General features: G+C 34.1%; 1 protein-coding gene across 1 annotated transcript; it reads right to left on the reverse strand.

The window, feature by feature from the left end:
- Positions 1-19,668: 19,668 nt before the first annotated feature.
- Positions 19,669-57,884, reverse strand: LOC145252729 (COP9 signalosome complex subunit 4-like). The gene is made up of 11 exons (XM_080112583.1): positions 57,733-57,884; positions 46,660-46,739; positions 44,668-44,819; positions 42,327-42,430; positions 37,440-37,593; positions 36,058-36,202; positions 33,738-33,822; positions 32,074-32,159; positions 27,646-27,761; positions 26,187-26,271; positions 19,669-20,359 (listed from the first exon to the last, which is right to left on the reverse strand). Exons 1-11 carry the CDS (start codon positions 57,813-57,815, stop codon positions 20,244-20,246), a joined length of 1,206 nt encoding a protein of 401 aa, XP_079968709.1. The 5' UTR covers positions 57,816-57,884; the 3' UTR covers positions 19,669-20,243.
- Between the last annotated feature and the right edge of the window lie 14,205 nt (positions 57,885-72,089).

The following is a 72,089-nucleotide window of genomic DNA, read 5'->3' on the forward strand; positions in this document are numbered from 1 at the left end:
ACATATTTTTTTTATTTTTGAAATCACAACTTTATAATATATAAGAATCTATAGAAAATTGACTCTATAATAATATATACGAAATCTGCATAAATTCAAACATCATATTTAAGCATATATTATGACTGGACTACGCCGGGCGTCCCTGCTAGTTTACACTGAACATCTACAGAATGCCAACATCAATATATTACATATGAATGAGTCCTCTGTGGAATTTCCACGGTTCCGGTTCCTGCTAACACTAACATTAATTATTTATCAGTAACCTTTGCCTTGTACCATTGTGCAAAAGACCCCCCCCCTTTCTTTCTTTCTCTCTCTCTCTCTCTCTCTCTCTCTCTCTCTCTCTCTCTCTCTCTCTGTACGATTATGCTTCTGTGTGTCTTGGGTCCCAGTTCAAAAGCCACTTGACCTTCTTAGTATATATCTATTATTTATAAAGATAAACTTTATCTTACGTGGCTGTTGCAGTATTTATTGTTTGTGCTGTATCTGATTATCATATGTGAATATCTAAGAATGTTGCAAATCAATATAAATTAAAAGTTTGATGAACAGATTCGATAGCCTTAATTCAGACCAAAGAGATTATTAAAAGTACTTATACAAATCACTTTATTTTAATTTGTTTTAAATAAAAATAGCGAGAGGGAGGGGGGTACTTTTGTAAAAAATAATTTTGCTTTTCTAAACCTTTTGGTGGAGGGAAGAGATTTATCAAAACAGCAACCACTTCACACACACACAAATAAAAAAAAAAGTAATTATGACGGAAAATTGCTAAGTATGAGGAACAATAACGAACTTCACCAAACAATCTACACAATATGACCAAAACTTATTATTTTTATCCTAACCTAACCCTAAACTAACTCAAAATCAATTTATTATTTTTTTATTTTAGTTTGCAGCAAAAAATGTATTCTAAAATATTAAATATGGTTTCCACACTTCATTTTATTGTAGAAAAACAATTTTTTTTTTAGGAAATTCCTTTTCGCAGATATTTTTTACATAATTAAAGCATTATTTAATACTAGTGAGGGAGGGCAACCTTGCTCGGTCGTAAAATATATATTAATTAATGCAAATTGTGTATTTATTATTACAGATGTACTTCTTTATTGAATATTATACATACATACAGGCATACATATATAGATAGATAGATAGATGTATATTTGCTGATGACACCACTCTCTATAACAGGCACAAGAGGAAAACAAATGAACACATATCTAAGGAAATGGCAGAAACACTAGAGGATGACCTCCAATCTGTAGTGGTATGGGGCAAAAATGGATGGTCACATTCAATGCTGCTAAGACTAAGCTTGTTTCCTTCAATAACTACAAGAAACCTTCACTACCACCTATAGCAATGGCCAAGAACACATTACTTAGTTCTTCCTTTAAACTCCTCGGCCTAACGTTTACAGGGAACATGAACTGGAATAGATACATTGAGAGCATTGCCAAGGCTGCTGCAAAGAAAGTGGGCTCTCTCTCTATCGTGCTAGAAAGCTAATTACGCCTGAAAGTATCCTGTACCTCTATAATGCTACTATTCGTCCATGTATGGAGTACTGTTGTCACATTTGGGCTGGTGCATCTGCTGCTTGTCTTTCACTCCTGGACAAGGTTCAAAAGAGAGTCGCGAACCTGATAGGTCCTGAACTGACATCTAAGCTTCAGCTTCTGTCGCATCGATGAAATGTTGCATCCTTCTGCCAAGTACTTTAATGATGAATGCTCTGACGGACTACAAGCACTTGTACCCCCTCGACGTGAATACCCCCAACAAAACCAACAAGCAGCTAAATCCCACCCCTTCACAGTAGAGATCCCTAGGTGTAAGAAAGCTTTCTACTCCAATAGTTTCTTCTCCAGAACTTCTAAACTTTGGAACTACCTTCCGGGATTCTGCTTTCCAAACTGTACTGACATGCAGAAGTTCAAGTGCAATGTGAACAGACATATTGCTACTCATCTCCCTTCGTAATACCCCTGCAATTTATGTCCCCAATAGTAGCCCCCTACTTCAAAGTGGCACTGTGCCTTGTTTGGGGTGAAAATTGAATAATAAAAAAATTTTTAAATGGTGTTATTTGTTTTCGATTTTGCGATACTTTTTCGAATGAATTATACAAAAGTGCATTTTTATCTAAATACGAGTCGGTCAAAGGGAAAATTATTCCCAACTCGCATTTAGGTAAAAATGCGCTTTCGTATAATACATTAAAAAAAGTATTGCAAAAACAAAAACGAATAACATCTACATAAAACGCGATACATTCCAGCAGTTGTGCAAGATAGCCTAGTGGTAGAGGTTTACGCTTCTTTCCATGGGGTCCCAATTTCCTATCTCGCTAGATTCAGTCACTCTGATAAGTCGTAGACGACAAAACATGTGTCAGTGGATAATTATATTTTAAAAATAATATATATGCTGCTCCCCATTTGGGGGCACCAAATTGGTAAAAGGGAAAATTATTCCCAACTCACATATAGGTAAAATTCATTGAAAAAAGTATTGCAAAAACAAAAACAAATAACATCTATACAGGTTTCAAAAGTTTAAAAAATGACTTGGGTGGCGGCAATTAGTGCTCCAGCCATCCAACCATGTTCCCTACTGCTTGAGAGATAAGAAAGATTTAAAATTAAACCACTTCAAGTTATGAATGAATTTGTGCATGTGCAAATGTAATAGAAATATGTCGGCAAGTTGGAATGAACATTTTGCATTTTAACTTGCTAATATATCTGTATGCATGATTCATCCATGCAAACAAAGATTTTACTCATTATAAACCATCCTTGGTGTATAATTACTATTTCCTGTTAATTTCAGTGTTATGTGACTAGTAGTTTAAGAGTTTATCAGTTAAATATTTTCACATATACGCACAGACATGCACATACATACATCTGTTTTATTTATATAAAAAACAATTTTATTTTTTTAAGAAATTCCTTTTTTCAGATTTTTTTTTAATAGTTAAATCAATATTTAATATTTCATTCAGGCAACTCCGGAACACAAGTCCTGTTAGCTTATAATATTTGATGATATTTCTTCCTTCAATGTAACATTCCCACTAACCTGAGAGGTTACTTAGTAGGATAAAAACTGAGAGTGACTGCTACTGAAACCAAAGTGATGATCAGTGATTGTAGTGTTCATACTTCCACTCCAGAAAGAGTAATTTTTTTTTAAAGTTGAAGAGAATCAAGTATACTCACAAAAACGGTTAACATTAATAAGTATTTAACATGAACTTTTGTATAAGATTGATTATCCAATACGGCATAATCATGCTGGCACACCAGTTCCGACTGGATCACCGAAGTTAAGAAACATTGAACCTGGTCAGTACTAAACGGGTGACCATTTGGGACTTCCAGGTGCTGTATGTGCTCTCCACTTATCTCGGCATTGTTTCCAGCCGTCCTGGACTTCTCCTTGCCACTGGACTCAAACAGTGCCGATTCAGGAGAGGTGTGGTTGGAGATTGCGCAACCCTTGCCTCACAATTACATGTGCTACTAAGGTGTATCTTTTGTCTTTTAAGACTGAACGGAAGCATGGCTGGATATTCCTTGTATCATAAGCAAGTTTTCCTGTATTAAATGAAAAAAAAAAAAATCGATGCTTATAAGTTTTATATACAACTAGCATGGTTACTCAGTATTACCTGGAATCATAAAAACACAAAATAGAAGAATTTATATAAATTGATTTTCTAGCGGACTGTTATCCTCATCTTCATGTTGTTGTTTCACCACGTTTTGGTCAACTCATCCTCTGGCCTTCTTCAGGTGATTGACTGCGACGAGATAGGAATGTTGAGTCTTGGAGCTGCATCCCTATGGCACTATGGTTTTCCGGCGAGTGTTATTTGGTTGAGGAAACCAGCTCCCCGGTGTAAGACACAATATCAAACAATAGGAACATGGAAACATCAATGGATGGCTATGTCATCGTCTATAACCAGCTGGCATTTGTCGCTTCTTGAGTCTTCATTGCATGGAGGCAATGTTTCCATTGTGGCATTAAATAGCAGGGACCACATGCTGAAATTTAATGCTTGCACAAAAATAGTGAACAAGTGCATTTTTATCAAAAAGATATAATTTATTTAATGTTTAACAATGGAGGAGCATATTTAGTCACCGACCCATGCTTGCGGCAAAATTGCTATCTGCATCTATTGCACCCTGGATCCAAGTATCAACTGTTAAAAAAAGTACTATTATAATTCAATTCTCCTGTCTGTCTTCATTGAAAGAGAGAGAATGAGAGTGAAAGAGAAAAAAAAAAGGGAAAGAAAGAGAGAAAGAAAGAGAGGAAGAGAGTGAAAGGAAGAAAGAGAGACATTCACACATAACGTTTAAACATTGTTTTGTTTTTATATCCCATCATGAGTTATTTTGGGTTTGATCTTTCAAATTCTAACGTCTTATATCGTTTTGACTTAGTTCAATATTATAAGCACCTGTTACTCTTGGCTCGAGTCATAGCTGATTGATAATCGTTACTGAAGCTGTCATGTCTTTCAATAATGACGCCTTTCTTTCTCACCTCCCCATGAACACAGTCAGTCACAAGTTAGGTATAAGGTTTATTAATGTAGAAGCCCCATCTCCCCAAAAAGGGGCGCTCTTCATTGTGCTACAGCCCAGTAATTACTGCCTTTCATAGTTTTTGTTATTTCACCTCGTTTTGGCCAACTAATCCTTTGGCCTGCTTTGGGTAGTATTAAAACCACTATCTTCAGACAATGTTCACCTGGAACACCTCTATCCACTGCACCATGGACCCCAAAGTAGGATAACAGTCCACTAAAAAGTCAATACACAAATTATGAAGCCTCATCTCAAAGGATTAAAAAAAATATAAATAAATAAAATAAGAGTTTACGTTTCTGAATATTTTTAGATGAGGATTGGTTATTTGTATTCGATTCATCAGACTATTGTTCTCATCTTGACTGTCATTTTCACAACATTTCAGTCAGAGGTTACATCAACTGAAACGTTGTGAAAATAACACTCAAGATGAGAACAGTAGTCTGATGAATCGAAATAATGTGAAAATAGAAGAGATTGAAAAGTTTGTGTAAGTGTTAAGTATAACCTAAAAATAATAAAGTTATTTTCCTTGGGCCGAAGAAGGAAGAGTTATCGCCCTTGGAAATAAAAAAGGAGGAGATTGGCAATGACAGTTTGAGGCAGTAAACGAATGTTTCTCATATCACAGACTTTAATCATTGTGGCTTCTACCTTACCATTTTGCTCTGTAAGTTGTTGACTCTGATCAATTCTGTGTTCGCATTAAACTGATAACTAGAGAATATTCTTATCATTGTTTGACTCTCGAGTATATATCCGACACAATTAGACACAGTTATTGAGAACCACACCAGCACACCACTATCTGAAACATATGAGATATCAATTGATATATACTCGAGAGTCAAAATAATGAAAAGAATATTCTGTTGTCATAGCCCTACTGATAACGCATATCATCAGGTGTAATTAATTAGTATTTTTAAATTAAAACTTCTATTTCTCTACCATTTCTCAATCCATCTATCTATCTTTCTCTCTTTCCTCCTTCCCATTTTCCCTCATCCCTACCCCTCTTTCACCTTCACCCAGTTAATTTTTCTCTATTGAAAATAGTAATAATGTACGTCATTCACCTATCCTTTACAATAGAAATGGCTGAAAAACCGCCTCCCTCAACTCTGATTAAACCTGGTCAAGTTGACTCCCAAAGAATAAAGAATTTAATTTTGGATATTATTCATCCAGGACCAGAATATACCAACTTTGTGTGTATTTGTTTTGTAGGTTTTGAGTTTTAGCTGGACATACAAACCCACAACAAACACAGATAACTGTATTTTTTGTGGGTGACAAAGCTTTGAATTCCTTAATTTCCTTGCTGCCAATGTTATGAATCAAAATGCAACTCAGTAATTACTAGAAACAAAATATATTGAACCGAAAAGCAAACAGTGTGAATATACGGCAGTCCGACTGCCAAGTGTGCATATAACTCATGCATAACCTTGACCTAACCAAGAAAAGAGGAAGAATCTAGAGGGCACTTTTTATCATCACTTGCAGTGTATTCAGTTCACTTGAGAAATGGTTTCTGATTGGGCAAGCCAAAAAGGAAGTTAAATCCTTGCACCAATCAGCAATGAACTTAGAAATTAAGCACAGATCCAAAATCGTGTACCATAAGTTGTGGCTGCTGCTGCTGTTGTTGTTGTTGTTGCTATACTGCTGCACTGTTGCTGTTGCTGTTGCTGCTGAAAATCCATTTCTCACAGTTAAAAATAAAATTTAAAAAACGCTTACTGTAACAAAAAGAATTAAATTTCTTTTTCATTTTTTTTCAATACAAAAAAAATTGAGGGGGGGGGGCGATGGTTATCTCTCTAGGATCATTAACAGACCTCGTGATAGTCTAATTCCAGACAACTATAAGGTTAATAAAACTATGAGGTTTGGAGTTAATTTAATTTCACGTTGGCAATCCTAATTGTAAGATAAAACAAACTGTCGACTCTAACACAGCTTAATGAGAAGTAAACAGAACTGACTAATTCTCAGTACATTTATCCGTTGCGCCGTTGATCTATATTTAGAAACAATGCGCCTAAAGAAGATCAGAGGTTACATTAGCCAAAATGTGAAAATAGCAACCGAGATGAATATAGTATTTTAAATAATCTAAATAAAATGATGTTTGAACAATGAGTCCAGCAAAAACGAAAATAGCTATCGCGCCGTGTGTACTGTGTCACTGGCAGCTATTCATGGAAATACTTTCGCCATCTTAGCAGTCGGAAGAAAGAAAAAAATGAGAAAAGTCAATAAATAAATAAATAAATAAATAAAAACTATTTTCTCTTTAACTTGAGGATTAAAAAAGAAGGGGATGGGGGGGGGCAATGTTCAGTTTATAATCTCTGCTCTATCGTTATTTTCATGTCAAGTACTCAACTGATCTTCAATCTATACTTCCCTCCTCCTGCAAAACATTCACAACAAACACTTGTCTAGCTACAACCACTGTCCACAAATTTTCTGTACTCTCTATAGATTGAGAATAAAAGAGAAATAGAAGTTTTAATTTAAAAATACCACTGTTACACCTGATCATAGCCCTAGTTAATCCGTTTAATACGAACACAATAATGATCAGAGTCAACAATTTACAGAGCAAAATGGTTAGGTAGAAGCCGTAATGATTAAAGTCTGTGATATGAGAAACATTTGTTTACTGCCCCAAACTGTCATTGCAAATCTCTTTCTTTTTTTTTTTTTTTCCAAGGGCGATAACTCTTCCTTCTTCCAAGTATTCCAAGGAAAATAACTTTATTATTTTTAGGTTATACTTAACACTTACACAAACTTTTTAACCTCTTTTATTTTCACATTATTACGATTCATCAGACTACTGTTTCATCTTGAGTGTTATTTTCACGTTTTGGTCGGAGTAACCTCTGACTGAAATGTTGTGAAAATGACACTCAAAAAAGCACCAAATCTATAATTAAATATTTAGAAATTAAAAAAGAATCAGAATCGGTAATTGCATCGGAATTGGTTAAAATTTTGTGAATTGTCCCATCATTAATTTGTTTCAATTCATGTTGCCCGTGAATATTGGTCTGAGGAGTTTGAATGGTGAACTCTGAGGTACAGTGCAATTAGTCATGGTAATTGGAGGTTGGAAATGTTTCTTATAGTTATTAAAGGAAAAGGGCTTAGTAGCATTTAACTAGTAGAGACAAAAATGGACACATTTAATGCTACCAAGATGAGTCTCCTTTCCTTTGACAATTATAAGCAGCTTTTTCAACCATGATTTTCAACATTTCAACTTCTTGGCCGAACATTCTTGTTGGCATAAAGATGAATAAGTGCATAGAAGATACTGCAAAGTTTGCAATAAGAAAGGTAAACTCCCTTTACCCAGCTAGAAAACTTCATCATTTGCTTGCATATAGAATATTGTTACCAACCACTAGTCTCTCCTTCTTGGAGAAGATGCAGAAAATAATTGCTAATGTACAGAATGGAACGATAAATTTGTCGCCCTAAAGAAAATAACACTGCAGCTGTATTTTAAAACTTATTGAAAAAAATCAATTCAGGTAACTTGATTATGTAGTAGATCTGACATCTATTCAATGTAGCCGCCTTCAGCCTCAATCACGGCCTTGGTACGAGTCCGGAACTGGAAGCATGCTGGCAGGAGCTCAGCAAATACTCTACGGATGGCGGCGATAAGACTGACTTTAATGTTGTAGGAGATGATGTTGGTAATGTTCTCGACATATGACCAAACGAAGTAGTCCAGAGGTTCGGGTCGGGGGAGGAGCCATTGAGAGAATCGTACAAAATTATAGTACTCCTTCTCAAGCTAAACCTGGGTCTCTTTAGACTTGTGGGCTGGCACTGAGTTCTTCTGCCACACCTAAGGTCTGTCAGTGGTCACTTGATTGCAACAGGAGATCACCACACTCTTCAGCACACCCAGATACATTTTGGTGTTGACTTTCAAGCTGATTTCGAAGATGTGAAGTGGCATGAAGTGGCCCTCACTTGAAACCACATCAAAGACCATAGCCATAACTGTAGCTGAAAACTTTGTTGAACTGTGCCCTCAAGTGTTGAACCATCTGGATTTGCATTTTTAGGGTGCTGGCAATGGTCCTGTTGTCATAATTTGAATTGGTAGAAAGCATAAATTGTACAGCGGTGCATTTTCGATCTCGCTCGTTTAACATTGTGTCACTTTCAGACATGATAGAAGGCTCTTATTACTCTTGGGATTCGTACACAACCGGCCAACTAGTAGATGGTCTGCAACAAAAAAGAAAACCGGTTTTCATCAAATGGAAATGGAATCATGTCGTCTTTTCTAGGGTTACAATTATACTGTTTCATCCTGAAATAGGTTGTGCACCGTTGCATCACTGTAGTGTTGCATCTGTGTTTTAAGAGTACTTTCACAGAATGTGCTCTGTTGAGCTTACTGCGTTAGTACCTCTTTCAACATAAATACGCTGGATCCATTTAACGAGAAGCAAAATTCCACTCCTTCACTGTAGAGATCTTCCTTAGGTGCCAGATTTTCTAGTCTAATAGCATCTTTCCCCAAGCCACTTGTCTTTGGCGTTACCTTTCTTGCTCCTTCGTCGGTTGTACCAACATGCAGAAACTTAAATGTAATATGGACAAACATATTGCTATCCAACTCATTACCCAGCTCAACAGATTCTATGCTTCAATGGCAATATGCCTTCCTTGAAATGAACGAAAATAAAAAAAATATTTACTAGTTTTAATCTACATAAATAAAACAGTAGATGTATGTATGTGTGAAAATATTTAACCAATAAACTCCTGATCACATGACATTGAAATTAACAGGAAATGGTAATCATACATCAAGGATGGTTTATAGCAAGTGAAATCTTTGTTTGGATGAATGAATAATGCATACAGAAATTTGTTGGCAAGTTGAAATGCAAAATGTTCATTACTTTTGCACATGTGCAAATTCATTCATAGCTTGAAGTGGTTTAATTTTAAATATCTCTTACGTATCTGTCAATAATTCAAACGGTAGGAAAAGCGTCTGAAATGCTGAATGTTTTGGTTTCGATTCTAGCTGCTGGCACTGAAGTTTTTTTTTTACGTTTGAAATCAATACTACACACACACACACACATATATATATATATATATATATATATATATAAATATATATATATATATATATATATATATATTTTTTTTTTAATTTTATAGAGGGATCTAGACCAGAGTCTAAAGAGCAAAGTTTATTTTAATGTGTCAATACTTTAAAATAATCTTGCTCATAATACTGTGGATATATAATAAGCTCACTAGGTATATTTCTCCTAGAATTATATTATTATGAATTATGAATCAATTTCAATAGGAAAAACAACTTAAGTGTACGATCGTTTTGGAAACGATATTCATTTTATTTACAATTCACAATAATTGAGAATAATTGTATTCGAATATTTATTTCCTCATCAGCACAAAAAAAGGAATTTAAGACACCAAAAATAAAAATAAAATTTGAATGTAAACGAAATTGGTTCTTGCCCAGAATTCTCTCTGTTATTATAAAATAAAAATAAAGAAAAATCTGTATGATGTACGCACCTATAACAAAACGGAAATGTCAGATTCCAAAAATCACATAAATTGATCAAGTAGTTTTATTTTTATGAATAAACAATTTTTAAGCAATTTATAGGAATTTGTATACATTGCAACATAGATCTTGCAAGTTTAAATTATTGTTTTCTCCCCCTTTTTTTTCTTTCTTAGATTGTTTTCTAAAATGATGTAACAGCAGCCATTCTTTTGTTACTTACTAGCAGACGGCCCAGCATTGCCCGGTCATAAAGTACGCTTAAATATGATATTTTAATTAATGCAGATTTTGTATTTATTATTTTACTAGCCTGGGTGCCCGGTGTTGCCCGGGTGTTTGGCGATGTGTGTTGAGCAAAAAAAAACAAAAGACAAAAAAACGTGACATCTTGGTTGTTGCGTCCATCGCCAAACCAGAAGTGATGAAGGTTTAAATTAAGGCTAGTCAATCGAAAAGAGAGGATGACTTTCGAAAATATCTGCGAAAAAAGTGACCTCTCCCTGTAGAAAAGTGCCAGTTAAGGGTGAAAGAATTTATGTTTTTAGCCAATTTTTCGATATTTGTCGTTCGAAACGGCGAGCTTAAAAAACAATACCAATCTCATGAAAATCCGTCGCCTCTGTCAAAAGTTTTTGCGAGATATACATACATATATTTAAACAGACAAGTGAGACTTATATTATAGACTAGCGGGGGTGCATGGCGTTGCCTGGGTGTTTGGAGGTGTGTGTTGAGCAAAAGTTGTAGTAAGTAGGCAGGTTCGAACCTGTAATGTGCCAGAGGAGAAAGAGGTGAAAAAAAAAAAAACTGTCTTACCGATGTGCCTACCATGGTTGTGATGTCATGGGTGGTTGAAATAACGCCTTTTGTGCAACATCGTGGGCGCGAGGGTTGAATGACTTGCAAAAAATGTCAGCAAAAAAACAACCATCCCTATAGAAAAGTGTCCAGTTAAGGGTGAAGGAATTAATGTTTTTAGCCAATTTTTTGATATTTGTCATCTGAAGGGTCGAGCATAAAAACGATACTGATCTTAAGAAAATCCCTCGCCTCTGTCAAAAGCTTTTGCGAGATATACAAAAATACATATATACATACATACATTCAAACAGACAGGTGAGATTTATGTTATAGATTATATTGGACCCACTATATAGCAAAGATTTAAAAAGTTTTTTAAAAAATGACTCCTGCGCTACTGCCGAGAATTGAAACCAAACAGTTTAGCTTACAATTTACTTTTTCCTTTGACATTAATGCCTAAGCTATGATGACACGTTTGCTGCAAAGCTAAAAATTAAAACATGAACCAATAGCAACTACGTTAAATATTTGTAATGCCATTGTTTGACCTTTATCTGGTAAATTTAATTTTTTTTAAATTTTCACACTTTTGTAGTGATTTTCTACGGCTAAAATCCAAATATAAAGTTTTGAATGGGTTCGAATACCTTATATATGAAGTTTTATGTCTGTAGACTAAAGACTGACAGAGGAGTTTGGTAGGCAAAACTTTTTAAACAAATATATATGCACATGCATAAATATATATAGAAAGAGGTTTGTGTTTACTACAACGTTTATATGCAAATATTATGCAAGTATAAATGATGTAGAATATCTGCATTAATATAATTACACATAATAGTTAACTAAAGATGATCATTCCATAAGAAAACCGAAAAAACTAATAGAGAATTAAGTAAGGGCCAAGATCAAAGCGTGTTTTTACTACATTTTTCCTTCGCGCGAGGCAGTGATGTTCTGGTGATGCATTCTCATGCCTGGAACACACTGACAAGCTTTTGTTCTTTTTTAGGGTAGCGTTCTGTCTGCACCCTCCACTTTGTCTATCTTTCTCTGCTCTCTCTGTCATGAGGGGGGATCCGAGCTGATAATTACAAGGGTCGGTCGGAAATACTTTCTCTCTTCCCTCCAATTAACTTCCTACTCCCTCTTTCAGCTCTATCTCCCCATCTTGCCGCCTTTGGCACCACAGTCAACTCCCCACTTTGGACGCCGTCTCCATGTTACTCATTTTGGTGACATTCAAAACAGAACCAAGAGAAAAGACTATTAAAATGGATACCCCCAGCCCGGGGACTACCAATATAGATACCCCCAGCCTGGGGTCCACCACGGAAACAACTGCTCCCCAAGAGGACCAACACGAGGAGCAAAAGCATCTATATATAATGGGGCATACTGCCCAGACAAAGAATCAACAATGGACGCCCCCTCCTCCCGAAGTGGAAAATTTACCAGCAGGTACGAGGGCGACTCACCCCAAAGGGGGAAAAAAAAAACAATGTCAGATGGGGCATCCCACTCTGATAACAAAAATGAAGAGGCACTAGCTCCGAAGGACAATAAAAGAGACAGTGCTCCCCAGGAGGGCTACTTCAAAAGAGAAGCAAATCAAGAAAACGAGGGGGCATACCGCCCAAACTTTACCAACACAAAAAGGTCTGTGTGGAGGAAGATCGCAGAGAAACAACTGTCCCTTCAAGAGTACAGAGACCTGTACTTGACCAAATACAGGCAATACATAGAGAGGGCAGAAATTCAGCTTGGCACCTGGGAGGCGATCGAAGGCAGAGTCTTGTCCTTCGTCATCTCCGACATACCAGAAAACTGCCTCTTGGGAATGAAAAAGGAAGACATGGCGGGACTACTCCACAAACTGAACATTCCTGTACTATACCTGTACCAGAGGAGCTTCGCCATGTGAGACATCCTCCTACCCACCAAGGACAATATGGAGAGACTCTCCCTCCAAAAAATCAAGTATGGGAGAGTCAACCTAATGCCCAAATACCAGGGTAAGAGAACACTTGGGTGCAGGTATTCAACGTACCTACAGAAATACCAGCAGCACTCCTGGGACCCTTCTTCACCCAGTTTGGTAAGGTGGAAAAAATGACCCTGGTACAGTCAAAAACCGGCCCACACAGTGGCCATGAGGATGAAGAGAGAGGGCTTTCTGGCTAGACCAGCACAGTTAACCTTCAAGGGTGCTAGCATGATGATAGTGGTGGAGGGCCATTGTTCACACTGCTGGTTCTGCCAAAAGCAGGGCCATATGGCCAAAAGCTGCCCCCAAAATTCAACCCTGACTCAACCAGCATCAAAGGCGGTCTCAAACCCCAAGACAGCCCTGCAGCCACCACTCTCGCAATGTCAGCACTAACCCTGCACAGAGGAAGTTCAGAATCATGCAAGAGGTCAAAAGGGAGAAGTGGAGTTACAAGCCAGAAACGGAAGCCCACAACCCCATCTGCCATCGTCCCACCACCAACTCAACAATCAAGGCAGCAACAACAAGCAGCCCCCACTCCAACAGCTACCACAGCAGCAGGAGCAACAGCAACAGCCAAAGCAGCTGCAATAACAACAACCACTGCAGCAGCAAAAACAGCAGCAGCTGAAGCAGCCAGAGTAGCAACAGCATCCACAGCAGGAGCAGCAACAACCAATGGTCCCCACACCAACCGAGACGAGAACAAGCGGAGAAAAAACTGATCCTCTGCGGATGAATCCGTCAACAAGAAGGAGAGGAACCAAACCTCACCACTCCCTGGTTCATTTGAGAGAAAGAAAAAAAAAAGTAAAAGGATAAAAGAGGAAGAAAAAGTGTCCCCCCCACCCTCAGTGAGCATTCACCACCCCTAACAATAACACAACCCACTTCCACCCCAAAACCAGACACCGCACAAATAAATGTGGACAATTTTGGAGGCTGCTGAAAGGGCCGTTCCGAGAATGGAACTTATTAGGAAAAACAACTCTTCCCTGGACGAACTATCAAAACAATGCAAAGGCCCCAAGTGTTGGTTCATCCGTCACCTATAGGGCCCTTAGATTGACTTTTCCTTTGATCGTTGGCGACATTGTGAGAGAAGGTCAGGACATGAAAAACCTGACCACCTTGAGCATTGCATACCACGTCAATATTCTTTTGCCGGCCGACTTCGGAGCTGAGTGCGACACACCTTAAAGTAGGTACCATGGCTTTGAATTTGGCTAGTATGAATGAGAGGGGCTTGCCTCCGACACAACCTCTTGTCGCTGGGAATAGATATGGCTGCGATTCAGGAGACGCATTTCATTTCTTCTGTGGATTGTCAAGTGCTGGCCCAAGATTTTGATATTTTCTCAGCATATGGCAGCCCGCGGGGGAAGGGAGTCTCCTTGCTGGTGAAACGTACCCTGTCCGTGAAGATCAATGTTGTTCATAGGAATGCGGAGGGCAGGCTGGTTGTGGCCGATGTTGCCATAAAAGATTCTGTGTTTCGGGTGATTATGGCTTATGTGCCCAGCACCGCTCGCAAGAGGGTCTCATTCTTCAGTCAGTTCAACGCGTTTGGAGCATGTCGGAAGCGAATCGTGCTAATGGGGGATTGGAATGCCATAGACTGACTTAGACTCAGAGATAGACAAGGTAGGAGGCGAAGCTAGAGGCTCAGAGAGGTGAGAGTCCAACCTGGCCAATCTGATGGCTAGATGTGGTCTGGTTGACAGGTTTCAGGTAGAGCATCCGAGGCGGGAGATGTGGACGTGGACCATTAGCGTTTCCTCCTATCCGAATACCTATTCGGACAGGATGTTAGGAGAGGCGAAGTAGGCTTCTTATCTTATCCCACGTTCACTTGGCTAGGCCAGACAAACCATAAACTGCTTATGGCCTGGCTGAAGCTAGAAAATAGGCCTAAATTAGCGGGGTACTAGAAATTAAACATTTCTCTTCTGGAGATACAAGACTTCCGAGATAAGTTAATAGAGTTAATTCAAAAGGCACTAGTGGGAGTGGTTATCGGGAGTAAGTGGTAGGTGGGTCTTAAAGGTAAAATTAGAAGATTCTCTTTCAAGCATGCCCAGCACCTCACACTAGACAAGGCCGAGACGAAGAAGTAGCCCAGGCTACGGTGGAGGGTGATGGGGTTAGTCCGTAACAAGCTAAGCAGGACCTTCTACAAGAGACTAGCAAGCATTACGAAGGGCAAATAGTTAAAGATAGGCACTGAAGCAGTCAATTCTGATGAGAACATCTGTCATGAGGTTTCTAGGCGTGGTTCGGACGAGTACATTGGCAAAGTGAAACATTCGGATGGACGCACCATAGAATCGACTCGGAAGATCTGCAAGGGGTTTAGAGAACTTTCTAGGGATCATTTTATGCAGCAGCCCAATCTTCCGGTACGAGTTTAGCGACTATTTGGCGGACTCTCCCCGTCTCAAGGCAGCTAGAACGTCTAGTTGAGAGGAGCTGGAGATTTTTACTGCGCTGAAGCAGGTGATGTATTGCCAGCCCACAGCTGTTGTGCAAGTCTACGGAAAGCGCTTGAAACCCTTGGTTATCTCTTGGTTCGTCAGGGCTGTCCACTGTCACCCCTGCTCTACATCCTGGTGTTGGAGCCACTGCTCTGCAAACCAAGACGTAGGGAGGCAAATTTGGACCCTGCGCGGAATAGCTCTACCTGGCAGCTCGGTCACCAGAGTATCCATGTTCGCCGATGATGCCACGGTTTTTGTGTCAAGTTTCAGAGACATTGAGATTGTGTCAGAGGTGCTTGCTCTCTACAAAAGAATTGCAGAAGCCAAGATAAACCACAGCAAGTCAGTCGGACTGCGGTTGGGCACTTGGAGTAGTAACGTAAACCTCCCAGTGCTCTTCAGCTGGACGGATGGCCCGATTTGGATCCTTAGCGCGTGGTTCAGATCGGGTCTCCAGCTTGAAAAGAATTGGTCGGAGGTACGGTGAAAGGTGGAGGCTGTGTGTGTCACGTATGTCTTTCCTCTCATCCTTTACCGACTGGCCGTTCTTCCGCTGCCTGCACAACACCTAAAAGCTCTCGTCAAATTCTTGTCCTCACTTCTTTGGGACAAAAGAAAACACTGAATACAAACCTGTCTGCTCACCCAATGTTCGTGTGAGGGAGGCTTGGGAATGCCAGACTTTGAGTATCATTTAGACGCTGAGAGGATGGCCTTTCTGAGCCACTATCTGCAAAAAGATGAACCGTGGTACCCTGCAGTTACTGCCGCCTTTCCCAACTTAGTTCTCGACCCCTCTGTTGAGAGCTGTCGCATTATATAATAGACTAGCCTGGTTGCTTGGAGATGTGTGTTGAGCAAAAAAAAAAAAAAAAATAAATAAATAAAAAAATAAATAAATAGTAGTAAGCAGTACTGCAGAGGAAAAGAAAGTGAAAAAAAAAAAACTTCATGTATTTGCTGTTGCGGCCATCGCCAAACTGGAAGTGATATAGGTTTAAATTAAGGCTAGTCAATCGAAAAGAGGGGATGACTTTCGAAAATATCGGGGGGGGGGAAAAAAAAAAAAAAAAAAAAAAAAGATACTCCTCCCTGTAGAAAAGTGCCCAGTTGAGGGTGAAGGAATTAATGTTTTTGGCCAATTTTTCGATATTTATTGTCCAAAGGGTCGATTTTCAAAAAGATACCGATCATGAAAATCTGTTGCCTCTGTTGAAAGTTTTAGGCAGACATACAAACATTTAAACAGACAAGTGAGATTTATATTATAGATGTCATTTTTGGCTAGGAGTGGGATGTGGTGCTGCACTTCTTTTCTGTCTTTGGTCAGTGAAGGAGAATTTTTATTTCTGTCGCAATTCAGAATGCCAACATTAGAAATCAATCATCTCTAAATCTACCCTCTTGGAGAGGCAAGTAAAAATCATCCCATTCAGTATAAATTTCGTCTTGTTTTGCTGTGAGTTATACAACTTTGTATGGTGCAGTAAGGATCGGTCTGTCTAACTGGGCTTTCTCTAGTCTAAATTCATCTGGCATTGTAGTTTTGTACTCTTGCAATATTTAAAGGTGGTAGTCAAAAAGCACTAGAAAAACTTCTGTATAAGCTACAAATAGTTTTATGCTTTTGTTATCTCTATATAAATAAAATGAACTCATTTTTTCCCCGTCTGATTTTGACATTAATAGGATTAAAAATCAAGATATTTCATGCAAATATAATATGCACAAATGGCAGAACAATATCTGAGGTGTGTTATAGGCTTATTATTTCTCAAATTCCTTGATAATCTTAGATTTCTATATTTTTTCTGCTGAGAAGTCACGGCCAAAATCGGTTAAGATCAATGGAAGTGGTAAAATATTTTCTCTCTAATAAATTCCTCCTTCCCCTGCCACCACTTAACACCGTTTGGGGGATCGTTCACAAGGAACAGTTGAGAAGAGAACACCGGTTTGGCTTCGTAGTTCTTTCATGTGAAGTTATTTAAAATCACTAAACTAAGCTGCAGTGCTCTGTGGCGTAGTGGTTAGCGTGCTGGACAATTCACATTATATTTTCACGTTCGCGCCGACCTACCGTAGTCTTTTTTTTTTTTTTTTTCCCCCCTAAACAACTGGAATGGACTTTTCTTGGTGGCCGAACTGTTAACGTTGCAGATGTTTTTTTTTTGTTTTTTTTCACACTTTATTTTCCTACTTTTACTCATGACTCCGGGTTTGATCCTTCCTACTTACCTACCATAACATTTTTTGTTGTTTTTAATGCTTTTAGTACATATGTACTAAGTACATGCGTTTCTGTTATAGTACTTATAACTTCAACTTTTACTTTTTTTTTTAGTGGTGAAAAAACAAAAAAGAAAACAAATATATAACAAACAAAAAGGTACTTGTGCTACCATGCTGAAATAATAACATTATTTAGAAACTCATTCTTAACATGGAGAAGGAAGGATGTTTTGTTAACTATTCTGTACTTTTACCTAACAATTAAATAAAATATATCATGAAACTTGAATTTATTTTTTAACTCATTGTCAAGACCATTATTTCGAACACGTAAAACAAACCAGTTTTTTTTTTCAACTGAGGATATCTAAAAAAAAATAATAATTAAGCGGTTCAATAAAGAATTTCATTGTGATGCATTTTGTAAATTTTTACCTTGTTTCCATCTTAACATTTTTCTTCAAAATGTCTACCTTTCAGGGTTTCAGGTATGCTGAAAACAAATATCGCATTTAAATTTTCCGCAAATAAGTAGCTTTCCGGATATTAAGCAATGTCCTTTCTTATGTTGTTGCTGGTGGCCATCTTGGTACTGTGTTTGTGCATAGTTTCTCGGGGTTAGGTTTGCACGCTCGCACATACCAAGATGACCACCAGCGATAACATAAGAAATGACATTGCTTAATATCAGGAAAACTATTTACAGAAAATTTAAATGCGATATTCGTTTTCAGCATACCCTAAAACCTATAAAAGTAATCATTTTAAAAGTTAAGGTGAAAACAAGGTAAAAAAATTACCATTTTATTTCTTTGTTCACATAGTTGAATTTTCAGTAAAACAACAGAATAGAAATGACAAAAATTACCATCAACTGGTGAATATATAGTTGTTGCTTATCAGGATTCCTGGTACTGTGAAAGCTACATCAAGGATTCACGTAGAGTATGATTTATGGTTGTATCTCAGAAAATATGGGTATATTTTGGGTCAGATAGAGAGGATTTACAAAATTGAAAATTGGACTGGTCCCAAAATGCATAAGTTCTGGTCGACTATGGGAATGTCCATCTTTTACAGAAATCCAAAATCTATATAAAAAATTTTCAATTTATTTCTGAGGTTAATTAATATCTAATGAATTTTTTTTTCTTTGAGGGGAGTAGTAAATACCGGCCATGAATGCTCTTTAGGCATTCAATGGCTACACCCCAGATTAAGCTCTCCTTTCGTAAGGAGGCAGGAAAATGCCTGCTCTCAATAAAGTTATATTTAAATACCACTATAATACTTTGTTTTGTTCATGAATAGAGACCCACTGTATGATACCATGCGTATGTTTAAAAAAAAAAAAAAAAAAAAAAATTGAAATTTGTACATCTGAATTCATGGCTTATGGTAAAGAGATACATCAGATTTGATTGCAAAATCAGAAAGAGCACATAATTTTACATAAGACTGCCAAGTTTCATCAGAATAGCTTGAAAAATAAACAAATGGTGGCGAAATTACCGAACTTCTGGAAATGTTGAGGTCCGTAATTTAGCCCACTTTTTTTAAAGAAAAAAGTCCACGGAAAAGCATAAATTTTGGCACTTAAAATTCTCATAACTTTTGAACTACTGATGCTATTTGCATAATTTAAACGGTTTTAAGCATATTTTACATAGCTCTTTTCGTGCAAGTTGATAAAACAATTATTTAAAATAACAATTGTCTAATAAGAAAAAAACTCAACTTGTAATGCTAAATACTCTTTTTGGGGAGATAAATTTCCTCACATTAAAAACTGAGTTTGTGTTTAAATCTGCCTATGTTAATAAATAGGACCATTGCTTATTTGCACTCAAGAACTAGTGACAATGAAACAAATGAATTACCAAATATGGAAAAAGCGTGGAAGTAAAGAAGGGAATAAAAAATTGCAAAACGTTTGTTTTTTCTTTGTTATTTTTTTTTTTTTTTAATAATGTTTTTATTTTTAAAAGATTGTTGTTTATTAATAATACCAAATGTTTCATCATCTTTTCAAAGTTTTATGCATTTCCATAGCAAAGGAATTTTTTTTTTGTCTGTAACTTTCATCTTGGAACCAGTGACTAGGGGGAGATAAGCGAGTGGATCTTCTCAACCCACAAAATGCCACATTTTATCAGTAGTAATAATAATTATATTAATATTAATCATGAATGCTGTCATCAATAGCAATGGCTTCCCATCCCAAAAGGTGGAAAAAAGGAAGGAGCACAAATACCAAGGCAGGATGGATGACAAAACCAGATGGTCAGCAGGTGATGTTGCAGGTGGCAGACAATCCCTCTATATCTCCGTTTCTGTATCGCTGTGTCGGCTAGGTAGGAGACGAGGAATACTTCTGACCATCTCTCTCGCACAGGCATACACACATGCATACATATACACACACACACACACACCTGCCTTCTCCCACCAACACCAATCGTCGGCCACACTTTAAACAGATACACCACATGCTAGACTGCTGCGTCCTACATGTATTTTATCATCCAGTCTGGTTCCTTTTCGGATATACGTTCGATGATGAGATTCACCTGAACACACAGACTCTGGATTTGCTTGTCCCAGTTTGGAAGGGCTTCATGTGCTGAAAAAAAAAAAAAAAAAAAAAAAAAATTAGGGCAGAATTGATTTTTAATGGCTTCTAAAAATTTAAATTTTAAAGATAAAACTACTCGATCAATTCATTTGATTTTTTAATATATTTTTGTTTCGTTACGAGTACATACATCACAGATTTGTCTTTATTTTATTTTTTTTTTTTTTTAATATGGGAATTCTGACCAAGAACTGAAGAGACTGAATCATTAGTCATTTTTTTTTATGCCTCGTTCACTGTGCACTGATGGGGGACCATGCATGCTTTACTTGTTTTTTTTTCATCATCAATGGATATTTGTTGGGTTACTTTCAAATACACTATTTATAGCATACGAGTTCGCCAAATATTTATAAAGTGGAAGTTGGTCAAATCTTAAACAAAAAACAACAGGTTTTTATTTCACTGTGCCAGATCTTAATATAGATTTCAAACAATTCTATTGATCTCCTTTTCCCATCCATTATTATTGATTTCATTTGTCATCATTCTAAGTTCATTTTACTTATTACATTCTCTTTTTTGTGGAAAAAATCAAACAGAACTGATTGGTTATTGGGTTTTACAACACATTATCGTTGGATCATTTTAGGGCAAAAGCACACATAAGTAGGGAGTTTAAAAGCAAGATGTTTGTTGACATTACATTTAAACTTCCGCATGTTAGTGGAAGTCAGGGAAGCAAATAAGCAGTGATGGGAGGATTCCAAATTTTTTTTCGATTCCAATACAATTACTGATTCTGTTCTAAATTCCCTATTCTGATACCAGTACAAATTCTGATTCTTTTAAAATTTCCTAAACATTAAAATCAGGGATTTGACGGTTTTATAAAATATTCAATAACTGTGCCCCCACCTCTGTGTAATGTATATAGTTTGCAAAACATACACTTGGGAGGGGGGGGCATACATAACAATAGATCTTAAATATCTTTCTCCAATGTTTTATTTGTAATTAATTGAAAATTAGGAGACAAGATTAATGTCATTTGAAATTTTCATAAATGATTAAAAAAAAAAAAAAAAAAAAAAAAATCACTGACAATTGGTGTGCAAAATAAGAAAACAGTTTAGGAACAGAATAGTTAACAAAGCCCATCCCATGTCAGGAATGATTTTCTACATAATATAGTACTATTTAGAAAAGCATTCTTAACATTAGGAGTGATTTCTGTTAACTATTTACATTTATTTATTTTACAAAGGAGTTACCACTTATCAAGGCCCAAAGGCCACTCGAGGATAAGGGTTAATAAGCGTACAGTGGTCAATGGGACAATGTCATAATTGTTAGTAGTGGAAATTTGGTAAATTGGATTACTTCAGGGGGAACGGCTCATCAAGAACTTGTTTATGTTGGACTTGAAGATGACCGTATTATAGTCAGCTGGAAAGCAGGCAAAAGGAAGAGTTCCACAGGTGTTTCTAAGAAAAAAACTTTGTTCATGGAATCTACGATTAGGTTTATGCACAGATAAAGAGTGGGGGAAATTATTAATAGTGGTTCCAGCTAGACGAGCGTTTCTCGTGAAAGTTTGACGAGGGGGGACCATAGATTGAGGCTCAGACGAGCACTTGCCATGAAAATAACGATAAAGCAGAGGCAGGCTCACAATGTCTCTTCTGTGAGATAGATACCACAGGGAAGAGAAAAGGAATTCCCCCACTAGGCTACGAAGTCTGTTTTGAACTCTGTCAAGGCAGGATAAGATCTTTCTAGCAGCTCCTGCCCAAATGTGACAACAGTACTCCATTCTTGGACGTACCTGGCTCTTATATAAGTAGAGAATTGCATCAGGAGTGAGATATCTACTGGATCGATAGATGTCTTCTATGTGTTTGTTCTAATTCATGTTAGGCGAAGGATGAACTCTCGGGTAGTGCTATCAGCTGCATTCGAAGAGGTGAAAGTGATAATAGAATACTACTCGTGGACAATTTTGATAGATAAGAGATGACTATTCAATGAAATTAGTAACGTTAAAAGGATCTGACAGCTATTGTAAAGTAAAGAAGAATCTGACTAGTGACAGTGTTATATGGGATAAGCTGGTATACCTATTTCAGGAATAATGGACTCACCCAGATACTATAAACATAATTAGATTTAATATGCTACTGGGTAGCAATTTGTGGCAGTTATGGCCTCTAAAATCATGTGTACTTCTGTAACAAAGTTTTTCTAATACTCTCTTTATTAATTATACTAATGTGTATCCTGATTATGACCAACCTGCAATGTTACAATACAAAGGAAGCTGTTACAGATCCTCACTAAGAACAAAGGATCTCATACAAGTGTAACGTTAAACATGTATTATTAACATGCAGACACCATTGCAAAGGAGACAAAGACGGAAGAAAAGAAAAAAAAAAAAAAAAGAAGACCCCCCCCCCCAAGTTGAACAGAACATTTATTTACACATTTAACGGGATCCTCAGTCTGTCCATATATTCTTTAATACTCTTTTTTCCTTCTTCCTTGCCATGATGTCATCTCGCACGTGGCTAGGTCATTTGCATATAGCTGCCATACGCGCATCTGCGCTGTTATACAAGCAGCAAATACAAACAGTTCAGCATTACAACATTTAAAACTGACTTTAAACCAAATATTCTTATATCTGATGCTGAGGTTAGACGCTTCGTTAATTTTATCAAACTTTGCCTGCCTGTTGGCATTTAGCCAGCTAACGTACTTCCTATCTTCTAACAGTGCGGTTACTACGGAAAGTAGTGACAAGACAAATCAGTTCCTTCACTTTTATTGTTTGTCAGTTTTTCTATTGTGAAGTGATAAGTCTAAGAAATATAAGAAAAGGATTTTATCGAAAAATATACAAAAAAATTTAAATTATGATAAAAATGTGTTTTTGTTTGCACTTAATAACAAAAATAAAAAAAAATTAAAGTTTTTCTTTTATTTGAAATTTTATAAGAATGTTTATGAAATTATAAAAATGGGGTTTAAAAATAAGTTTTTTTTTTATTTGAATTTATATAATAAAGTTTATGAAAGTATAACAAAAATTGAAATAAAAACAATTATTGGAATAAAAACAAAATTTCAAACATCAAAAAAAGAAAACCCTTTCAATACATAATATTCTGAAAAAGATTTTAAAAAGTGTTTTCAATAATTCTTAATTAAAATAAGACTGAAAAAAAGCTTTTCAATGATTATTAAATAAAATAATAAAATAAAAAAGAGTACATGCACAAGGGGAGATATGCGTGTGCGACAAAAAAGCGAAGGAACTGATTTGCCTTGTTACCATTTCCAATGGCAGCCACACCGGAAGTTAGGAAGTATGTTAACTGACTATAACTACTTGTGCTGCCTGTTAGGATCAGGCCGTCATCAACATATCTCTTCTATGATAATTAAAAGCTTTGATCCAAATATAAAAAAAAAAAACATAACTGTATACTTCTAGAGCATTAGTCACACTTGAAAATCATATTTCAAGTAAAAACACTGATGTACTTGTGTCATACAGAAATAAATTAGAAAAAGTTGATCAATTAGAAGATTACCTAGAAGTTTTTATTAAAAACTAAAAAATAAAATAGGTCTTATATTTTTTCGATTTACCATTAATAAAAATGAAAGTACCAGTTGCCAAAACGATAAACTGCATTACCTCCCTTGTTTTTAGAGTAATGTTAAACATTATGTAATACGATTAAACTGCATTTTACATAAATTTTTTTTTACTTGTAATTAAGCTTCTATATGATAATTTTTACCAATTGATTAAAAACAATCAACAATTTTTTACGGTTGGTTCTTTTATTTCAGTTTTTAATTGTGAATTGAAAATAAAAGTATCAAACAGAAATTGTTGATTTTGTTTGATCAAACTTATTTGAACCTTTGATCTCCAGAAGACTGTCACGTAGACGCAACTAAAGAAGGTCAAAGATTACATTGACCAAAACATTGCAGATATAACAACCAAAATGAGAATAGTTAAAATAATGCAAATTATCAATTCTCATCTGTAAGATTCCAAAACGAAATATCCTAAACACAATCCTTTGTTAAATTCAAATAATAGTCACTAAAGAATTTTGGCCAATCATGAAGAAAGACTAATTCATTTAAGGGACGTCACTCACTTTTTACAATGAAATTTTTTTTTTTTTTTTATATACGATAATTTGGGATGCTAATTGTAAGAAAAGAAAGATGCGACTATTTTTACGTTTTTCAAATATTTTAATGTAACAAAAAAATAAAAATAAAAGTAAAAGTAAATCTTTTTTTTTTTTTTTTTTTTTTTTACATTTACTCAAATTTACCAGAAATTACTGTACTGGTGTTAGATAACATTGTTAAAAGTTAATTAGTTATTATCGATCTGTCTATTTATCTATCCATTCAATGATATTCTTAAAATAGTTTATATTGGGAGTTATTTATGGTTTATAGAATAAAGTGTAGCAATGGGTTTTAGCTGAGGATGTTTACATAAATTATCCAGGTTAAATAAACAAAATGACCTTCGGCAGGCATACGTGGAAAGATTCACGTCGATAAACATGCTTTTTAATAACATAACAGAACTGAGGTCAAGAGGTTAGCTGGAGATGACATGGGAATTGGAATTTGGATGTTGAGCAGAGTGGGCAGTTTAACAGGTCGCCCCCCCCCCCTTCACTGGGGAGGGAGCTGATGTGTGAAAATGGAGACCTAGAGTTGACCATACAAGCAAGATATTCACTTTCCATTCTTCGGCGATCGATGCCTGGAAAGTGAATAAAAACTATATAAAATACAATCACCGTTCTTGGAAGTGAATGAATATTCGTCCAAACAAGTTCCAGCCTCCCCTCCAAGAACAAGATGAATTCTAGGTGGACAAGATCAACGATGCATGAAATTAAGGTACGTCTAAAATACATGTATTACCTCCCCCCCCGCATATAAACAATTAGATACGAATATATAATAAATAAACAGCAACAACATAACTTAGAGTCCAGATAGTGAAGAATCAACCATAGACATTTAGTGACACGTACACACATAATGGTGAACCTTTCGTCACAAGTACACATATTAACATATGGTGCTATAGTACACATTACATAACGGACCCCTTATGGTATGCCATAATACATAACACTGGCAATCATGAGAGATGTGACTATTTTTTGTTTCAAACAAGAAAATATTTATTTAACTAACCTCTACACTTATTTTATATTTATCTTACTATATTTACTTTTTCAAAAAATTTTGTTACATTAAATGAAGTAGCTGAAAAAAATTTTTTTTTTGTTTGAAAAAAATGTTGCATCTTAAAAAGAAAAAAAAAAAAACGTTCAAGTAAATGTAAAAAAAAACAAAACAATTATGTATTTTATTTAATTAAAAAAAAAAAATAATAATCTCAGTAAAAGTAGAGTTACGTCCCTTAGACAAATCAAATTTCTTTATGACTTCCAAATTTTGGTACTTTCAGTAAAAACTTTAAAAAGTATAAAAAACGTTCAGACGACTCCAACATTTCCTTTTCATACTTCACTTACCCATGATCCTTGTCATATAATGCAGAGTAATTTTCCCTCTGCACCACTAGTTGCACCAAGTACCATTTCTTAAGTTTTGGTATGACTTGACCAGGGATTGAACTTTGTTCTCCTAGCCCATTAGTGAACACTCCTACCGTTATGTCAAATACATTTTACTTTAACTCCGACATAGAAAACATAAAATAAAATTATCAACAGGGAAAAATTGTTGATACATTTTAAAATCAACTTTACTTGAACAAGGCAAAAGATACAGAAGAAATTTAACTTACTTTCAAAATGTACAATGGAGGCAATCTGATCAACTGAACCGGTCATCCTTCCTTCTGTTATCATTTGAGATGCAATTTTTTCAGCCTAGAAAAAAAAGTGTAGATCAAATTGTAAGAAAATAAGTGATTATCACATATCAATTACTTTTCTTTCAGGTTATTTAAAGCTGAATATAATCATTTTGATTAAAGTTTTTTAGGCTTCAAGTTCTTTAGATCTTCAAATATTTATTCATAGTGCAGGATTTAGTTGTTTCGCAGAGGAAAATTGTTTTTGTTTTTGGCTTTGCAGAACATGATTTAGTTTCGCAAAGAGAAGAAAACAATAACATTAATGCTTATTGCAGTTTAAATCAAGAAACCAGTATCTTCAGATAGCCTGATATGATAGCACCTGGTCAGTTTCATGTGGAGAAGATAGAGCTTCCCAAAGACACTAGATTGGAACAAAACTAAGAATTTTCTTAGTCTAAAAGAATCTATTCTCCTCCTCTACCTTTGGCAGAACAGATATTACAACTTGATCCCATCAAGAAGACTGCATAAGTTTATTAGCTTCTTTCTCCAAATATCCAATTTATCAAGAAGACATAACTATTGTGAACAGTGGCTACTTTTGCAAAACTAGACAACGCCTGAACAAAGATTATATATATATCTTCAAGTCCCTTTAAGAATACTTCAGGATGGGCACTGTCTAGGAAGTATACACTAAGAAGTAGTCAACTAGTGTTTATGCAATGTTCACAACTTTCTGTCATTTGAACACTATGGATCGTCTAATGTCCGCACCCAAATTGTGTGTTTATTAGTTATTAATTCCCTTCAATGCAATGAACGAAGGGAATTAATAAACACATGATTGTGTGAGCAAAAGCATTTGTTCACAAGTTTTTGCCTTTTCCCCCCCTCCTTCACATTTCATGCTCAATTTTTCTTTTTGCGGTCAGATGGGCACTTCCTGCTCTTTTGATTGAAACAAAAATATTTTTGATTCATTTATTTTTTTTTGCGGGGGTGGGGGTCCTTCCAGTGTACGGACAACAAAAAGTGCTCAGTATCTAGAGAATAGCTTCTCTTCATATCCCTTCAGCCAAAACATCTAATGGGGAGGTTGTCACATACTACTTTTGGGGGGGGGGGGTTACATTTCTTGGTTTTATCCACTTTTAAGTGGAGGTATCGATGGAGTCGACATATAATAATGAAAAAGTGCTCAATATCCTTAATATAGGAGGTGTGTCCAAATGGAACTTTATGTGGACCCTGGCAACGCTGGGTATGCCTGCTAGTTTTATTATAATATAAATATCTTATTTTTACATACTATTCTTACCTGATTCATAGTTGAAGTAAGGACATTTACATTATAAATAAATAATATTAGGCACTTCTTAAATAGTAATAAAAAAAAAAAAAAAAAAAGAAAAAAAAGAAGCGAATCTATATAATGATTTACCTTTGCAGGTTCAATTTCCAGTAAAGCTCCCAATTCTGTGAAGGATATATTATTATAGAGTTTGCTAGCGGAAAGTAAATTATGCTCGATAGCAGCTCGATCAAGAATTGTAGAACCTGAAAGAGAAAACAAGTTTCAAATAAAATTTCCATAAATTTAACAATTACATTTTCAATTATTTCAGAATTCTTATATGACTTAATTTTTTTGGTTTACTAGACTCATTTCATTCATTCTTTTCATGAAAATCACTATAAACTAAGCATGAAGCCACTTGATCTAAGTCACTTAAAAAAAAAAAGAAGAAAAATAATGAAAGAGGATTATCACAAAGATAAGAGTCTTAACTATAATCTTACAAAGATCAAATCTATAATTAGAGAAAAAAAAACAATCATTAGGAAGAGATTTCCACAAACCTGCAAGAAAGAAGCTACTGGAATAAAAAGCTCTATTATAATGGGATTATTATTTTTTGGTTATTTTCACGATGACTCGGTAATATAACATCTGGCCTGGATTTTTTTTTAACTTTAGAATCTTTATGTCGAACTCAGGAACTTACACAGAATTTCAAACTTGACTCTTTAGATTGTTCTTGTTCAGTCAACCATGACCAAGTAAAAGCGTCATGTTATTCTTAGTTATTATTGCGCGTAGTGTAACACGTTATACCGCCCCTCGATAATCACCGATCCCAATGTTCACATGCTGTGGTGGTCTTCATCTTGTTCTGGCCGTGTCATCTTTACCGTCACTGAGCACCAATTTACAAATATACATACATCATAGTTAACTTTTAGTGTATCAGCTAAGACCCTTGTCTGTCAAAGCATCATTGTTATTATCAAAGTCTTCAGTTCATTATCTGCTAAAACGCTACTCTATCTGCTCCAAACCACAAACTCATCAACTGCCCTAAACGAACTCTGACACCTTTAAATATATTGACTCAAAACCAGAAAACTTTAAGTGTCACATCTTTATCTAAGTGGAAAATAACTTGCCCTCGTGATCACACCTGGCTGATGACCCATCCTATTTCCAATCACTGTTGAATCATTTCTTCCCATTGTCTGGGAACGAACACATGTTATGTTCATTTCAGTCTCAAAGGAGATCAAGACAAAGGTTTAATTCTTCATTCTCTCTTTGTTGCATATTGAAGGGGATAGCTCCCAGTAATTAGAGAAACAAAGTAAATAGGATTGAAAATAATATTTATAAAAAGGAGAATGATTGAATCGAATTGAGCAAAAGTTAAAAAGAATACATATTGTCATTTAGATATGATAAGAACGTAGAGAATTGTCCCTTATACTAGAAATAACGGTACTCATGCACTTATTATTTAAAAAGCCATTCTTAACATGGGGAGGAGGGTGTTTTGTACCTATTCTGTACTTTAACCTTACAATTGAATAAAAAAAACAAAAAAACAACATAAAACTTTAATTAAACTTGGAAATACGATTTTAAAAAATAGTGCGGATCAGCAAGTGCATTAGCACCGAAATAACTATACAACTAGTTATGTCAGAGTTAGGACAATGCAAATTAAGGAACGTCTTTGTGTTGCCAGAAACGTGTTGGAGTCATATGTAATATGTAAAATCCATCTGACATCACAAAGAAAGATAGATTCAATATATTCAGTTAAGTTTGGATAAGAAATCATTCAAATCAGAGTGGAGTTCAGGAGTTGAGTTTGAAGAGGTCGGGAGAGTTGAGTTAGCTAAAGCCCTTTCGGAAGTGAGGCAGGGAGGGAAGAACAAAATGGCGGAACCTAACGCAGCATCGAATACCTGATCATTTTCATCACCAGCCAGAATAAATATCATGTTATTTGTAAACCTTTGTATTTGTCATCATTTCAACCGCAAGGTAATGTGTCTTTGTAATCATCTTTGTAAAGGAACTCTATAATAAGGCCTTTTCCAAAGGTCAGTCCCCATCATAAATAATGCATTTCCCTCCGTGTTAAAAGAACTGTCTACATCTCTTTATATCAAGCTCCTGTTATAAATATGAACTGTGTACCATCTATTATAAATGTCGTCGTATACGCCGTTATATATAAATGGCCTCTCATTCTATGTTATCTCATCCCCGATATGTACACCTCACTATTCAATATCTTTACCGCTGTGACGTCCCTCACGTGATCGTCTCTTCGAGCATCCGTCATACCTTGCACATAATCAAATTTTATTGACATCTCTCCCATGGTTGTTCTTTTTCTATTATATGGTAAAATGTGCATACAATTGTTTCAACCGATAGTGCTTATTTAATTATATGATGTTTTATTTGTTTTTATTATAATCATACCCATTTGGCAATTTTAAAAGCTAAAAAAGTTGTATAAAAAAAAAAACAAAGTCACAACTTATGAACAAGCTTTTCACTTCAATAATATTCACAATTTTAAAATCAAAATATTGAATTTCAAGTGGAACTAAGAGTATCTACTGAATTGTAATAGTAATGAACATATCCCAAAATTACAAAAAGCAATAAGGTAGAAAATTAATTAGTAATGAAAACAGTTTTTGAAGATAATTTGCTAAAGTTTTTTTTTTTTTTTTTTTTTTTTGTTGCAAAAAAGACCAGAGAATTCTAATTGTAACAAAAGGGAGATAAATATTTTCTGAAAACTGAAAATCTTTGGCCAATTTAGCAAAATTTAATTTTCGCTAATTGTCTTCGAAATTTTTTTTTTTTTTTTTCATAGTTTTTGGATATTTTCCTTACTGCGATGACAATTCAGTAGGTAGTATTGGCTTCACTTGAAATTAAATAGTTCATTTTTTTTAATTTTGCTGCAATCATGAAAAACCATTCTAATAATTTAAAGGGGAATAATCCAATGAAAAAGAACCGATTTTTCTTTGATATTAGAATTCTGGACAAGAACCCCAAATTGATCAAAATATCAAGAAATGAGACTAAATAGAAAATTATACTTCCACACATTTTATTCTAAATGAATTTCATTGGAAAAATAGCAAAAATATTTTAAACACTAACATAAATAAATAAAAAGATAATAAACTTAGCAAACAGCAAATAAATAGAAACTTTTACTCTTATGCTATGTTACATGAAAAAAAAAGTTTGGCTCATCTCAGCCTCTCATTGGTTTATATAACTAAACCAGTTTTGAAAACTTAGGTTTACAAAAAAAATAAAATCGAATGAATGCTGTAAAACTTAATGTTCAAATGTATAAAAAAGTTCAGGATTTTGTTAATATACATACTTCTATGATTGAATCAACTATATGAAACCGCAACGTGTTAGGAGATATATATATATATACACACACACACACACACACACACACATATGGCATATTTTGATTGCAGAAATTCCATTCTGGACCAAATAACCGTAGGTATGCAATAACAGATGCCACATACAAATTAATTATGTCTAAACTATTATCCACCTTATGTAACTTTTAAACGCCATTATATACACATTTATTTGTTATAATAAAATCTTACATTACATCCTAGGAGAATCACGATCACCAACATCTTTAGAGGAAGCAGTTGCTACTTTTCCTTCTAAATCTAATGTCCTCATACCACCACCAAGAACTAATATACACATTATACATATACCGTCCTGCCTACCTTCATAACTGGCTCATAAACTCATACACAAACCATTACCTTTCCTTTTGCAGTTACAAAAATAATTTCTCCCTCATTCAGTTCCAGCATTTCTCATTAGCTGCGAGTTAAATCGCTTATTCGGGAATACACATCTTAAATAAACGAATATGCTGGACATTAACAAACATGGCTGCTATCTCTACAACCCGCAATCATTTTAACATAATACTACATTAATGTTAAGTACAATTTTTTCCTGCATAAACAAACATGTCAGCACGAACTTGGAGGTTTTACAAAACAGCAAGCAAAAGACTATGGAAGTAAATATATTAATTTTTTTATGGAGAGGGCGGGAGGTGGGTGCTACCACCAGGCAATACCAGTTAATGGGTCCTGCTAGTATATATATATATATATATATATATATACACACATACATACATATATATATACACACATACATACACACATATATATATATATATATATACATACACACACACACACACACAAGAATAAAAGCAAAAAAACAAAACCCCAAAAACTTAATATATTAGACAAATATTCTGGCCTGCAATCTCTTTAATGTCTAAATTATTATCTGGTACATGTTTGGAGTTTGTTAATCTTTATCATACATATCTGCTCTGCATATTAACTACATTCGACTCTCAAGTTAAAAACATTGACATTTGATATAAAGCTCGATAAAATTTGATATTAAACTAATTCTTTCCCTTTGGATTGAACATGAAATTCAGTAAATGATTTTTTTTTTTTTGTATTTAAAAAACAAAATTACCATCAGCTGTGACTGCTTTTTGATGCTGTTGAAGCATTTCTGAGAATTCCTGGAGATCATTACTTCGTATAATACGGTCCAAGTACCTAAAATTTATACAAATTCATCCATAGTTAGAAACGAAAGAACAAAAAGAACTGAATTCTAAACGAAGCTGAAAATAAAATCATTATAAGTTACATTTTTCCAAGATTAAATTTATTAACAATGCTAAAACATTCACAAAAAAAATGTACTATCATCATCATTATATATATATATAAGAATTACAGTTAAGTTTACCAAAATGATCCAAGATGGCAAAACTAAAGTAAATTATAAATATTAAAGAATTAATATTTATAAAGTAATCTCAACCAGATGTAAAAGCTCGATAAAACTAAATAGGAGATAGAGCTTATAATAAGAACATAATAAAACATGTTAAAAAACATTTTAAAAAGGAAACACTAAATAAGTGGATAGTCCTTAATCCGCAGAGTTTCGAAGAAATACTTTCCTTCTCATCAGAGGGTAGAATTTAGCAAAATGCGGGATTGGATTTTGCTTGCAAAAGTATTAAATGAAACTACAAGTAAGTTATAGATCTTACTTGATAACAAAAAGTGTAGCAGAGGGAATAGGGTGAATAAAAAAGTGATTTTACATGAAGGGTAATATATCCAATGACAGTAAAATCCAAAGATGCAGAATCCAATTATAACTTTATAATTTTTTTATTGTAATTCTTTATTTCTTCCTTGTTTGGCCGGTTTTTCATCTGCAACGGAATTAATTTGACCTATCTGGGATATGTATTATTCTACTATATAAAAGGTGATTATGCATCATACCACCCGCAATTTCCACAAAGTTGTCTGGCTCATTTGGCAGATGACGGAAATAACTGGAAAATCTTTTTTAATTTTACAAAAAAAAGTAAACATTTATCTAACTCCTAACTCCAACCTGTGCGATTAAAATTAAATTTTTATTCCTTTCAATTTATTAAAAAGTTTCTTAGATTCAACGGGGTTTATTGTTTATATCATTGAAATTGGCCTTTTCCGAACCTGAGAAACTTCATGGAAATCGCAGGTCATACAATGCATAAGCACCTATATATAAAAAAAAAAGTTGTGGTCTGAAGTCATAACATGAAAACAATAATGGGTAATTAATTATACAGCTAAGCGTTATAGTGTAGGATGAAGCATATGAATTAAAAAGCAGTTGTCTGGAATTTTTATTTTTAAATTATTTATATGTCGCAAATTTTCTGCCTTTCCGTATCTTAGGCGATCCCTAACCTTGTAGAGACTCACATTTTATTAATTGATTATTTTTTCGTCAAGTCAATGCGGAATCTAAATCTTTTCAATATTGCTAACTGATAATTAACATCCCCGACTTCTGCTGATTAAGAGATTATATTTAAATAAATTTTATATGGTCTCTGAAACGATCATACTCTATCCCTGGTTATTTTTGTTTTGATTTCTTTGCACATGTAAATGAAATTATTCTAATTTATTCATTTTATTTACTATCCACTTAACATACACACATATATATATATATATATATATATATATATATAAAATAAAAATTTAAACTGACATTTTAAGAATAACTTTCAAATGTTGCAAATAAATATCAATAAAAAAGAAAAAAAAAGTACTTACATTTTTTCTAATATATTATAAGCTGGGAGGCGTTGACATCTTTCATCTTTAAATAAAGTTGCCAACATTCGTGATCTTTGTTGACCTGAAATAATATTTTAAAAATTGTATGTATCTTTAATTTTAAAGAAATGAATGATATGGCTAAATAGCAGTCTGTGGATTTCAATAAAAAATTGAAAAACTAAAAAGAAACACACCGAGTGCATAAGTAGGGAAAGGAACAAGAAGTAATTCTTTAATGAAAGAAAAAGCGGTAATCTCCAAAAATACCGTTAGGGCTTACAACATGGCCGCCAGAAGAGTCACGTGATCCGGTTGATCCAAAACATGAATCGTGCAAATGGAAAACGCAGCCTTGAAGGCAAACTTTGACAAACAATTACAATTTGTTTGTATTTAATTTTTTGTTGATATAATGTTGTTATAAAAATAGGCAAACTTTGAGAAACAATCTTAGGTTGTTTTTAGTTAAAACAGTGTTTATAAAAAGTATTTTATTCAGAACAAACAAGTGGTCGACTAGGTGTATCAGAATTTTAGGCGGAATTTTTGACACCCCCAACAAAAAAACTGCGAATAAAATATATAAAACTCGTAATTTCTGTTTTTAAAGTGGGTTGTCAATTTTCTTTATGAAATATACTTCCAAAATAAACTATTACAGTCGTTTAAAACATAATAGAAGTATTATTTTTTATTTTTTAAAAACAATGTTTACAAAATGTCTACGCACGTTCGTAGACATTTTGTAAACATTTAAAAAACAAACTGTGATTGTTTCTCAACAAAAAATTAAATGACCGTTCTAAATAAATTATTTATTATTATGATATTGAAAAACTGTTTTTGTACTTAATTATTATGCTTGTTTGTCAAAGTTTGCTTTAAATTTGCGTTTTCCGGTTTCGTAATACGGCGATTCATGTTTTGGATCAACCGGATCACTTTTCCGGTGACTCTTCTGGCGGCCATGTTGTAAGCCCTAACGGTATTTTTGGAGATTACCGAAAAAGCCATTTAATTTTGCTACCCATTTCATGAATAGTTTGAACTTTTAGTCTTTGTAGCAAAATTAATATTTTTAGAGAGAACTATCACAACTGGGTCAATTAAGCTTTCCTTCGTAAAAAAAAAAAAAAGAAGCAGATCTGGTTTTTGTTCAGTATTCCTCTATATTAAAAACAAAGATAAAGAAAAATTTGTATGCTGTATGCACCAATGACAAAGAAAATATCATATTCCAAAATCTCAAATTGATCAAGTAGTTTTATTTTTATGCAAAAAAAAAAGAAGAAAAAAAAAGCGATTTATGGGAAGTTGTAGGCATTACAACATAAATTTTGTAGGTATGAAATATTGTCGAGTTATCTCCCTTTGTTTTAGTTTGTTTTGTTTTTTCATTTATAGATATTTTTCAAAATGGTATGGCGAGACAGTCACTTTTCAGTTACTCATAAAATTTGATTTTTATTATGCAAGTAAAACTACTTGATGAATTTATGGGATTTTTAGGATATATTTTCAATCTATGACTGGTACATACATCATACAGATTTTTCTTTGTTTTTTAATACAGGGAAATTCTGGACAAGAACTGCAGATTTGATTTCTAACTAAAAGCTGAGAATAATCAGAAGCTCGTGATTCAAGTGGAAATTCATTTTTTTCTGAATTAAAAAAAAAAAACAAAAAACAAAAAAAACTCACAAGTCATGAAATATTTTTTTTTAAACGCAATTTAAAGCACTAATATATTTTGTCACTCATTTCCATCTATAAGGACAAAGGACTTTCACGTTTAATATCCATACATAACTTGAAAAGGGGGTCAAATTGAAGATCTAATGGTCCTGGTTTCCATCACTGATCATGACATAATTAAAAAAAAAAATTTATTATATGTTTACATTTGTTAGAGATTGAAACAACATTATCAAAATAATAGTTTTATATATTAATAATTTCATAACCAAAGGATTCTCCATGTAATGATAAACTAATTTAAATGTCAAGTTAAAGTTTCAAAAATAAAATTCAATAAAGAATAGATCCAAGATTTCTGCATTGTTTTGGTTTACTAGTTATGGTGTGTTAACTATTATAGACTTTTATCAGAGAAAATAGAAAAATAAACCAGTCTTATTACAATATTTTGTTGGTACATGAAGAAATGGGAGTCATACCTATGTTTCGAAAGAAAACTCAGAGTCAATCATGGAAATGGTTAAAGCAGTTTAGGATTTTATTCAAAATTTGTAAACTTTTATTCAAATGCTTTGACTCTATAAAAAGAAATTGTTATACAAGTTTTAATTACCTGCAGATGCCAAAATGGTGCAGATTAGAGCCTTTTTCAAAGCATTCATTCTTTCATCTTCAACAATTATGGACGATAATTCATTGTAGCGTTGGGCGGCTTCAATAAACTTCCTTCTGTAATCTAATACTCGAGCATAACAGTCCTAAAAAAAAAAAAAAAAAAAAAAAAAAAAAAAAAAAAAAAAAAAAAAAAAAAAAAAAAATTCAAACATAACTCAATACAAAAACTGAGGCATGTGATTAAAATATATAGGACAAAAATCTTAGGGAAAAAAACACCAGCTTTTTAGTAGGTATTAATAATCACATTCCAAGGAATGAGAAATATATTGAATCAACAAATATGTTGCCGATATTTTTCTGGATAGCGGCAAAAGATTTTTCAGATAAAAAAAGAAAATAAAAAAAGCAATAACACAACAAATATGAGTTTACTAACATTTCTATGAAAATAGTGTCCATTATATTTTAAATATAGAACTGACCTAAATAAGAAATTAACAAGTATTCAGAAAGTAATACTATGCTACATAGTTCAATATAAAGAAAATCACATTATAATAACTTAATTTATTCCTTACATCCAGCATCTATTGGAAAACATACCAGGTTTTTTTTTAACCCATTTCTACATAATATTTTGCTGACTTCTTTCTTCTGTGAAAAACTGCTGTATGTAGAAATTACTATGAATTCCTTGATATCTATCTTTTCGTTCTCAATTCTGTTTGATTTAGCGTCATTGTGGACATTAACTTCTACTAAAGTTGCTTCTTTCTCCTTCTTGTCCCATATTACTATGTCAAGTTTAATATTTCTACTTTCAAAGTATGTAGCAATAGGAAGTGGATCATCATATCGAATAGTGTACAACTTATTTCCAACTGTTCTTTCTGGTCTATGTCCCCAGGAATTGCCGTTGCATTCGATATTCAACTTTTACTGATGGTTCAGTGAAGATATTTACACACTTTATTGTGTCACACTGTATAGTAGCCGTCCCCATTCAATTAAACGTTTGCAACGTAGACTGCTACTATGTGTGGGTCTCAGGTGTAAACATGTGTAATGTTAACAATATTACCAGCTACGGCCACTAACACCCTTCAGTAAGGTAGCTCACCAGATTGTATCACTAATACTGTACTCAAGATCACTGAACTATTTCAAACAAACTTACTGGAACATATCACAAAAGAAGAAAGAAAGGTTGTGGCAGTAAATTTTTGTTATTAATCGCTTACAAGAAGGATTGGAGCTCAGTCAAGCATTTTCCATGGAAATAACAAGAGAGTAGAGAAAGACTAGCAACATGTTTTCTGTGAAAAACACGCTATATAGAACAGAAAAAGATTTTTTTTCTTTCAACTTTTTATTTACCTTATAACGGATTTGGAGATCTTCATTCTGGGAGTCTGCCTGGAGCAGCGATGCCCTATTAATATAAGCTTCGGCTTGCACGGGGTCTTCATTCTCGAGATAGAGACGGGCAATTTTGAGGTAGGTCTTCAGCTTGTAATCTGTAGAATATTGCCTGAAACAAACATCAAAGCTTTCAATCAGATACAGTCTGAGAACTAAGCAAGAAACAACAATATTACAACAAAAAGCTCAAAAGCCAAAACGAGTGCAAGTCCATAACGCTCACTCTCTCTCCCCCTCTTGCAACAAAAAAAAAAAAAAAAAAATTAAAAAGTCCTTATGGTATATGTGCAGAAAGAAAATATATCATTAGGGCTGTGACGGTTGATCGATTGTGTCTTACTGTGTCAGATATATACTCAAGAGTCAAAAGAATGAAAAGAATATTCTGCTGTCACAGTCCTACATATCATACACCAAAAATCATGTAAATTGATCAAGCAGATTTATTAAAAATTAAATTATTTGCAAATAAAATTTGAAGAACAAGGGAGATAATTACTAATAATTTAAACTTTTACCAGATTTTAGAAAGCTATTCTTTGCACAATGATATTTGGGGGAGGGGGGGGGAATTGATCACTGGTGAACTCCCCTTGAAAATAGCTCTTTAAGAAACACAGTTTAAAATCAGCCTTGTAAATCATAATGCTTACGAATTTCCATTAATTGTTTGACAATGATTTTCTTTTTAATAAAAATAAAACTACTTGATCAATTTACATGATTTTTGGTGTACAATACTTTCTTTCTGTCATAGGTACGTACATCATAAAAATTTTATTTCATTTTTTCTTTTTTATGAACTAGCACTATATGGTTTTGTTATATAATGAAAGCAGTTATTCAAATGGAAAAGTTTCAGTGACACCTAGGAGTCAGAAGTAATCCTCCCAGAACGAAAGTTGATGAAATTACGTGACTACCAGGGAAAATTCTTTCTTATCCTGGCGACATGTTAAACAAAGTGGACGCATCCAAGGGAGGCTGACCCCCAATGAGGGTGGAGGGGCACAATATAACTAGGTAATGAGATAAGGGTGCTTATATTTAACTTCAGTAAGTTTTAAGATATCCTGGAGCTAACACTTGATTCTGTTATGATTTAAATTTATATCCGAGGGCTCTTAAGAATAGATGCTGTTCCCTTTATGGCTGCTATTTGTATCTCGTTACAGTTTGGTCTTCCAGGGATTGCTTTTAAGTATTTATGAAGGTTCTTTTTTATTAAACCAGTTGCTCCTATCACAACCGGTATAATGTTTATTTCTTTCAGAGACCATGTTGTTTTTAGATCATTTTTTAGGTCCTGATACTTTGTTATCTTTTCCCGTTCAGCTCTATTAAGGCCAAAATCATTTGGGACTGTGACATCTATAATGAGCGCAGTTCTTTCGGGCCTGTTCCATATTACAATATCTGGTTTGATAGCTTTGTTTTTTATGTATCTGCCCGCCTGTATGTCTTTGTCGTAGAACACAATCACTTTTCCGTTTGATGCTATCGGTGGTGGTTCATGTTCCCAGATGTTCGTCGATCTGTCAAGTTGCACCTCTCCACAGATCTTCCAATGAAGGTACTTACATACTTTGTTGTGACGGGCAGTGTAAAGGCCATCTGCCAATAAGATTGGACATGCAGACATTAGGTGGCTTGGGCTCTCATGGGGGCACACGTGGACATCAAATTCAAAATAAAAACTCTTTGATATACTTATGTAAAATTAAGTATCCTCTCTAAAAATTGAGAAAAATTAAAGTATAATTTTGATTCAAGATAAAAGTCATTGTTTGTATTTTGCCAATCATTATTCATTATTACTTATGTAAATGACAGACTGACTTATCTCCCCCTGCTTTATGGGATTTCCGCTCTTATCAATGGCAGACCAGCAAAATATCATAAAACTGACTTATTTTTAATTAAAATTCAACATAAAAAAAATTTTTCCTAATTTTTTTTATGTAGATACCTATTTTTATCTGATACGTAAGTATCAGAAAGTGTCTACATGTTAACTTATTTTGAATTGCGATTTTTATTTGCACTCCTAACTGTATAGACACCGAAACAAGCTATTTGTCCATCCTTCTCTCTTGTGCATGCAAGTAACCCTTTACTTTAAAACTATGGTTTCTCTATCTAGTTCCTCTATTCTTTGCTGATTAATAAATTTTAAAATTAAATAGTGGTGTCCGAGTGGATGTATCAACACATCATCAAGAACCTGGATTCCCGACGACAGGAGTTTGTACACGAATCGCTTGCATATTATTGTGCTCATTTTCGTGTCACTTTATTCATATTAGAAAATTTCCTTTCGTTTAACGATGAGAAACCTTTCCAACCACAGATTGTTATTGGCAACTGAAATTGGTACATCAATTTAGAAGTTATTTAGTATTATTAATATATTCTTAATAATCATAAAATCACATTGAATTATTTTTTTATTCACTATTAATCAAATATTTATTAACATAAAAATATAAAAAATTGAAAACAAAACTTTTTAACTGTATTATTATCTTTGTATAAAGTTAAGTCATTGTATGTTTATAGATTAGCAGGGGGACCTGACGTTGTCAGGGATTGAATGAGGATCAACGAAGGTTTCACATTCCCATATTTTATTGTCACTGAAATCTGTGAAATCATCCATTTTTCAATCAAACCAATTAATTATCTGCTTTAGTTGGTGACCCACCATGGTGCACCAAGAGGAAGCTTCATATGCATCCCCGCATCTTCAAGTCCAACGTAAACAAGTTCTTGATGAGCCGTTCCACTTAAGTTTACAAATTTACCAAATTTCCATTACTAACGATTACTATATTGTCCAATTGACTACTGTACACTCTTAACCCTTATTCTTGAGTGGTCTCTGGACGTTGATATGCCCATGTAAAAAAAAAAAAAAAAATACATTGTAGTCTACATTACACTGTAGAAAACCTACTGTTGATTTTAGAAAATTATTTTTATATAATGACTTAAAGTTTAAAATAAAAAAGTCAAGTATCATGCTTCAATTGTGCTCTAACAGAAACATTAATTTCAAATGCACCCCTATCATATCAAAGAACCTACTGTTGATTTGATATAACCTCCAATTTGAAAACTCATATTTCAAATTTACATTAAATTTGATCCATGACCATTAGAAACCAATACCAATTCCAATTTCATTTTAAAAAAGGGGCATTTCTAGAATCAAAACCAAGCATTTCCATAAAGTTTTTAAAGGAATTTTAGAAGGATAATATAGCACAACTTCCCATCTGAAAATTCAAATATTTTAGATTTGCATTGAAGTTGATCTATAGTCATTAGGTACCATTCAGCAAGATTTAATGAATTTCAATTTTCTCTTAAAACTCCTTAAGCTTAAAATTTTAGGCATTCTTGAATAAAAATAATGCATCTCGTACTTATATGATTTCGATAAAGTAAGTAGAAAATAATAAAGAAGAAAAAAGACAAACAAAATCACTTCATATTTTTTTTAATTTGGACTAAAGGGAGACAACTTTTTATTCAAGTAAAAACATGAGTTATCCCTCTTGCTTCCTTTTAGATTGTGGTGATCAACTAAATATTTTTCTTGTCTGGGTAGACAAAGTAATTGTTACAATAAATTGTAGCGAATCAGATTATAATATGCTACATCAATAACAAACGGAAATTTTCTTATGAGAAACAAAATTTGTGAACTAATAGGCTATTTGTCTCTGAAAATTCAACTGTTTTTATAGGAAGATGTATTCACATGTCAAAGATTTGTTGCTTATTCTTGTGTTCATTTTCGTGTCAATTTATTTTTGCATACTAAAAAATTTCCCTTTGTTTAACGATGAAAAACCTTTATAATCACAAATTGTCATTGACAATCGAACCCTTTCCAAAAGTCTAATGATCAAACTATTCGAAATGATATTTTCAAACACAAAATTGAATAAGTACATAGATGTTGCCAAATCTGCTGCAAAGAAGGTAGGCTTCCTTTACTGTGCTAGAAACCATCTCACACATGCTAACATTTTAAACTTGTATAAAACTACCACTCGCTTATGTAGCTGTAATATTTGGGCTGGTGTATGAACTGCTAACCTTCACCCTTTTGAATAGGGTGTAAAAAAAAAAAAAAAAATAAAAAATTTCTAAACTCATAAGTTCTACACGGTTTGCTAAACTCCCGCCCGTCACATCCCCATGTTTGTTTTATAAGTACTTTTACAAAATGTGCTCAGTTGAACTTACTATTCTTGTATCCTCGCAAGAAAAGTAGCCCTGACCCTAACCCAACTAGTAGTAAAATCACGTTTTTTGCCCTCAGTTTTTCTATTCATACAAATATGCAAAAATTTAAATGTAATATGAAAAAACATCTTGCTTATCGATGCCTCCGTTCAGTCTCGAAAGACAAAGGATACCCCTATAGGGACATCTGAGCATATAATTGTGAAGCAAGGGTTGCGCAATCCCTAACCACACCTCTCTTGATTCGGCACTGTTTAAGCCCAGTGGCAATAAGAAGTCCAAGATTACTGGAAACAATGCCGAGATAAACAGAGGACATACAGTACCTGGAAGTCCAAAATGGTCACCCATTTAGTACTAACCAGGTTTACCGTTGCTTAACTTCAGTGATCCAACAGGTTATGCATTATTGGTAATATGGCTTGTTTGTTTGAGGTGAAGTAAAAACAAAAAAAAAAATGACTTTAGAATTCTATTTTCTCCCAATGTGTCAATAAAAATTTTGGAATTGTAATATTTCATTCACAAAAAAAAAAAAAAAAAAAAAAAGAAAAAAGTTTAATAATGTCACACTGCAATACTTACTTTTGTCCAGTTTCTAGTGGAATGCCAACCAACACTATGGCTGCCTGTAACCAAGATTTCTCTCGTTCATAAATATTGGCCAAATGTTGCCGGATTGAAGCAACCTTAAATGATATATAAAGATATTTTAAAAAAAGTAAAAAGCTAAAATTAAGAGAGAGACAGAGAGTGAGAGAGAGAAAATAAAAGTTGAAGTTGAGAAGAAAGGCTAAAACTGAAAGTTAAAATTGAGAGAAAACTGCTAAAATGAAGAAAAGAACTAAAAAAGGGGGGAACGGTTAAAATTGAGAGGTTGAGGATAGAAAGGACTAAAATCTAGAGAAAAAATAAAAAGCTAAAATTACAGTTAAAAAAGCACAACGTAAGTGCATGAGTTTAGCATGGTAATGCTATCTCTCAAGATTGGATCGATGCAATATTAATTCCAATCTTTAAAGGACAGGGGTCAAAATCTGGGTGTAGTCATTATAGAGGCATTTGCTTGCTTGAAGCAGTGGGAAAGGTTTTAGCAAAGATTTTGTTAAATCGTTTGATGAAATGGATTTGACTATCATCCCAGAGAACAAATGTGGTTTTAGATCTGGCAGCGACACAATTCTCTGCACGACAACTAATGAAAAAATGTATGGAGCAGTGAGTGCCTTTGTATCAAGTTTTTGCTAATCTGACAAAAGCTTTTGATGCCATTAATCGCAATGCACCCTGGAAGATTCTTAGGAGACTAGGCTATCCTACCACTTTTGTGGAGCTGCTTCAACAGTTACACCATAATATGACAGCCTGAGTAAACTTTAATGGATCTCCGTCTAATCCAATTTCAGTTGAGAACGGTGTGAAACAAGGTAATATACTTGCTCCGACATTATTTTCCATATTTCGCTGTGATGCAGATGCATGCTTTTAACAATTGTGATATTGGGGTGAATTTCGGTTTCGCACATCAGGTAAACTTTTTAACTTTAGACGTCTCAACGCAAAGTCGAAAACTTTTCAGAACCTTGTTCTTGAACTTTTATATGCAGATGATGCAGACCTTGTTTCACATTCAGAAACAGATACACAGATGATTATGGACAAGTTATCAGAAGCTTGTAAAGCTTTTGGACTTACTATCAGCCTCGAGAAAACAGGCTATGTATTCCCATCCTATAGGAATGTCATATGCTGAACCAAACAGCTTTGTTGATAGTAAGAAGTTAAATGTCACGGACAATATTGCATATCTGGATAGTACGCTGAGTAAGGACTTTACGCTTGATGCTGAAAGAAATCACAAAATAGCCAAAGCCAGTTCTGCTTTTGGCAAACTGGAGAAACGTGTATGGTCAGATCGGGGAATCACATCAAAAACCAAGCTAAGTGTTTACGAAACATGCGTTATCACTACACTGCTATATGGGTCAGAGACTTGGACAACATATAGAAGGCATCTCAAGTTATTGGAAAAGTTTCACTAAAGTTGTATTCAGAGGACTAACACCTGACACTGTAGTCCTTGAACGATCAAATAGTACTAGTATTGAAATTAAAATCATTCAAAATCAGATGCGCTGGACTGGACACTTGGTTGGAATGGAGGACAAAACTGTTTTATGGTGAGATAGATAAGGGTAAAAGACCATAGCATAAACCAAGAAAAAGGTTTAAGGATTCTCTGGAAAACAACTTGAAAATACTTGAGATGGATGTACATAAATGGGAAACCCAAGCAAAAGATCGATCACTGTGGAGAAAACCCATCAAAAAAAGTTGTAAGATTTTTGAAGAGTAGTGTTTTAAGAACGCAGGATGAAAATATGCCAGAGAAATTACAACAGGAACTGAAGTGCACTGCATGTGGCAGATACCTTTTGTCAAAAGCTGGTTTTGTAAATCTGAAATTACACAATCAAAGACAGGAACGACAGTCTTATGAGGAGGCTTTTACAGCACATCTGGCAACACTAAGTGGTTATACTTGTGGTCTAATCTGCAAATCTAACAGTGGCCTAACACAACATTCGAGGATTCACAATATTATCATGCGATCACCTTTACAAGAAGGAAAATTTTTATGTCACATGTGTACTTTCATGCAGGACTACAGCTGGAGTAAAAAGTCACCTATGTGCACACAGACACTTAACTGGAGAAATGGCAAACTTCTGTCAAGAAGTAGCAATCATCATATATATATATATATATATATATATATGTATATGATATATGTATGTAGCAATCATTATATATGAGATGATTGTACACACATTAATTCAGTCTATCTGTTACATCTCTGCATTGTCTGTTTTCTATAAACTTGAATTTCCTTTTTATGACAGGAAAATAATAAATAGCTACTCACCTGTTCTTCAAATGAAATAACTCTAGCATAAACACGATCTAGGGTAAATTTAGCCACATTTTTTGCAACCGGATCTGGTAATTTGGTAAGATGACTGCAGAAGTCTGTAAGGATTTGTCTGGAAATCACTAAACTAATATTTTCATTGACCACTGAAATCCAAAAATAAAATTTAAAAAAAAAAAAAAAAAAAAAAAAATGTTGTTTTAAGATTTAAAAGTTTATTTAAAAAAAAAAAAAAAGTGAAAAATAGTGCTTATTTAAAATGACACTTGCTTAAAAAAAAAAAAAAAAAAAAAAAAATTATATACATATATATATATATATATAGATATATATAAAATCTTTTTGTCACAGAATATATATTGCAAAAGTTATCTAAATTGATAAAGTAGTTCTTATTTTTTTTTTAATTAAGAAAATCGAATTTTACGATTTTTAGAAATTTAGAAATTAAAGTTTTAATTATTCTGAATACAATTAACATCTCTAATCAAATTGAGTTGTTGCCCTTGAATTTTAAAACAAAATGGTGACTCCCAGCCTCCGCTTTGCTTCCTTATAAAATTTGATTTTCTTAAATAAAAAAAAAAATTACTTGAACTTATGATTTTTGGAATATGACATCTTCATTCCATGATGAGTATGTATATCATAAAAAAATTTGTATTTGTCTTAAATAAGCGTAATTCTAAATAAGCACAAAAAAATTAAAATATATAATGAAAAAATGAAACAGAACTTTTATTAACCACTGAAATAATATTAAATTGAAAAGAAACAAGATCTCATCACTGTCAATTAGTTGTTCAATGATCTACGAGAATCCATGGAACAAATGAATTTGAGGCACCCCAAAATTAGCAACAACAAAAAACGACACATTTTGTCGTGACATCAATGTTTACTTTGAACTCACGGTTTTCTCACTGCTTAATACTTTCATTCAGAATTCCTCCTATACTAAAAACACAGATAAAGAAAAATCTGTATTTATATATATATATATATATATATATATATATATATCACATTTGAATAACACTGAACTTAGTGCCATTATTAATTGCTGAGGGTTTAGTTTTTTTGTATTTTTTACCCTCGCTATTAATTTATGGTCTTTTGACCACATTTTTAAACAATGTTTTCTCTCCTGTTACCAACGTTAATCTTGAAAAGGTTTGGCTGAAAGACATCTCGATAGGCTTTTGTTCTGTCCCACCCCTTATTTATCCCTTTTATCTAATTTATGGTTGTTAAACATACAATTAGAGCTCAGGAGAAATATACTTTAGAAGTGTATTTTGGTTTTTTCTTTTTGAAAGTTTCTTTTTAATGGTTTATGTTTAAACTATAGAAAAAAAAATAAATAAATAAACCCTCAACAATTTATAATGGCATTACATTCGGTGTTATTCAAAAGTGTTATCAAATTATGTACCCATAAAAATCTTTTCGTATATATACCCATTATTGAGATTGTCGGACTGACTTCCTCATCTTGGTTGTTATAGTCACTCCGGCCTTCATCAGGTGTTTTGTATCAAACTGGGGAACCCATGACAAAACAGAACTATGATGTTCCAAAAATTACATAAATTGATCAAATAGTTTTATTTTTATAAAGAAAATACTTTTTAAACGATTGTAAGTGATTAATGCGAAATCATGGACATTACAAGGCTGATCTTGCAAGTTTCAATTATTGTGGAGTTATCCGCCATTGTTTCAAGATCGGTACACAAGACAATCCCTTTTTGCTCACTCATAAAATTTGATTTTCTTAGTTAAAAATAAAACTACTTGATCTATGTGATTTTTGGAGTATGACATTTACACCGTCACGGGTACGTAAATGATACAGATTTTCTATAAAAAAAAAATAAAAAAAAAAATTTTTTTTTTTTTAATATATGGAGAATTCTAGACAAGAACTAAATGTAAATAACTATTTATAAAAAAACATTACAAGGCCAATGAAATACAACTTACAAGCCTCAACAAAAGCATGTAATGATGGAATCAGCTCCTCCCCTTGAGTTTTGATGGTCGATTCTAAAATGGCTTTATATCTGAAGGAAAAAAAAAAAAGAAAAATATCAAGCGTTAAAAATTTTACAAAGTCAACAAAATTTTACCAAGAAAAATCTCCCTGCTTAGTTTGTGGAAATGGTTTCTTTGGTTGTTTGGTACTTGTACAGTTTAATCAAGACATTCAAAAAATAAATGAAAATATTGAGGAAAAAAAAAAAAAAAAAAAAAAAAAAAAAAAAAGAGGGTTATATTGTACGTATCCGTTTTGGAATGAAGATCTCCGAAAAAAATATTTCACTTAGATGGAGTATTTTTTTTTTTTTTTTTTTTTTTTTTTTTTACAGCGGAAAAACATGTTTTTATGAGAGCGTGTTGAAGGCAGACATCTTGGATTTGTTTTTAATTTTTGTTTGAATTGTAGAACATGCCATGAGGAGATAGCTCCAGTTAAAGCGCCGACACTCCTTCCCCATCTTTAATACTAGCTTTACTTCTTAAAAATTAAACCTTTTGCTCGGTATCATAACAAATTGTTTTTTCGCTGTAAAAACACTACTTGATGAAATTAAGTGAAATTTTTTTTTTCAGAGAACTTCATTCCATAACGGATACGTACAATTTAAACTTTTGATATTTTCATTTTTTAATGTCTTGATTAAACTGTACAAGTACCGGTTGTTTTAATGGCGTATCAGCCCTTTTCAAGTTTTCTAATGCCAAATCCAGTAATTTTGGATAAGAGTCTTATGCTTCAAGTTTTTGATATCTTCAAATATTTATTCATAGAGTTTGGTTTGGTTGTTTTGTAGGGAAAAATTGTTTTTGACTTAACAGAACACAAAACTAAATCAAAAAGGTTACACTTTATTGTGGCAGAATGTCGACATTCTCTTAACACATTCAACTTCACACAACCAGTAGCATGGCCAATGAGAAACATACAAGGAGTAATGACCACCTCTCATAGCAGTAGAGAAACGAAACTTAGCACAGTTATTCGTCTTTTTTTACATTTGGCCTTCGGGACAAGATCAAAGTGTAGTATCTGTTCTTCAGATGCTGCACTTCTATTTCTTGTTCTCTTTCGGTGGAGGAGAAATCCTTCACGACTGAGACAATTTTTATTTTTGTACCTTTTCTCCACGTTAAAAAACGACCCTGGTGTCTAACTGTCCCGTGGGGAGGCATAGTAAATAGGTACATAAGAACCATCCAGAGTTATGCATTTCTCTCATCGTTTAATGTAACTCTGGAAACCATTTCATAAAACATTTAACGTTGGTCCTCCAACCACAACATTACTTCGGGAATCAGAACTACATCATCTATGAAAATGCTTTCCTTTCAACAATTTCATGGCTGGGAAAAAGCAAAAGTCAGAAAACGCAAGATAGGGAGGATTTCATAGCCACATGCCCAGATTTCTGATTTGTTGACATGCACATTGTGGAATGAAGCACTGTCTTGCAAGAGGAGGATTACTTGCCTTGCCTCTTGATATTAATAGTGTCTCTTGATTTCCTCAAAAATGAAGCATAATAGGCTCCTGTAATTGTGGTACAATTTGCCAGGAAATCTCATCACTACTCCACCCTGGTCCCAGAAGACTGTGAGCATGACCTGTGAGCTAATGAAGGGCTACAGACTTACCTTCTTTGGAGACGGTAAGTCTCCAAAGAAGGTAATTAATAGTTATTTGTTTCAAGGTAATCGACCTGGGGCTACCAGCTTAGGCTGTCTGAAGATATTGGCTTCCTAACTTAAAATGCACCAAACAATGTTATTTTTTTTTTTCTTTCCCATTGCAAGACTTGATCTTCTGCAAAGTTAAGCAACAAATTTTCTATACAAAACAACTAATCCAAACACCATGGATAAATATTAGAAGATATAAAGAACTTGATAAGTCATGAAATAAAAAAACAAAAACAAAAAATAATTGATGAAAATATCTTGTGCATTTCAAAATACAGGCCTAAACCTTACCTGCTGATGTTTGCATCTTCAGTCGATTTGGACAACTTTCACCTGCTGTTGTTTACTCGGCTGATTAATAATTTGACTTTAAGACTGAAATCCATGTTTCATCCACCGTTATATATTAATGCATAAAATGCTTCAAATTGTTGACGTGTTGTTTTTGATCTGCTGCGAGTCAATGCAGCACCCACTTTGTATATAGCTTTCTCATTTATACAAAATGGTGAATAAACTTTTGATATCTTCAAATACTCTGCTATCTCACACAACTTCAATTTATAATCTGGAGTTGGACTTTTTTGATGCTTTCCAAGCCAACTGCTGAACTTGAACACGAGCATCCAGCATTGTGTGTATATGAACGTGTTTAAAATTAGCATACCATCTTTTAACCATTGTTTCCAGCTGTGCAGAATTTGAAAATTTATCAGACCACTGCTTTACTTGAATAGTATTTTTTCCATCAGAAAGTAATAATTTATCAACATATAAAATTCAGATTTTTCCATTGTTTTGAAAATTTGTAACAGTAACTTTGATTTGTAAACTAATAATCTGATTGGGCTCAAATTTTGACACATGCTATTTGAAGGTTATTGACACATACACCAGTTCTCGGTAGATCACCAAAGTGATGTTGAGCCTGGCCAGAGCTAAAATGAAAGACAATTTGGTAGAAGGAGATGCTGCATGTATACTAAAGCATGGAGAGTGGAGAGAACTGAATGCCAAAGGCAAACTACATGAAATAATGCAGCAAATGCACAACTCCGAAGAGTTAGAGGGTTCCTGAACCCTGCCCTCTCCCAGCTTTATAAAAATAAATTTTTGGTACTTGTACAGTTTAATCAAGACATTAAAAAATGAAAATAGTGAAAAAAAAAAAAGTTATATTGTATGTACCCATTATGGAATGAAGTTCTCCAAAAAAGAACTTCACTTAATTTGATCATTTTTTTTTTTTTTTTTTTTTTTTTTTACAGAGGAAAATCAAATTTTAATGAGATCGATCTATCGTCGCCATTTGGCTGTTTACGGACATGGGGAGGGAGGTGCCTTTAAACAAAAAAAAAGTTGATTAACAAAGGAAAAAATGAAAAAAAGGATTAAAAAAAAAAAAAAAAAAAAAAAAAGGGACATAGAAACTCTGTAAAATAAGTGAAAAAAAAAAAAAAAAAAAAAACTAAAATATTTATCTAATTATTTTTTCTGTTCATGTTTCAAAATAATCTTGTCAAATTTTGACAAACGTTAAGTGGTGATTGAAGTTATCTCATCCTGATGCTCCCTTCTCCTAAGCGAAAAAAAAAAAAAAAAAAAAGATGGCTGCTACCCAATCGATCTCATCAAAATCTGATTTTCCTCTAAAAAAACTGCTCAATCATATTAAGTGATTATTTGGCATGAAAACTTTATTCCATAACAAGTACGTACAAGTACCAAATGTTTTTTATAAGTGGTGCCATAATGTCAGGCGGCAGATCTTTTGAGTGATATGCTAAATGAACTGCCAAGTGTAGCGTGTTTATTAGGTATGAAAGTAAATATATACTAAAATCTTGTTTTTTTTTTTTTTTTACTAATGAGTCACTACCACTACTTATCAAGACCCAAAAGCAATTCGAGGTTAAAGGTAAAGGAGTACCTATTTATTTGCTCTGCAATGAGAGCAAAGTTAGACAAAAGACCAGTTTTTAATGTGGATAAAATCCAAGCTCCCTTAAAAAGGGACACTTTAGATTGGTACAAAATTTTAAATTGCCTCAGTCTAGTACTTCTCATTCACTGACCAAGTACAAAAAAGATGAAGTGCAGAATCAGAACAGATATTACACTTTGTTCCTATATAGTTTACTGGACATCATATCAATACAATATTATAATAATGTGTACATTAAAATAATAAAAATCAACATAATTTCCATTAAACTTAGGCATAAAACCCTGTTAACTTTGGGGAGGGGTAGAGGGGGGGGTCGACGGTCTTTCTAATCGTCTACAATACTTTGAGATTACTCTTAGCCGACCCCTTTCACCATAATACTGCATTCGCACCATGGAGTTAAACCTATTTAAGAAAGTTTGTCAGGTGGACAATGAGACAACACCTTGAAAAGGATTGCAAACGATGGTTAAAACTGGGCAGGATTTCAGATTCTTGTCCAGAATTTCCTCATATTAAAAGAAAAAAAAAAAGAAAAAGAAAAAATTGTATGATGTACATACCAATGACAAATCAAAAATATATTCCAAAATCATGTAAATTTATAAAGTAATTTTATTTTTAGAAAGAAATTCACTCTTAATATAAGGGAAATTTAAGAAAATACTTTTTACTTTTGTTATCAGTAGTCTTTTTGTAGAATTGATTATGGACAATTTTGAATTTAGGATTCAACTATGAAGTACATCTGAGAGAAACAGTCAGGATTTAAAAATTATATACAATCAGAATGCTGAGGTCTATCACCAAAGATGGCATCATATCACTCCATTTTTTTTTCCAAGAGCCTCAGGCTGAACATGATGACTATATTCATATTCTGAGCAAGGTAGTGAAGTCATGAATCAATGAGATAGCTGTAGATAAATTATATGCATGACGGCAAGACTCAGCATCAGGCCATACCAACCAGACATCGACCATACATTACATTTTCCAGCTGGCCTGACTGCAACCCCTTTGACTTTTGTATTGGGAATAGTAAAACAAGACACCAATAGATCCAGTTGCAACATGAATGACAAGCTTAAGATCGGGATCACCAGAGTCTAAGTCTGGAGACTGATGAAGGCCTGTAGCTGGTTAGAAGGCGGTCGCAAGATGTCATCACTATCTAAGGACGAATTTATCAAGTGAAAGCAACAGATAAAGTTACAAAGACAAACTAATCCATGCTTGATGAATAAATCTATAAAAACAAAAATAAAAAAGAAAGATTGTATTTTGAGAAGGATATTATAGTTTGCTTAAAGCATTGTGCATAGTGTAAAAGGACTTGTGTTTGAAGGCTATGACAATGCAGTTTGTGGGGAAACACCGTTGACATGAGTTAGTGTATGAAAGAATGACAACATTGAAGGAATTTCAATCATTTTCAATTAAATAAATAATAAACATGATGATTGAAAATTACTGAATTCTTACATACACTAACTCATGTCCAGCGTTCTCCACAAACTGTATTGTATTATATTTTTTTCCTAAATAATAAACTTGCGAACAAATATTGTCCACCATAAAAGAGGCATTCCAAAAGTAATGCCTATTTTTAAAAAAAAATCCAAATTGATCAAAGGGGATTGCAAATTGCATTGTTATAATGATTGAACTTATGTATTCATAACCTGAGTCTCACCTCTGTTGCAGATATTGACAGTGTGAGACTAAGAGAGCAACCCCTATCATGGACGCCTGTCAGAAGCAGAGATGCGTCATTGAATTTCTGGCAAAAGTCCATTGAAAATGGATGTGACTGTATAGAAAAGTAAATTCTGGCGCACAAAGGGTCACTCATTTTAGTGGCACCACTCCCGTCTTTGTGGCTCTTCAACTTTTTGAGTTAAAAAAGGGGGAACGACTCTCGTATATATATTAAGTTAAATATGTTATGTTTGAATGTGCAGGATTCACTCCTAAACCAATCACTATGAATTTTGAAAAGCTGCTAGGTGTAAGAAATTCAAATGCGGGCTATTTTTTTTTTTTAATGGAAATCACTCTAGACAAGGCACGAAGACACTTGATGTAAGAAACTAAATAATACTTCAAAATCTAAACTAGTCACCAATAACTGTTAGACGGACAGATTCCCCTTTTGTCAGAAACAGCATTTATAGAATGTGAGGATTAAAGGATAAAAAAGGAAGCAAAAGTTATGAAGTTGCTGAAAGTAAACTCAACGTCCACTTTCTACTTTCCTCGCTTAATTTAGCTTTATGCAAAGGAGGTAAAAATGGATTGGAAGCCCTTTGTGAAAATTCACATACCTTTGACTTTTATGGAATTCTAACAATTGGGGAAAAAAAATGAAAAGAAAACTGGAACTTTTTAAAATATTGGTATCGAAAAAAATTTGTGCCTTCTTTCTGATGCCTAAAACGATTCTTTTATTTATATATTTTTTGTTTAGAAGTTAATTTTCTATGGTTTATTTATTGATTTTAAACTTTCGCAAAATTATATGCATATATTATATAGGCTTTCAGTCCAGTCATCCCCAACCCCCAAATACACTATATTTAAAAATTTAAAAAGAATTAGAATCGGTAATTGTATTGGAATCGGAAAAATATTGGAATCGTCCCATCACTATTAGAAACATCAATCAATAAATGTTCGCCAAATTTCATTTTCTTTTGAGAGTATAACACGGGCACACTCTTCCATGTGAAAATTAAAATTATCAGATTTGGATTGAATTTGATCCAGCGTTAATTATTATAAGATTACCTGAATTTTAAGACATTTTCTAGAAACAAAATCATGTAAAGGATTTTAATCAAAATTCAAATAAAGATTCTAGACAAAGTTTAGTAGCATTATATTTAGATTTTAATAGATTGTAAGGGAACATAAAAATTGTGCAAAACTACTTCTGTTCAAAGAATTTACCCATTCTGGAACGAGTATTTATATATTATTGGCCTGGCAAGGCCACGGGGGAGATAACCAAACAAAATTCATCCCAAAGCAGCAAAACTGAAACTAGCCTACCAGGACACTATATATAGAAATGTAGGCAAATTTAGGCATATTTTATTGGTTTGAAAATATAGGTTCTTTTTTACCAATTGTCATAAAATTTTAACCATAGAATAGTATTATCTTCAAAAACCTGCAAATTTTCATCTAGTTTCGTCCCATGGAACAAAAGATATGAGCATTTCAGTAGGGCTACAAGTATAGATATAAACACACACACATATATATATACATATATATATATATATATATACTAGCATTCACGCTTGGCATTGCCCGGGTGTTTGGAGGTGTATGTTGAGCAAAAAAAAAAAAAAAAAAAAAAAAAAAGCAGTCAATTTATTAAACTTTAACCCCTATTATGACCCCTTAAAATTTATTGTTTTGGGCTCAAATCAAGTTAAGTTAGATCCATGTCCAAGAAACCTATATCTAAAATTTCAAGTGTTCAGACCCAAAATTGTCGGAGGAGTTTGGTAGAGTTCTCAAAGGTCAAATCGTTGAACTTTGACCCCATAACATCCAAATTTCTGGCCGAAAACCTATCACAAAGATTTCCCCAAATCTCAGTACCCTGTATATCAAATTTCGAGTGTGTAGTCTGAAAATTGACAGTTATTGCGTAGGGAAATGTACACACACACATTCGCTTATATATATATATATATATATATATATATATACACACACACTACCTTTTTTGGTAATTTTATAAGTTCCAAATCTCAGCAACTATTGATCAGAATTTAATAAATGAAGGCTTGTTGGAAAGTTAATGACATGAATTGTGTAATGAGCTATGTGACATTTGCCCTTAAGGTCGCACATTAAAGAGATCATTCAGAGCCTATTTTTGACACTTTTTTACAGCCATAAAATGTTTCAGTAAAGGAGCAGTTTTTCAAGAGTGCTGAGAACGAAAATAAGGTTTAAAATTCCAGGAAATGAGTAGTTTCCAAGATATAACAAAAATAGTTTTAAAAAGTGTTTTGTGTTTACAACCATTTCATTTGTTTTTGATTAATCAAATATTGTTGCATTTTTTGCTCATTTTTATTTGCTTTTTCATAAACCATCCTGAAACTCTTTGCGTATGTAGTTATGTATCCAATCTTTCCAGTAAAAAAGATCAATTATTAAATGTCTGCAGCTATTCAATTTTTCCATGTAAAGCATTTAGTCCTCTTTAAGAAAGGGCTTCCGGAGCTCCTCAGGGAGCCAACTTTGGGAATCCCTGTGGTAAAAAAGAATATTTCCTTATTAACTTATGTCAAAACAGACAAATACTCGTCCCAGAAATGTTCAAATAGATCCCATTTGAGAATTCATCAATCATGATATTATATTTCATTTTTCTATATTAATTTAACGTAAAATGAGCACCTGCTTTTTTTTTTTTTTGAAGGCTCCATTTTTTTGAGGGGGGGGAGTATACTTATTGTACCGTGCTGGAATAATATTTAGAAAGCCATTCTTAACATGTGAAGATGGTGTTTTGTAACTATTCTGTACGGGGTAGACCAACACAAACGTACCTTAAACTAGGTTTTCGGGTGTGCTGAAAACTAATATTGCATTTAAATTTTCCGCAAATATGTCTTTTTCCAGGCATTAAGCAAAAATATGTGCACTTGCGCATACAACAATGGTCACCACTTGTAACAAAGAATTACATTGCTTAATACCCAGAAAAATACTTATTTGTGTAAAATTTAAATGCGGCATTCTTTTTCAGCACACCCAAAAACCTATATATAACAAGTTCTTTAAGGTAGGTTTTGTGTTGGTCTACGAGGCCAAAGTTACCAAATAAACACCACCCCTAACAAAAAAAATATCAGATGCCCCTCCCCAATGGTGACTATAAGTGGGTGTTCATTTTACGTTAAATAATTTCTTCATATCTTGGAAACTACTCATTTCCTGGAATTTTAAATGACATTTTCATTTTCAGGACCCCCAATTAGTGGTAATTTTAAAGGATTTTTTAAGGATAGAAAAACACTACACCTTTACCAATGTTTCAATCATAGTCATTTGTTTTCCTAGTTTTGCATATGAATTACAAAATACCTGATATTTCTCGACAACCTCTGACCTTGATGGCAGGGAGACTAAAACTTGCTGCTATGGTTTCAAATGATCTGAAATAACAGCAAGGGGAGACTTGATTCCAAATATTTCTCATGTTATATCTCCCCTCTTTGGTTTTCATACATAAAGTAAATTTCAGTGTATAAGGATTATTTGATACTGGAGATATTCATTATTTTACCCTATTCCCAAAGAGGGGAGAAATAACAAATGAGAAATATTTGGAATCAAGTCTCCCCTTACTGTTATTTCAGATCATTTGAAACCATAGCAGCAAGTTTTACTCTCCACTCCATCAGGACCAGAGGTTTTGGGGAAATATATATATATATATATATATATACATGGCCACCAGTGAAAACAATAGGGATTACATTGGATAATAAAGGTCTGGATTTATTTTACTATACACAGATTCGAAAAAGTTGTCAAAAAGCAAATATATAAATAAATGTTATCAAAGGCAAGATAAGTTACTTTTCTACCTAACTGGATAAGTTTTTAGTGTTTTTATTTAATGTAAAATGTTTATTCGATTCGAAAAACGAGTAATGCTGAAGGCCGCTGGGAAACAAGATGCCCGCAATGTCTTTGAAGACTTGATAATCATTTCAAAATAAGAAATAAAACAAAATGGTGTTAGAAACCCACCAAGTAAATATTATAGTGACATTTATTGGGTGGGTTTGGGTTTCTAATACCATTTTGTTCCATTTCTTATTTGGAAGTGAATATTGAGTTTTCAAGATATCGCGCTCGCGCCCATCTTTTCTTGTTCGCCGGCAACCTTCAACATTACTCGTTTTTCGAACTGAATAAACATTTTACATTAAATAAAAACACTAAAAAATTATCCAGTTAGGTAGAAAAGTAACTTATCTTCCCTTTGATAACATTTGCTATATATTTGTTTTTTGACAACTTTTCGAATCTATGTGTATAGTAAAACAAACCCATTCTTTTTATTAAATTGTTAGGTGAAAGTACAGAATGGTTACAAAATACCATCTCCACATGTTAAGAATGGCTTTCTAAATAACATTATTCCAGCACGGTACAATAAGTGCATAAGAACCCAAAACGGTCATAATTGAGAGAAAAAAAAAAAGTCGCATAAAATCTTTTAGGCGTAGATTTTTTTTTTTTTAATTAAAATTTATCAACTAAAAATGGAATTTTTACTGGATTACTGAATACCATTAGATAATTGGAATAAAAAAAACAAACTTTTTTTTTTTTAATTTAATTATTTTAGTGCGCAATCACGGGGGTTTGAAACCGTCTAAATTTCAATTAAAACGTTGTTTATGACCGTTTGGTACAAGAGAAACAATCCCACTGATGGCGGTTCACGGCCACGAATTCGGAATAGCGGCATGCGAGAGAAATAATTCAATATCGCTAAATATTCTTTTAAGCCTAAAAGAAAAAATAAATATTAGTAATTTTTTTTTTTTCAGAATAATTATAATAAAGAATGGTTGCCTATCCTTTAACGAGAAATTTCAAAAGTAATGTCAAAAGTTTATTCTTAATAATGTGAGTGATTGAAAAACCATTTTTTTAGAATGAAAATTAATAAAATTAAAAAGACTTTCGTAACGTGTTTAGTTTTATTTTAGAAAACCAAAATAAATGAATTTTAAAATAAATATCTTTTAAAAGAGATAGAAACAAATCAACCACTACTTTTCAAGGAATATTAAAATGTAGAAAAATAATCTATTAAAACATACCGAATAATTTCTAAAATAATTCCCATTTGATATATTAAATATATATTTAAAAATAAAACAAAACAAAAAAAAATAATAAAAAATAACGGGCTGATCGTAGTTTACGTATATATTTCCAAAGTTTTTATTTATTCTTTTAAATATACATATTATAGACACACACACAAACAGGGGGCATGACTTGAGTGAACCCCGCAAGAAACTTGAACAGTTGATATGTTTTGGTTATATGAAATTACTTTTTCTAAATAATTAATGCTAGATCTGAAAACTAGTAATAACATATTCAAAATAATTTTCATTTTAATTAAATCATAATCTTCATACTCTTTGTATACGAAGACCAGAACTGAAAACATACACACAAAAAAGCAAAACACTTTTGTTCTTCTTTAGCTGGTGCTGGTTGGAGGGAGAGATGTGGAAAGCAAAAATGAATGAATTAATAAGCGATAATGATCATCAAATCTTAAGGCTAGGGGTTAATGTGCTTAGTAGGTACAGATATAGTCTTACCGTTCTGTAACATCTTTATGAGAAGTCCCAGAATGTGACATACTGGCCAACTGGTTAAGTTGCTGCCTCACCGCTTGCGCCATCTTGTTAGTACAACACCTGGCGATGTCTAATATACACTAGCGCGCCTGGTGGAGAAAAAAGAATCAAGCTTAGATAACTCCGCGCAAACAAACTTCGTCTTTCAGAGCTTCACCGCAATTCACTCTTCTATCCACCTTAGTAATAAAAAAATAACAATAATAAAATAAAATAAAAAATAAATATAACCGTTAAGAAATTCCTAAGAATAAAACATTGTAGAATTTAAATAGCCGCAAAAAAGTTTTCTGGACTTGTTCTTGTTTCTCTATAGACGACGTGGTCTCCCCTCCCCCGCAACTGAAACAGCTCTGATGGTACTTATTTCTCTCTCACAGTAATAAATGTACAACAAGGGTCGGAAAGTGGGATTGAAAAGTCAGCGCCCCCGAGAGGACAGGGTACTCTGACTCGGCAAAAGATGCCTGAGCAGCCCCATAGGCATTCTCTGGTAGAGGCGACTCAAGTTATTTTTAAAGAGAGAAGGCAAAGCCTAGGAAGGTGGACCTCATAGAATTGAATAGGACCAGCTTCATACAATCAACAGGGAAAAGGGTTATTGAAGAAGTGGTCTATACTCTATTGATTTTGAGGATGAGGAAAAAAATCCATAGTAAACCCATAAAACATGGTGCTCTCAAAAGAAGAATATGACCAATGGCCATAGATTTATAGATTATTACACGGACAGGGAAAGGGTGGAGGTTGTGATTCTGTTCAGTTTTAGAGGGTCGTGATTCTGTTCAGTTTTAGAGGGTTATCGTTCCAGGCATTACTTTCTCCTCTGGGTGGGGGAATTAGTTTATTACTGGAATGCCAACAGATCAAAAGTTGAGGCTATTTTAATACCCATCCATAGTATCCCTTCAGGGGAGCTGAAGTCTCCACAAGAAAGTAATGATATGCCTAACCTTACTGTGTGAGTGGGAAGGGTGTAAATGTACAATAAACTTTTATGCAGCCTTTATACTAGAATCAAATTATAATATAAGGAAACCATCTTCCAAACTCTAAACCTATTTCTGTTTCTCTCACTTAACTCCTACTTCCATTTATCGATCAACGCGCTTGTTTTCAGTTTTAAACAAACTGAAAAACAGTGAGATGATTATTTTTTTTTTGTCTTACTTTTCATTTCATTCCAATGAAATCATTCTAGTTAATTGCATCCCAATTACCAAAGAAAAAAATCAGTCCACAATCTTTATAATTTTTAATTATGTTTGCTTATATATTCTTTCATTCTACCTTGTGCACATTTTGCAACCCTTAAAAAAAATATTGTCTTTGGTTATATGGGCTACTCTTCAGTAACAACTTTTTATCAATAAAAAATAAGCACAGTATTCCAAAACAAAGCAAAATGGAAAAAAAGTAAACAAGAAAAGATTAGAAGAACAGCATGTTGAAAACACAAACTATTTGCTTTAAAGATGATAATCAGAGAACAAAAAAAATCGGACACAGAAGATTTTATAACTGCCATTACTAGTAACATGAAAATCTTCTAATGTTGTGTCAGATCAAGAGAAAATATTTTGGTATGGGTTGCAAAATGTGCATAAAACAGAAAGAAAAGCATGTATAGCCATTTGCCAAGATAAAAAATAAAAAGAGTAAATTAAAAATTATGATTGTGGACAGATCCTTTCTTTGGTCATTGAAATGCAACTAGCCTGTATACAAGCTCTGAAGCCGGAAAAAACTTCATTAGGCTTGTTTTTTTTTAAACAATTTGGATGACTGGGATAGTTTCTGTACATTTATATCAGATCTACCTTTGCGTTACATGTTTAAAAAGGATGTGTCCTCTATAGTATTAAACCAGACGTAAAGGTTAATTGTAGGTATAGACCATTTCATACTCTCGAATAAGTTCCAGTAAAAACCTAATAGCCAGCCATGGTTCTCTTCAGAATGTGCTGCTGCCATTGCGCACAGAAATCACCTTTTCCATTGCTTCCAACATAATAGATTTACTGAGACTAAAGCCGCTTTCAGGACTGCCAACAACTACTGTAAAAAAAAGTAATAAAGAACGCAAGAGAGTTGTATGCTCAGTCTGTTAAGTTCAAAGTAGCTGAGCTGTGGCTTGGTTCCCACCAGTTTTGGCAAATAGCAAACAGAATCCTGAACCCAAACTATCATCAATGGACCTGAGGTAATCTCGTCAGCATCAGACAAAGCCAAATTCTTTACCAAGAACTTTGCAGCTAACTCTACCCTTTGCGACCAAGGCCGCCAACCCCCAATATTTCTTCCTTTATCAGAACATTCGCTATGTGATAGACAAATATCTGTACGTGATGTTGCCAAGCTAATCAAAAACCTTGATTCCAGTAAAGCAACCGGCCCTGACTGTATTCCAATTATAATATTCAAAATAACTTCAACCAGAATTAGCGTCCATACTTACAAAACTGTTTAAACGTTGTCCTAAGGAGAATTGCTTCCCATCACCCTGGAAAATCTCATCAGTATGCCCTGTATTTAAGAATTCGAGTGATCACTCATCTCCCTCTCAGTACAGGCCAATAAGTCTCCTGTGCGTCATGAGTAAGTTGCTGGAATCTGTGTTAAATAGAGAAGTAATCAACCATCTCAACAAAAATAACCTTCTTAGTGACACGCAATATGGTTTCCGTTCTGCTAGGTCTACAGCAGATGTGCTTACAGCTATATCTCATAGGATTAGTGAATCTCTCGATGGAGGCTTCCTTTCTAGGGCAATTGCCCTTGACATATCTAAGGCCTTTGATAGAGTATGGCATAAAGGTTTACTTCACAAGATCTCCAGCTATAGTATAGCTGGAAATGTCTTCTTAATTATTAAATCCTTTCTCTCTGATAAATCCATAAGAGAGGTGGTTGATGGGCAGAAATCAGGAATCAGAAGCTCACAGTATTAATGCTGGAGTCCCTCAGGGGTTCATCCTGGGCCCAACTCTCTTCCTGATCTACATTAATGATATTCCAAATCACACCCTTACATCATTCATAGACATTTATGCTGATGACACTACCATCTATGGTAGCACATCTAAGACTTTAAACGACCAAGTTCTCTTTGATTCTCTCTCCTCTGATCTTGAGCAAGTGGTACAATCGGGAAAGAGGTGGCTTGTTACTTTTAATGCATCTAAAACCAAGCTTTTATCTTTACATCATCCCTGCCACCTCTTTCTCACAGAAGAGATGTTGCGAGCTTGTCTCGGCTTTATTATTATTTTCATGGCAAGTGGTCGACTGAGCTTCAATCTATGGTCCTGCCTCGCCAAATTTTCACAAGAAACACCCGTCTAGCAGAAAAGACTATCAATAATTTCCCCCACTCTTTATCTGTGCCTAAACCTAAACATAGATTCCATGAACAAAGCTTCTTTCTTAGAACTGCACGCCTATGAAATTGTCTTCCGTTTTCCTGCTTTCCAGCTGACTGCAATATGGTTGTATTCAAGTCTAATGTAAACAAGTTTTTGATGAGCCATTCCATATAAGTTAACAAATCTACCGAATTTCCATTACTAACGATTACTTTATTGTCCAATTGTCTATTGTACACTCTTTAACCCTTATCCTCGAGTGGCCTCTTGGCCTTGATAAGTGATGATGCCGTTGTAAAAAAAAAAAGATATTATAAAGGATATATAATTTAATGTGTATATTTTTTTAATAGAAACTCTGAAATATATATTTCAGAGTTTCTCTGAAATATATATATATATATATACTTTCACTACACCGATGAAGACTGAAGGATCGGTCGAAAATTATGTACTTATAAAAAAAGTTTTTAAATTTTTTTTCATAATATTATTATTTTGTATTCCTGCACGTCACCAATTAAAAACGAATCTAGAAAAGTTATAAGCTTTTATACTTTTCGCATTCTTTTTTATTCATATATATATATATATATATATATATATATATATATATATATATATATAGGTTTTATTAACTGTTTGTTCTTATATATATATATATATATATATATATATATATATATATATATATATATATATATATATATATATATAAGTTTAGTGGTTAAATTTAAATTCTGAAAATCAAAATATAAACACATATATTTTTTTTGGCTAGGATCACCCTGAAAGTATGACCTCTAGTAATATCTATCAGGATTTTTCATCGGATTTTAATCTGTGTCTTATCTCACTTATATATATATATATACATATACATACATATATATATATATATATATATATATATATATATATATATATATATATATATATATATAATACTAGACAACCCGTGACCCCTTGGGTCACTCAGTGTTGAGAAATTCTAGCAACATTTAATAAATCCAATAAACGTGATTGATACGACTGCTGGTTGTTGGCCCATTATATATATATATATATATATATATATATATATATATATATATATATATATATGTATATATATATATATATATATATATATATATAGGGGTCACGGGTTGTCTAGTATTATATATATATATATATATATATATATATATATATATATATATATATGTATGTATATGTATATATATATATAAGTGAGATAAGACACAGATTAAAATCCGATGAAAAATCCTGATAGATATTACTAGAGGTCATACTTTCAGGGTGATCCTATATATATATATATATACAGCCATTGAATTATAAGATTATAAGTGGTCCTGCATCACAGCTTGGATTTGTGGGGTCTGCATTCGCGCCTTGTCCACAAAGTATGGAAATCAAAAATTAAAAAATTAAAAAAAGTTAACAAGTGTTTTTGATATAGATGTACATAAGAATACTTTGATAAGTATGTTTTAACTTAAATAGGGATGGTATAATAAAATTGTGGGGTCTGCATTCATGCCTAACCTCTCTAGAATGGAAATAGGCACAAACTTTAATAAAGACTTTTCATATCTATCTGCGTGAGTATACTTTGATAATTATGTTTCAGTTAGAAGAAATAAGGTATAATAAAATTATTGGGTGTTCGTTCGCGCCTGACCTCCATAGAATGGAAATATGTCACAAAGTTTAACAAGGTTTTTTAATATAGATCCACAGAATATTGTGATAAGTGTTTCATTGTGAACAGGTATGGTATAATAAATTATGGGGTTTATCTATTTTATTTTTACTTTCATCACATTTTGCTTTGGTTTTGATACCCCCAAATTCGAAGCTATCTCTTTACAACCCTTCCTTTTCATAACCTATCATACTTTCATAAATCAGAGTCCATTTTCTGTAGGCTGTTTTTGAACCCAGACAACAACGGGTACTTTTGCTAGTATATATATATATATATATATATATATATATATATATATATATATATATATATATTTCTATCTTGAAATATATCTATATCTATCTATCTATCTATCTATCTATAAAATATAAAGTGTGTGTGTGTGTGTGTGTGTGTGTGTGTGTATATTTCCCTACGCAATAACTCTGTCAATTTTTAGTCTACAGACTCGAAATTTGATATACAGGATACTGAGATTTGGGAAAATTGATGTGATTGGTTTTTGGTCAGAAATTTGGCGATTAAGGGGTCAAAGTTCAATGATTTGACCTTTGAGAACTCTACCAAACTCCTCCGACAATTTTGGGTTTACACACTTGAAATTTTAGATATAGGTTTCTTGGATATGGATCTAACTTAATAACTTGATTTGAGCCCAAAACAATAAATTTTAAGGGGTCATAATAGGGTCAGTTTAAAAAAATTGACCGCTTTTTTTTTTTTTTGCTCAACATACACCTCCAAATACCCGGGCAACGCTGGGCATCCATGCTAGTATATCTATAAATGTGAACGTGTCAGTGTGTCTGTCTGTGTGTCTGTGTACATTTTCCTTTGCAATAACTCTGTCAATTTTAAGTCTACAGACTCGAAATTTGATATACAGGGAAAATCTTTGTAATCGGTTTTCGGCCAGAAATTTGGCAATTAAGGAGTCAAAGTTCAACGATTTGACCTTTGAGAACTCTACCGAACTCCTCCAACAATTTTGGGTCTAAATACTTGGAATTTTAAATATAGGTTTTTTGGACATGGATCTAGCTTTATAATTTAATTTGAGCCAAAAAGAAAATGTTAAGGGGTCAAAATTGAGGTCAAAGTTTAAAAATATTTGACCTCTGCGGTCTCTACGAAATTACTCAGCCAAATTTTGGTCTAAACATTTAAACCTTTACATAAAGTGTATTCAGACATAGGGCAAGCTTTTTAATCGGTTTTTGGCCGAAAATTTGCCTGCCAAGGGACCAAAGTTCCAAAGATTTTACATTTGTTATCTCTAGCAAACTATTAAGCCAATTTTGGGTCTAAACATTTGAAATTTTACATAGAGAGTACTCAGACAGGCAGCAAGCTTTTTAATTAGTTTTTGGGTGAAAGTTTTGCTGCCAAAAGGTTATGGTTGAAATAGTTGACCTTTGCACACTCTGCCAAACTCCTCCATTAATTTTCGGTCTAAACACTTGAAATTTTAGATGTAGGTTACCTGGACATGGGTCAAACATTGTAATTTGATTTGAGCCCAAAACAATAAATGTTAAGGGGTCAAATTGGGGTCAAAGTTTAAAACAATTTTACCTCTGAGTCTCTACTAACTTTTCTCTATAGTAGTTAAGGAAGTCTATTATTATATAGAAAGGCATTACCGTACATATGCACACTAATATATACATATGCACATAAAGTTATGAACAGTACATAGGGTCTGAGCAAAGCTGGGCTGAACTGCCAGTATATATATATATATATATATATATATATATATATTTCAGAGTTTATAAAGAGTTTACATAGATTGTGTGTCTTTTTTTTTTTTTTTTTACACAGTGATCACCACTTATCAAGGCCCGGAAGCCACTCAGGGATAAGGGTTATTCCAATACATTACGTTAGTGTGGAGATTTGATGAAGTGTTTAATTAAGGGGGCGGTTCATTAGGAATTTGTTAACATTGGACTTGAAGACATCCAAGTTGTAGTCCGGAGGGAAGCAGGCAGACAGAACAGAGTTCCACAGGCGTGCAGTTCTTAGAAAGAAGCTTTGTTCATGGAATCCGCGTTTTGATTTAGGCACAGATATAGAGTGGGGGAAATTTTTCACAGTGGATTCAGCTAGACGGGTGTTTTTCGTGAAAGATTGGCGAGGGGGGACCAGAGATTGGAGTTCAGACGAGCACCTGCCATGGAAATAACGATAAAACAAGGATAGGCTCACAACGTCTCTTCTGTGGGAAAGAGGTTGCAGGGTAGAGAAAAGGGCATCCCCCACTAAGCCACGAAGTCTATTTTGTACTCTGTCAAGGCAGGATAGGCTGTTTTTAGCAGCTCCTGCCCAGATATGGCAACAGTATTCCATCCTTGGACGTACTTGGCTTTTATATAGATAGAGAATTGCATCAGTAGTGAGATATATTCTGGAGCGGTAGAAGGATCCCACCATCTTTCCAGCGACCTTGGCAACAGACTTGATGTACGTGTTCCATTTCAGATCAGGAGTAAAGGTCAAACCCAGAAGCTTGTCAAAACATGGGGCCTCACCCAGACGAGAACCATCCATCACAATTGATGCCAGCTGGGGATCAGAGCGTTGATGATGTAAGGATAGCAGTTTGGTTTTGGATGCATTAAAGGTAACCAGCCACATCTTCCCCCACTGAACCACGCGCTCGAGATCAGAGGAGAGAGAATCAGAGAGAACTTTGTCATTTACAGCCTTTGATGTGTTGCTGTAGATGGTCGTGTCATCAGCATAGATGTCAACGAATGATTAAGTATGTGTTTAGGGAGGTCATTGATGTAGATCAGGAAGAGAGTTGGGCCCAGGATTGACTCCTGAGGGACTCCAGCATTTATATTGCAGGCCTCCGATTTTTGTCCATCTACCACTACTCTTATGAGCCTATCGGAGAGAAATGATTTAATGATTGAGAAAACATTTCCAGTTATACTGTAGCTGGAAATCTTGTGAAGTAGACCCTTATGCCATACCTTGTCGAAGGCCTTTGATATGTCAAGAGCAATTGCCCTAGAAAGGAAGCCTTTGTCAAGAGATTCACTAATCCTGTGGGATATAACCGTCAGCACATCTGCGGTAGCTCTTGCAGAGCGGAAACCATATTGTGTGTCACTAAGAAGGTTATTCCTGCTGAGGTGGTTGACTATTTCTCTATTTAATATGGATTCCAGCAACTTACTCATAACACACAGGAGACTTATTGGTCTGTACTGAGAGGGAGATGACTTATCACCTGAATTTTTAAATACAGGGCAAACTGATGAGGTCTTCCAGGGAGTCGGAAAGCACTTCTCCTTAAGACAGCGTTTAAATAGTTTCGTAAGTATGGGAGCAAGTTCTGGTTGAAGCTTTTTTAACCCTATAATTGGGATGCCGTCAGGGCCAGTTGCTTTACTGGAATCTAGGTTCTTTATTAGCTTGGCGACCTCATGCACGGATATTTGTATGTTACCTAGCTTGTTCTGTGTTATAGGAGGAAATATGAGGAGTTGATGGCCTTCGTCGCATAGGGTAGAATTAGCTGCAAAGTTCTTTGCAAATAGTTTGGCCTTGTCTGACGCTGACGAGATGACCTCTGGTCCATTGATAATGGTTGGGATAGAACACACACTTCTGTTCAGGATCCTATTTGTTATTTGCCAAAACTGGTAGGATCCAAGCCGCTGATCAGCTACCTTGGATTTAACAGACTGGGCATATAGCTCTCTTACATTTTTTATTACTCTTTTACAGTGGTTGCTGGCAGTCCTGAAAGCAGCTTTAGTCTCAGTGCATCTATTACGTTGGTAGCTATGGAAAAAATGATTTCTGTGCGCGATAGCAGCAGCACATTCTGGGGAGAACCATGGCTGGCTGTTAGGTTTTTGTTGGAATTTTTTAGAAGGTATGAATTGGTCTATGCCTACAATTAACCATTCGGTCAGATTTGATACTATAGAGGACACTTCCTTTTTAAACATGGAGTGCAGAGGTAAATCAGATATGAATGTACGGAAGCTATCCCAGTCAGTCATAGAGTATCGGTATACAGTACGGTGGAGGGGTATGTCTGGGGGCTTCTTACATTTCGTTTTTATCTTAACTGATACGACGGAGTGGTCGGAGGATCCTAGAGGAGAATGAACGGAACATGAACATGCTCAGGGGAAGTTGAGAGAAAAAGGTCTAAGAGGCTTGCATATTGACCGGGTGTATCGGGCACACGGGTGGGTTCGCTAACAATCTGAGTGAGGTCATAAGCAATGGCAAAATCATGACAAAACCTCCCCTCATCATCTGTCTTATTTGAATGGGTCAGCCATTCCACGTTATGGACGTTGAAGTCACCACAGATGTGGATGTTAGCCGAGGGATGTGAAGACAGTATGTGGTCTATTTTCTCAGATATGCTCTTAAAGATAGTAACTCCGCTGTTGTGGGGCTTATAGAGGGCAAATATAAATGCAGTGATGTTAGCAAGTGCAACCCTGAAGCACATATAGGGTAAATTAGGATCTTCTCTAGAGATATCCCTGCCACACGGGAAGCCATCCTTAATGTAGGCACATATTCCATGCCCATGGCGATCTTGGGTGTCAGATTTAGCTGTTAAATTAGAGTATCCGTTAATTATGAACTCATCTAGGGAAGTGGTCGGCCCTATTCCAGTTTCACTTAGAAATAATATCTCCGGTTTCGTCATTAATTATTGGATTTTAATTAATTATAAGAAATTTAATTAATTATAAGATGAAACTCTAATGATTTAAACTCGATATATAAAGACAACCTTCCACCCATTAATATGGGAGGGGAGATTATAATCAAAAGTGTCCTGAATTGTTAACTTAGCACCGAACTTAATACTTAGATATAAATAAGTCACTTGTCCCCATTCCCCTCCTCCCCCACGTTTTTTTTTTATGGAGAGTAGATAATACAGTGGATGTGTTATCGGCAGCTCCAGTAACTCTCGCTTCTCCTATTTTGTCATTCAGTCCTCATTCAATGAGTGATTTTTCTGGCAAAGGGTGAAGAAAAAGCTGCTTAAAGGTCGGTATTACTTGGTGACCAGTAGTCTGAGATGTCGGAAATTTTTGTCTCTTTCTGTCCTTGTGGCCATGTCACTAGTAAGGGTGCTGGAGGTAAACGTTTTGTCTGGGCTGACGTTATCCGCCTGATAGTCAGGGACCCGAACCTTGGATTAACCACTAAGGAGGCTGTCCTATCAGCAGGCGCAAAGTACTGGGACTGCTGTATTGCCATTTGGTGAGTGGATCTGGACCATGCAGTAGTCTTTGGTGGGGCCTCTTGATGCCATACTAGTGGGTAATTGTTACGGCTTTACCTTTTCGTGTGCTACAAAAAAAAAATTTTCCTGTCTTTTTCTCTCTTACTTTCCTTCTCTGTACTGCTCTAACCAAGTATGCCGACCTATTCCACAAATCCCAAAACCTCAACATGAAATATCTCCAGAATAAAAACTCGATTAAACCTAGAACCCCATCTCCCAACGTAGACCCCTACTACCAGGTCTCCTTCTCCAACATCAGGGGTCTACGTTCCAACCTTCCAGAGGTTGAAACCCAATTACAGGAGACGAAACCGGACATATTATTTCCATATATATATATATATATATAAAAATCTATTCACCAAATGGCACTACAGCAGCCCCAGTACTTTGAACCTGCTGATAGGACGGGCTCCTTAGTGGTTAGTCTAAGGTTCGGATCCTTGACTATCAGGCGGATAACATCAGCCCAGAAAAATGTTTATCTCCAGCACCCTTACTAGTGATACGGTTACAAAGATAGAAATAGAAACAGAAAATTTCCGACATCTCAGGCTACTGCTAACGCAAAAATTATGCTGATCTAGAATGCAGATTTTTCTTCTCCCTTTGTCAGAAAAATCATTCGTTCTAAACGAGGACCAAGACAAATTAGGAGAAGCGAGAATTATGGGAGCTGCCGACAAAGCATCTACAATGCATTGTCTACTCTCTATTAAAAAAAAAAATGATAACAATAATAAGTATTCTACTTAATATGAGTCCAATTGACCTGTTTAGAGGAAAGTATGGCGATAGGTTCCCCTCTCACTAACTGAAATAAAGAAAGAATTAAATTGACAACTCAGCTAAATTTACTGGAGTCATTCCCAACTTGATTTGAATGGAAATTGTCTACCCTTTTTGCTTACATTCGATGCTAGGTGGTGCATTTATTTGTATGTCTATTTGAAAGTATACTTAAACATGAACGTCGGCAGTTTATTTTGTTTTGTTTTTTTTCTGCAAAAGAAATGTGGGAAGACGTTGAATTCAAAATTGGAGAACATGTTTATTTTGAGGAAATTTAGCAAGTGAATTAGGAGCTACAATTTGACAACAATAAATTCCAATAATAAATTTTAATACTAGTATTTGAGGGAGAGGTGATCGGGGGCAAGTGTAGGATTTGAAAGAAAAATTAATACATGACTCAAAAAAAAAGAAGACATTTTAAAATCATTTTTTTTTAATGCTTACAAGGATGCAGTTATCAGGTTTATGTCTGTAATTCTTGGGCAACTCGGCTAAATTTCCGTGAGTTGTTCCCGACTTGATTTGAATGAAAATTGTCTACTCCTAGGCAGTGCATTTATTAGTAGTCTATTTGAAAAGTATACTTAACATGGACGGCACCATTTTTTATTAATGTGTTTCACTAAACTGTCGCCAGGTTGCGCTTCTCGACCAAGTTTATTCATTTTATTGTATTCAAATTGTTTATTAATTAAAAAATTTAAACTATAATATATATAACTTTGTTGACCCTTCAAAAGGTGCCACAAAAAAATTAAAACTATATTTTGTTACCGTGACAATTTTGCTTTAATTCAAAAATTGTTTTGGAAAAAAAAAATCCAATGTTGCTTTAATTAAAAAAAAAAAAATCATTTAAATTATTAAATTGTTTGGGGGGAAAAATCCAATTTTACTTTAATTAAAAAAAATCTTTGGGGGAAAACAAAATCCAATGTTTTTTTAATTCAAAAATTGTTTTTTTTTAATTATAATTTCTTACACAGACTTTTCAATAAATGTTTTTACAATTATATATTGATACATTTTTATCCAATAAATGTTTTGGTTTTCAAATATTTTTGTGTTTGAAAAAAAAAAAATCATGTTTGTCATTTATTTGCTGTGTTATTTGACCAAGAAAAAATTGGAGTCATTGCCCCATAACAATGGTGCCATCTGTATAATGCTGAAGTGCCTAAACATTTATTAAAAATTATTTTAAAAAATATGAGAAGATTTAATTAAGAAATTTGAGTAGGGGAACGGTGACACACATAATTTTAAAATAACTTGATCTTTTATCTTTGAGATACTAATCCCCCCCCCCCCACCAAAAAAAAATTTATACAAGATATTTCTATACATTTATTTTGGGGGATACAGGGTTTACTTTTTGAGCAATTATGTATGATTTTATAACGTAGCTAACAGGGGTTCGTCGATGGGACAGGGGCTGAAACTTAGATAACAGTTCAGGATCTATCAGGTGTGTGACTCTCTTTTGAACACTGTCCAGGAGCGAGAGACTAGTGGCAGATGCACCAGCCCAAATGTGACAGCAGTACTCGATACATGGGTGAATGGTGGCCTTATAGAGGTACAGGATACTTTCAGGAGTCAGTAACTTTCTAGCAGCAGCCTTGGCAATGATCTCGATGTATTTATTCCAACTCATGTTCCCTGTGAACGTTAAGCCGACGAGTCTAAACAAAGTACTTTTAGGTAATGTATCTCCAGCCATAGCTACTGGTGGTTGGTAAGGTTTTATGTAATTATTAAACGAAACGAGCTTTGTCTTGGCAGTTTTGAATGTTACAATCCATTTCTGACCCCATTCCACTACAGACTAAAGGTCTTCCTCTAGGGTTCTGCCATTGCCTTAGATATGTGCTCATTAGTTTTCCCCACGTGCCTGCTATAGAGCGTGGTGTCATCGGTTAATATACCCATATCAGAGACAATTTTATCAGGTAAGGATCGATCCCTGAGGCCCACCTGCATTTATATCATATTGTTTGGATGTACGCTCATCGAGGACAACCTGGATTTTTCTCTCATTTAAGAAGGATTTATTTATGTAAAGCATTCGTCCAGTAATACCATAGATTTTATTTTCATGAGAAGATCAACGTGCCATACCCTGTCAAATACCTTAGATATATATAGGGCTACTGACCTCCCCTCCTCTGTCTTATCAAGTGCTTGGTATATACATTCAGAGATTACAGTTAGAATATCTACAGTAGAACGGGCTTACCTAAATCCATATTGATGATCAAACAGAAGTTTAGCAGCTGTAAGGTGGTGGACTAGAGCTTGATTAATTAAGGGCTCAAATATTTTGGCTAAAAGCGGAAGGAGGTTAATTGGGCAATAATTTAATGCGTCAGTTTGTTCGCCAGAGTTTATGTAAACTGGTACCATAGAAGCAATATTCAAGCTGTCAGGATAGCAAGATTCATTAAGACATTTCTCAAAGAGTTTAGAGAGAAATGGAGCAACCTCATCGGAGCATTTTTTTAATAGCACAGCCAGGATAAGATCAGGTCCACATGCTTTTGAGGTGTCTAGGTTTTTTTTTATGATATCGTGTACTCGAGAAGGGGTTATTTTCAGATCATCTAGTGTGGTTTCTGTTCACAGAGGAAAATCAGGGAGGGAATGGTTTGCTGGGTCCAAGGTAGAGTTCGAAAGAAAATAACGGGCAAACATGTTTGCTTTCTCAGTTGCTGTGCAAACAACTTCATGATTGTTGGATAGTGATGGAATTATTGATTGCCCATTATTTACTACACTATTGTAGATTTTCAAGAAATCATGAGTTTCTAATTTCTGTGCTCCAATGAGTTTCCTGGTGGTTTCAGTATATTCACTCTTAGCTGTTGCTACTTCTTTCTTACAACTACTTCTAGCTTCTATACTATATATTTTGTCTGTTTGTACAGGACTTATGCTGGATAAATCTACGATATGCATGTTACCTCTGTGCAAGTAGAAGTAAACCATTGGGGAGAGTGGGCTTTACTATAGAACTTCTGTGTAGAAACATGTGCTTCAATTGCTGCTTTTATCCATTCGGTAGTCTCATTTGCGCACTGTTCTGCTGGAAGAGAAAAGATATTTACCCATGGGGCGTCTCTGATGTGATCTCTAATGGCATCCCAGTCAGCCTTATTTT

Source organism: Euprymna scolopes, chromosome 29, assembly GCF_053919585.1.
Source record: "Euprymna scolopes isolate OS-2025 chromosome 29, ASM5391958v1, whole genome shotgun sequence".
NCBI lineage: Eukaryota > Metazoa > Mollusca > Cephalopoda > Sepiida > Sepiolidae > Euprymna > Euprymna scolopes.

Coding starts and splice junctions, on each gene's coding strand:
- LOC145252729 (XM_080112583.1), bottom strand. CDS start 57,815: ATGGCGCAAGCGGTGAGGCAGCAACTTAACCAGTTGGCCAGTATGTCA. Junction 46,740..57,732: donor CATAAAGATGTTACAGAACG/GTAAGACTATAT, acceptor TTTTTCCTTCAG/ATATAAAGCCATTTTAGAAT. Junction 26,272..27,645: donor TGGAAATTGAACCTGCAAAG/GTAAATCATTAT, acceptor TTTTTTTTCTAG/GCTGAAAAAATTGCATCTCA.